This window comes from Momordica charantia (assembly GCF_013281855.1).
Source record: "Momordica charantia cultivar OHB3-1 chromosome 7 unlocalized genomic scaffold, Mcharantia_2.0 BLBB01000007.1, whole genome shotgun sequence".
Classification (NCBI taxonomy): Eukaryota; Viridiplantae; Streptophyta; class Magnoliopsida; order Cucurbitales; family Cucurbitaceae; genus Momordica; species Momordica charantia.
Window position 1 is genome coordinate 2,583,993 of NW_028275165.1, and position 72,089 is coordinate 2,656,081.

The following is a 72,089-nucleotide window of genomic DNA, read 5'->3' on the forward strand; positions in this document are numbered from 1 at the left end:
GAAGGTCGCACACTGCTCCGATGACTCGGCCATGTGCTATTTTCTCACCGGTCTAGCCGACGAAGCCCTCACGGTGAAGCTTGGAGAGGAGGCCCCGGCCACCTTCGCCGAAGTACTTCAGAAGGCGAAGAAAGTCATCGATGGACAGGAGCTCCTCCGAACCAAAACCGGCCGACCAGAACGAAAGATCGACGGGGGCAGAAGTGGAAAAGATATAGAAAAGGCAGATCCCAAGTCCAAGGACAAGGGATCCTTCTCCAGTGGCCGAGCTGAGTATCAAAGGGCGGAGAACGAACCTACCAGGAGCCGACCTTATGAACGCTTCACCCCGACCACAATTCCAATTTCCGATATCCTAACGAACATCGAGGAGTCTGGAATGGAAAAACTCCTCAAACGCCCTGAGAAGCTTTGGGGAGCCCCGGAGAGGCGCAGCAAGGACAAGTATTGCCGCTTCCATCGGGAGCACGGCCATAACACGTCAGATTGCTGGGAGTTGAAGCGCCAATTTGAGGATCTAATTCAAGATGGCTACTTCAAGAAATTTGTGGGAAAGCCTAGGACCAGCTTGGCAGAGAAAAAGGAAGAACGGAAGCGTTCGAGGACGCCGCCCCGGCGCACTGACCGACCTGCGGTCATCAATACCATTTTCGGAGGGCCAAGCGGGGGCCAGTCCGGACATAAAAGAAAGGAGTTAGCTCGTGCAGCCAGGTGCGAGGTGTGCATCATCAGGGAGCAGAGGCCGACCTACCCAATCACCTTTGGCAGTGCAGACTTGGAGGAGGTCCACCTGCCCCACAATGATTCACTTGTGATCGCTCCCTTGATTGATCATGTGGTGGTCAGAAGGGTGCTGGTAGACGGAGGCGCATCTGCTAACATCCTGTCCTTACCGACCTACCTCGCCTTGGGATGGACGAGGTCGCAATTGAAGAAAAGCCCGACACCGCTGGTTGGGTTCTCTGGAGAATCGGTCATCCCAGAGGGTTGCACCGACTTGCCGATCACATTTGGGCAGGACCAAACTCAGGTCACCCAAATGGCCGAGTTCGTGGTGATTGACGGTAGATCGGCCTATAACGCCATCTTTGGGAGACCCATCATCCATTTATTTCGGGCCATTCCCTCGACACTTCATCAAGTTTTGAAGTATTCCACCCCCAATGGCGTGGGCACGGTCCGAGGAGAACAGACCGCTTCGAAGGAGTGCTATGCCTCCGCACTCAAAGGCTCATCGGTCTGTGCCCTCGAAACTCTCGTCGGTGGGGATGAGACGCTCGAGTTCGAGGCCGACCTGTAGAGGAGGGAGTTTGCCGCACCCACTGAGGAGCTCGAACTTGTTCCTCTGCTTAGTCCCGAGAAGCAGGTAAGCATAGGAACTAAGCTGGGGGCCACCGACAGAGAGGAGCTAATCCACTTCCTCAGATCCAACTTGGACGTCTTTGCATGGTCTCACGAGGACATGCCTGGTATCGACCCGGAGATTATGACGCATCGCCTCAGCATAGATCCGTCGTTCCGACCTGTTAAACAAAAACGAAGACCTATAAACAAGGAGATGAGTGATGTAATTGTTGAAGAAGTTAACAAACTTTTGAAAGCTGAATACATAAGAGAAATTTCGTATCCCGAGTGGCTCTCCAATGTTTTATTAGTTAAAAAATCTAACGGAAAGTGGAGAATGTGCGTCGACTTTACGAACCTAAATAAGGCATGCCCGAAAGATTGCTTCACACTGCCGAGGATTGATCAGCTCGTGGACGTCACAGCTGGGCACGAACTGCTCACCTTCATGGATGCCTACTCTGGGTACAACCAAATCAAGATGCATATCCCAGATCAAGATCATACCACATTCATAACAGACCAAGGTCTGTACTGTTACAAGGTCATGCCCTTCGGTTTAAAGAACGCAGGAGCGACCTACCAGAGAATGGTGAACAAAATGTTCGCCAAGCAGATCGGCCGGAATATGGAAGTGTATGTGGACGACATGCTCGTCAAAAGCAAGCAGTCTAAGTCGCATCTTTCCGATCTGACCGAAGCCTTCGAGGTTCTAAGGACATATCAAATGAAGCTCAACCCAGCTAAATGTGCCTTTGGAGTCTCTTCAGGAAAATTCCTTGGCTTCATGGTGAACCACCGGGGGATCGAGGCCAACCCTGAAAAGATTAAAGCTGTGCTCGAGATGGAGGCACCCAAGACGCTGAAACAGCTTCAGTGCCTCAACGGCAGGATTGCAGCCCTGAACCGGTTTGTTTCAAGATCGACAGATAAGTGCCTTCCTTTCTTCAAAGTCCTACGAAAGAAAGGGCCGTTTGAATGGACAGCGGAGTGCGAACAAGCATTTCAACAATTGAAGAGCTACCTCTGCTCGGCACCTTTGCTCACCAAGCCCCTGCCAGGGGACAAGCTTCAGTTGTACTTAGCAGTGTCTGACAGTGCCGTCAGCTCGGCCCTAATCAGGCAAGAGGAAGCGCGGCAAAACCCGATCTACTACACAAGCAAGGCTATGACCGAAGCTGAGACCAGATACCCTCAAATGGAAAAGCTGGCTCTTGCTTTAGTCACCTCGGCCCGACGGCTTAGGCTATACTTCCAAGCCCATACTGTGGTGGTGCTCACTAACTTGCCCCTAAAAAACATCTTCCATAAGCCAGAAGCTTCTCGACGCCTGATGAAGTGGGCAATGGAGCTAAGTGAGTACGACATCCAGTTCGAACCCAGAACTGCGTTGAAAGGACAAACACAGTGGCAGATTTCATAGCCGAGCTCACACCACCTTCTGAGCTGAACGAGTCCGACCTACCGTGGACAATCTATGTCGACGGATCCTCCAATGAGAAGGGGTGCGGGGCCGGGGTCCTCTTGCTCGGACCAAGAGGCGAGCGATTTGAGTATGCCTTGAGGTTCGGCTTCGGGACTTCCAATAACGAGGCTGAGTATGAAGCATTTATTGCTGGTCTACGAATCGCCAGAGCATTGGGGGCCTCTTGTGTTAAGATTTTCAGCGACTCCCAGCTGGTTGTGAGCCAGATCACGGAAGAGTACCAAGCCAGGGACTCCCGAATGGAGAAGTATTTGGGTAAGGTCAGATCGTACCTCGTCCAATTTCGAGCTTACGAAGTAAGTCGGGTTCCCCGAGCAGAAAATTCTAATGCCAACGCCTTGGCCAAGTTAGCATCAGCGTACGAGACCGACCTGGCCAGGTCGGTCCCCGTCGAGATCTTAGACAATCCCTCGATCTCAGAGCCAGATCTGATGGAGATCGGTGCTCCAGAGTCCTCATGGATGGACCCGATTGTGGACTTCATTAGGGGCAATTTACCACAAGACCCCAAGGAGCGCAGAAGGTTGGCAAGGCAAGCAGCTCGGTTCGTGGTCCGAGGTGGAGCGTTGTACCGACGCGGCTTTTCCCTGCCTCTATTGAGATGCCTAACCCCTGAAGAGGGCCTATACGTCCTCAGAGAAATCCACGAAGGAGTGTGCGGCAATCACTCAGGCGACCGGTCGCTGTCAGCCAAAGTGATCCGACAAGGATACTATTGGCCGACCCTCAGCCAGGACGCCAAGAAGTTCGTTAGAACTTGCAACAATTGCCAACGCTACGGAAACATAATCCACCAAGTCGGACATCTAGTCTTAAGGAAGGTCCAAACCCATATGGGTGCCCTTGACCCGACCTGGGAGGGGCCGTTTGAGGTCAAGGGAATAGTCCGACCTGGGACGTACATATTGGCCGACCTGAAAGGAGACGTCCTCGCGCACCCGTGGAATGCGGAGCACCTGAAGCGTTATTATCCTTGAAATGCCAAAATGGTTTTCAATGGGTCTGTAAAAACTGTTTCAAACGAATTATGATCGGAATAAATGTGATGATTTAATTTCATGATTCCGAGTTCGACCAGAAATTAAATGGGGGCCACGGACTCCCACACGATCACATCCCAGCAGTCGGTTAAAATTCAATCCTCCAAAACCTAAGGGTACGAGGCGCGATGCCAAAACCGTTGGTGAACTTAAAATTCAAACCTTCAAGGCAAGGGGGCGATGTGAAAAGTTCAGAATGATCAAGCCTTTGAACCTAAGGATACGAGATGCGATATGCAGACCAGTTATGGACTTAGGATTTTAGCCTTTTAACGTTTTTAAGTTAAAGGTGTGATGTTAAAAAGTCCAGAGTTGGTGCAATGCATTGAATACTAGACAGAGATTCGAATTCAAAATTTCAAGTATTTTAATTGAAGGCGCGACCTCAAAAGTGCGAGGTACGAGGTGACATTGGCTTTAGCTCAAAGAAAAATCAAAGAAATGAAGGCAACAAAGTGAAAACAAATGAGAGCTTCTTTATTGAATGGAGAGCAGAGCTAAGGCTTATAGACCTTGCAGCTCTGCCCTGACACTTACAAACAAAGGAGAAGAGAAGAAAGACAGAGAAAGGCCTCATGAAGGATGATCGCCTAAGAGCCTGCCTGAGGAGCGCCCTCCTGAGTGGTGCCGACCTGGTCCTCTTCGAGATCGGAGTAGTCAGAGTCCAGATCTCTGACGTACTTATCCACCAACGCTTGGGGGCCAGGGGTGCCGCTAGGCCCAGACGCCCACTGCTCGGCATACCTCTTCTTCAGACCACTGAGATCGATCTGAAGGTCAGGCATGTCGGAAGCAATGCCCTTCATGAGAAACTTGAAGCCCGCGTCAGAGAAGTCTTTGGCAAATCCATCGAAGTCAGGATGTTGCCTAAACGATTCCTCCAATAGGACTCCATTACTGAGACGCTCATTCGCCGTCTTCAACTCGGCAGTCGCATGCTTCAGCTCCTCATCCTTCGCCTCAAGCGCTTGGAGCATGTCGTCCTTCTCCTTGAGGAGTTGGAACTTCTCCTTCTCCAAGCCCCTGGTGATAGCATGGGCAGCTCGGAGCTGGGCCTTGCGTCTGTCGTCTTTCTTCTTCAGCAGCTCGGCCTTGGTCTCCACCTCGGCCTTCAAAATTTCCACCTCAGAGTGAGCCTTCAGCAGCTCATCCTTCATGGTGGAGGAAGCAGCCTCCAAGGCAGCAGAGAACTCCTCTTTCTCCCTCGCTGCCAGAACTTCCCTCCCGTCCAGCTCGGCCTTTACAGCCAGAGCCGATTGAATGGAAGCAACAAACGCCTGAGAAAAAACACCAAGAAGAAAATTAGACCGATCTACCTGTTAGGTAAATTGAGCAAAAATGAAGACATCAATCTTACCTCAGCAGCGTAGTCGATGGTCCTCTGCAGAACGGACCCCGGGTCACTTATAAATTTGGACGCCCTTCTGAGGCAGCGGTCCAAACTTGCAGCCGAGATGCGGGACACCTGGTCCCTCACCCCGGAGCTTGACGGTTCGACTCTGAACTGTGCTGTCACGTCGGACGTCCCGCCCATCCTGGCTTCAGGATCGTCCACCCGATCCGCGAAGCTCGCAGGCAGGGCCCCACGAGCTCCGACCTCTAAGGGGGAGGTGGTCTTCTTCTTCTTCCTCCTTCGCTTCAGAGGGGCCTCCTCCCTCACCTCATCGCCCAAGGACGAGACGTCCGCCGCCTCGGTCTGACCCCTGGGGCGCTTCTCCCTCGAAGGACCACCAGAAGACTCCAACTCGATCACTGGGGCTGGATCTTCCGAGGCTGGCCCTACCACAGCAGGAATGGCGGGTTTCGAACTCTGGGCGGCCTCAAGAGCATGGGCTCGGCCCTTAAACTTGCGTTTCACGTTGCTTGCAAATCCGCAAACCATGGCTGCAAAACAAAAACAGGAGTCAACACAAAGTTAGAGGAAAGAGGGGGGAGCAAGCTCGGCATACCAAGTTCGGAGTTCGGCCTTGAGGATTCAATGGGACGAACTGCAGGGTTGTAATCTAGCAGCCCCTCAAGCAGCAGCTTGTCGGTCACCAAGGTTCCGACCTTCCTACCCCTCGAAAAATGCTCCTTGTAATATTTCAGCGTGTCGAAGGAGGCTTGCGTAAGCTCGGGGACTGGTCGGATTAAACTGCACGAAGACAAAAGTTCGAGTTAGACCTGAATGACAGGAAAGAAAATCATAAAAAGTAAGAACTACTCCATACCTAGGTTCCCAAACCTAGTGGGGACGTCAAAGAAGGAACGACCTGACTCGTCCTTTGCAAGCCATTCCCCAGAAGCGTAGAACCACTTCCTCACCCATCCCTTGATGGAGGTCGGCCCCTTAACTATACCGCCTGCGCCTTTCCTTGCGCGCATATAGAACCGACCAGGCTTCTTAGCTATCCTTTTCGCTTCGAAGCACGCGAGGAGCTGGTCTACGTCCAACAGCTCGACCTCTTCACTATCCCGAGCTCGTAGCCAAAAAAGGATGGCCAAAGCGAAAATGACACCTCATCCATTGGGGGCCACTTGAGCCAGAGCCAACCCAGTTCGGAAGAGAAATTCTTGGACAAAAGGGTGAAGGGGAAGCCTGAGGCCGTACTCAAACATTTTGAAGTAGAGAGTGACCCATCCCTCTGGAGGATTGTCAGCTCTCTCCCCCTCCTCCGGAATCCTAAGGAGGATGTTCTCAGGGATAGCGAACCCCCTACGAAGGGATCCGAGGTAGTGCTCAGGTATCCTAGAAGGGTATTCCAAACCCTGACCCGAGGTGGAGGCATCACTATCCTCCCCATCGTCGGAGAACCTAAAGTTTTCTATCTCCTCGAGCTCGGACTCTAACCTACGATCTAAATCCTCATCGGATCCTAAGTCGCCGCTAAAAGAGGACGACATGAAAACTATTTTCGAAAAAGAAAGTGAGGAAAGAGACCGACCTACCAAGGGTTCGAGCAACTTTCAGATCGAACTCCAAGAAGTCAGGAAGTGTAAGGTATGACCTGAAGGACTGGGAGTATTTATAGCTAGTCGGAAAAATTTCCCCACCGTACACGTGTAATCAACGAGCGGTTAGGATCCTCCCGAAGATCCGAAGCTTCAGAATATCTGAATATTCCGATGATAAATCCACCGCAACGGTTATGTTTTCCCACAAATAGGAAGTCGCCACGTGTCCGAAGCGAATCGAATGAACTTCTCTGCCAGGTCGAGATCGGACTAGACATAGAGGGGGCCAATGTTTGGGCGAAAGAATACCCTGGACACGTGGAGGACAGCCATTGGTGCTCCAAGGTGACCCATGAGTCATGCCCCAGCTCGGACCGCCAAGATCACCACCACTAGCGTTGACAGATGCTAAGTATGAGGGCCGAGGTGAACCTGGCCGAGGTCCGATCTACCGGGAAGCTCGGTGGGGGCCGATGTGAGCTACTATCAGCGACGTGATTATCGGGTGTAACCGTCGGTCCCGAGATTATCGGGTGTAACCGACGGTCCCGAGATTATCGGGTGTAACCGTCGCGAGATTAGCGAGACTACCACCCATAAGTAGAGGACCTCACTCCACGATCAGGTACGATGATTTCTGACCTCGAACTAAACTGGGAATCCGACCTATACTGACTTGATCGTCGAAGTGCTCACCTTTTGTGCAGGTCCGCCCAAGTATTCAGATCGATCCGAAGGCCGAGTTCGAGCTGCAATCAGAAATACACTGTTATGCATATCCTTGCATAAACAGGTGTGGATTTGAACTCCTGACCTTTTAATCATATTTACGATGTAGATATAATTTGTTCAAACAATATACGTCAAAAAAAAATAGTGTCAAAATTACTCGCAATTTCAAACATGCTTTTAGTAAAACTAGAAACTTATTTGCTTATCAAACAACATTGTTTTTAGAAAGAAAAAAAAGTTTATAAAATAAAAAACGAAAGGATTACTAAATGACACCCTAATTTATCATGACATATATTTGAAAGGACTTTGACCACATTATTGAAAGATAATAGTTAATATTTTCATATTATAGGTTGAAATCATCTCTTTTTCTTATCAAATTCAGTTCTTTTTATTATTACTAGGTATATTGCAAGGAAAAAAGAACAAACTCGCACAAAAGAGGAAAAAAAAATACACGAGTTCGATGAAGTAAGGACCAACACCAAACCAAACAAAAAAAAATAACAAAAGAAGAACATTATCAAAAACGTCCAAGACAATAAAAAATTACTAACACAATTAAGAAAATAAATCTCAAGTAAACACCAACAAAGTTTGTGATCTAGACTAAATACTGTCTTGCAAGTGGTGGCACGAACATAAACATCACTTCGAACAAACTGTAAAATTACCGAAGTCGGATGAGGGGCACTAATATGGGCTCTAGAGTTATGCTCTCTCCAAATAAAAGAAATAGAGATGGTCCAAGCAACCCTCCAAACTATAAATCTAGTAGGCCAACCTTTGGTAATAAGACAAACCCACTTCTAGCTTAGTACTCCAATGGTGAAAATACAATGTGAGGAACCTGTCGATGTTATCATACCACCCATAAAGTTTTTCGATACATACATTTAAAAAGAGGTGATTCCAAGACTCAATCACGTCCGAACAAAGGATATAGGAAGCAGGACTTGACCGTCGACATACTATTTCGAATAGCCAACCCAACTAAAAAAATAATTGTTTGAGAATACAACCAACAAACAACATTACATGGAAAAAAGAATGTTTGGGAATACGACCAACGACCCAATTACATGGCTGTCAAGGCACTTGAAAGCCCCCGGGACGAAGGGCAGTCCAAACACTAGAGATAGGAAACAATCCTGATGTCACAGAAGTCTAGAAATTATGAAGAGTGCTAGCAAAATGTAGTCACTAGAAATTGAAAAGCAGTAGCCATTGGAATAACAGTAAGACGCCGAATTAAGAAACTCCAATACCGAATACTGAAGGTAAACATTCAAAATACTGATTGTATTATTAATTTTCCAATACTTCTGAAATATACAATAAGTCTTTAATAGAAAATTAAGACAATAAGTCTTTAATAGAAAATTAAGAGCCAAGTTTCGATCTTGAGACCTGTGAGTTATGGGCCCACCACACTTCAATATATATTGACTAATTTAATTAATATATGAGTAAATTGATTTGGTATTAAAAATTTGAACCATAAAATTATTTAGACGTTGATTCAAGTCTTTAGCAAATTTAAAATTATATACAATATATATATATATATATTTATTTACTTTTTAAGAAAAGAGATATATTTGTTCAAACACGCCGTCAAACATCTCTCTGTATGAATTCGTTAAATTTATAAATTTAATCTCTATGCTTTTAGAAATTTCAATTTAGTGTCAATAATTTTGGTTGTTTTACAATTTGATTAAATTTCGCAAGTCATCTTTAAAAAAGTGTTAATATGGTAATAACAAGTATGATTTAGAGACTAAATTGAAACTTTCAAAAATCATAAGGACCAAATTGTAATCATGTCCAGTCGTTGTTTAAAAAATTTATTAAAAAATAAATAGTTTTTAATATGGTAAGCTATTATGATTTATATTGAATCATTTAATTAATATTTAATGTTCTTACCGAAAAAATCGATAATCACAATAGATCCTCGAGAACACTCTATAGAACCTGCAAAAAAAAAAGAAACAAGTTAGCACTCCAACGATCTAGTCAGTCTCTGTGCTAAGTAAAATAATAGAAAAGTATATGTTAATTAGTTTATGTGTACCCTCTTCATTTGTCTCTATGGTATTTATAAGAAAAGGGAAAAGTAATCGTTGAGGAGTTTGGCTCCCCATTTGAATGAAACGGTTCCAACTCCGTAGAAATAGGAAGCTTGCATGTTGGGTGGGAGAGCAGTTAGACTGTTGTGACGTAAATAGTGGAATAAACCGTTCGACTGGATACCCAGCTTGGTTAAATGCCCAGTTCGGCTATGATCCGACCTAATACTTGACTACTTCTTCTGCGTGCTCTCCCTTGTAATTAAGTTGACTTAGTGACGTGTCTTTGAGATTTGAAGGTTAAACAATAGCCCCCTCTCCCAGAGAAAAGACGTAAGGGTGCCCATGATACTCAAGCCCAGTCTGTGCCTGAGACCAGATCTACGGGGCTAGAACATGATCGGCCTCCACCTCCTAGATCGACAACTCCGAGGAAAATTCTGAAATGGAAGATCGTTTCTCCTGTCATTGAAGTGAATGAACGTGAAGCTTCTTCCAATCACTCTTCACTGAAAGATGGTGTTGGCGACCAACTTCTAAGGAAAAAGAAATCGCGCCCTGGAGCTGAACCTGAAACTCTTGTTTCAACGCAGCCTTTACTTGGAGCTAGTTCTGGTGGTTTCCAAACAGAGTCTATTATCCCCATCGATCTGACCTTCAGAGTTCATGAAGGAGCTGAAAATGAATTCAGTGGACTAGGGGATGGACCCGGTATTTCCCTTCAAGAGCTTGATGAAGTCCAATCTCATTCTCCTTTAGGTGTGATAATAAAGCCTTTACCGCTGGACCATCAAACACCAGGGAAGCTTCTTTCGAGATTTCTAAGAGTCCTCCAGTTCCTACTGTTGAAATTCCTCCTTTTTTAACCGACCTTAGTAGTGAGAATGTCTTATCTCTTATTAACAAACTCTATCATACTTTTACCTGCGATCTGGAAAAACATGCACGGTGTATCAGACCTTCATCTTCTCACGAACTCTTCTCCGAAATTACCACCTGTATTGTGAAGGTAACCCCTAACTTAAAAAAAAAATTATCTCGATATGACCCACATTCTTTAAATAATTATACTTAATTCCAGGCTTTTGCTCTTTCTTGTCGTGGAACGGCTTCCTTTGGGGCCAAGCTTTCTCACCGCGACACCGTCAGCCAGAAGAATAAAATCAAGCTCGCCGAAGCCACTAGGAAAGCTGATTCATGTTCTGCTCAACTGGCGAAATATAATTCTCATGTTGAAGAGCTTATGAGAGATCAAGAGGCTCTAACCAAGGAAAAAGAGGAATTCAAAACTTTAAAGCTGGAAACCCTCAACGTTCTTGCTGCTCCAGAGAAATGCATCGTCGAGAATAACAAGTATAAAGTCAAGCAGACCAAACTAGAATAAGAAAATTCTCACTTGCTAGCTGAAATTTCTAAGTTGACTGTTGAGGCCAATGAGATCAAGCCTCTCCTTACACGGCTAAAGGTCGAGCTTTCCAATCTAAGGACCTCTACAAAAAACATTTTAAATGCAGAAGTCGAGAAAAGAAACTAATGGAGACTGAACTCGTGGATACCAAATCCAAACTGAGTTGAACAGAATCACACTTGGCTAAAATTGAGTCCAAATTCCACGAGTCCGAGAAGGTTGTTGCCGAGTCCATGTCAAAGCTCGCCGATTGTGAGTCCAGACTTGCCAACACTGAGGCTCGACTTGGCGATTTTGACTTTCTCTACAAAATCGTGTCTCAATTTCTGGACTTCAAAGAGTTGGAGAAGGACTTAGAGTATAGCGGTCTCAATTATGCAGTTGAATGATTGAAAAAGTTTGCTTAGGGGGTCGATTCAGATCAGCTTGTTTTTATGTTCGACCGTGACTAGGAACTAGCTATGAGAAAACCAGTCGATCAGATCAGTCGACCAAACTCGATCGCAGGAACAAGCACCTCTCCTCTTCTAGCTGGCGTCCCCAAGCTGGAGCCCTAGGCTAGAGCTTCCGAGTTGGAACCCCAAAGCGAGGCCGAAGTGAGAGAGATTAATGATATTACCTGTCTGTTGCGCCTCTGCTTAATAGCACGAGGGTAAGTGCAAGTGTATACTGTCACAAGTAATAATCTGGAAATATTCCAAGTTCGTCTCCACAGGGACTAGTTTTCTTTTAAAAATGAATTTGTAAACTACTTGAATTAGCAATCGGGTTTGGGATAAAAATTTGGTGAATATGTTGGGAAACATAATTTAAAAACACAAGGATTAAAAAGCTAACCCACTACTAAGATTTAGTTCTAAAAGATGAATTACAACTATCAAGTGTGCCCGTAATTAAGCTCAATTTATGCAACCTGGTTCAACTCCTATTTCATACCATTTTTTGGTTTGTTTAAAAGCTTAAACTAGTGTTTACATATGTCCAACTCTAGAATCCTAAATAAATCAAATCCCAACTTACGTTTAACGGGTAAGAGAGTCTATGTCTAGGATCTTGTTTTAGTTCTTATTTCTAAGTAACTTTTCGTTTTACCTTGATGAAATCCATTTGACTCTAACTTTTCAAAATTAAATTCAAACTAATATGATTTAAACAAGTGGACAACAAGAAAATCAACTAGAATAATTATATCAATCAAGATAAGCAAAGAGAGTGTAAAACACCGTGCTCGCTGATAGATGTAATTTAAAATAGATGAACTAAACCACTCGTAGGAAGGTTGAAAAATAATTTAGCTACTCATGTAAATGAAAGTAATGGAAACACAATAGAAGATAACAAGAATGCATTTTAATTGAACTTGGAAAGAAAGTATAAAATGGAACAAATAGAATTGAAATAAAATAAACAAAGAATAATCGCAGAAAATTAAATAAAGAACAAAACTAAAATGCTAGAATAAAAACTCAAAAACTAAAGTTGATAACAATTGGAAAGGAAGAACTAAAACATGGAATAAATGAGATGCTTGAAATGATGCTTGGAAGCTCCTTTTATAGACCATGGAGGTAACAAGACGTTGAGAAATGCATGGGAGGTTGGAACCAAATGAGATTGTAGAGATTTTAGGAACTAATAACAAATCTTGGACCAATTACTTGGTCAAAAGTTGTTATTTCCATTTTGACAATCTAGGCATCGAATGTGGCTGAAGTATTGTGAAACTGGAACTTTCAAAGTAACTTGGCTGGCTCATTCCTCTAGTAAGCTAGAAATTCTGGTCCTGCAATGTGTCTGACGCATTTTGATCATAAATCTTCACTTTTCCTTACAAAATAAGTATATTTACACAAATTAGTCTTCATTTACCTGTAACTGAATTCCAAAGTCCCTAATCACAAATTATGCACATTTTCCCTAAATTATATGCATGAACATACATTTTTCATCCCAAATAACCGTCAACTGAGCATGCAAACCTACCCTTTTTAGCCTTAAATCAAGTCTTATCACTGTCCTGCCGAACAGACACAGAATGAACTCGTTGTCCCTTCCGAAGTTGCATAATTTTTATATCTCTGAACTAAAGACATGTGTGTAGACATATGTGTGTACATTTGTTTCCTGTTATGATTTCACCGAGCTTGACCGCTGATTTTGCACGAGATCGAATCTCTGACTTAAATACTCTAGATCTTTAAAGATTTAATTACCACAGTCTTTATTTAATCTCGCCTGACGCTGTTTCAATTTTCTGTAACAGAATCAACTTTTAACTGCCATTTCGTACTCCGAGTAAGATTCATTGATTTCTTCTATGCAATTGCCATTAAGATTCACCAGGCGTTCTTTCGAATTTTCATCCGTTAATTAATTGTCAATCGTTCCTTTGATTTCCTTCATTGAGTCTATTTAAATGGCCTCTTTCTCATTATGATTTTCACTTGAACCTTCTCTACTATCATTAGCATGTCTGAAGAAGTGAATGACCATCTTATCTCTTTTATGCAAATTTCCTCCGATCATACGGGGGATTCCTCTTCATCCTCCTCTTCTCCTCCCTCTCCATCTTTTGTTCTCCCAACTATTTCTGAAGGTGAGCATCTCTCATCCAGCCGTCTGCCTTGCTATATCACTCCTCCTTCCCGCTTTGAGCTTCGGAGGGCTGAAACGAAGATTCTCAAACTGAAATGGGAAGTCGCTCGACTTGTAAATAAACTGCAAAAATCGACAGTCCAGTCTTTGAGGTTTGAATTCGAGTGTCAAGCCTTGAAGGAAGAGAAAGAAGGCTGGGAGGGAGAGAAGGTAGCCATGGAGGAATAACTTCGTGCAATGGAGAGGAAAATCAGATATTTGGAGCAACGACTCAGCATGGAGAAAAGAAGAAAGTTGAATTAAATTAACAATCGCTTTGTATTGCCATTTCCTTTTTATTCTAATGTATGATTTCGATACACACTCCGAAATGTATTTTGTTTAAATGGGAAGTGTCGCATCATTTCTATTTATGCTCAACATTTTTTTAGGTTAATCGAGGTTAATCGCATAAGCAGTACATAAACAGATCGCGTAAATACAATCAGATACTGGAAAGAACATGGTTTACATCACGAACATATTTTACAATTTACATGATACCCCCTAATTTGAATAGGGCTTAAAACTACTATACAAATTAGAGATTTATTGATAATACACTTTGAGATGTTCTGCGTTCCATGGTGGGCAAACTGTTTACCATTCAAATCGACTAACTGATACACTCCTACTCGGACAACATCTTTGATTTTGAACGGACCAACTCAGTTCAGCTCTAAAGCCCCAGTCTTTTGGAGAACCTTCTTCAACACGAGATCTCCTGGTTTGAAGTACCGCTTCTTTACCCAGGCGTTATACTATTTTTGTGATCCTGTTTTGATATTTCGCGTTTCTCAGTTGCGAATCATTTCTTTTCTCTTCAAGTAGATCTAAATTCAAATCCAACGCTTCTGAATTTTTGGTCACATCAAATTGTCGACTAGTTCGTTCTGATGGCTTTTCCAGGAAGAAGTGGTCCAATAAGATCAATTCCTCACTGCGTAAACGACCATGGACTGGAAATTGGCGTCAAATTCTCAGGTGGTTGCTTGATTAAGTCAGCATATCTCTGGCATTTATCACATTTTCGCACAAATGACTTTGTGTCTTTGCTGATACTCGGCCAATAATACCCTTGTCGGATGATCTTTGACATCAAAGTCCGAGCCCCAGTGTGATCTCCACAAACTCATTCATGTACTTCTCTAATCACATAGTTTTCCTCATCCGGTGTAAGGCATGTTAGTAAGGGTAACGAATATCCATGCTTATACAATACTTCCCCCTAAAGTAAATAATGAGCAGCCTGACGTCGTAGTTTCTTTATTTCACTCTGATCGTCCGGTTGAATTCCTTTGAGGCATTCAATTATTGGATCCATCCAGCACCAAGGTTGCGCCTCAACCGAGTAGAACTCTTCTTGATCAATTGATGGCCAGCTCAGCAATTCAATGAAGGGATGGGAATCCCGGAGCGGAAGCGGACTTTCGTTGCTGTTTTTCGGGATACAAAATCGAATTTTACAGAGGGAAAATACAGAGGAAATTCAAACCTTTGAAGATCGTTTCTTCAGTGAATTCCCCTCGAACACCACCACCGAATCTTCCTCGCTATCCTCTTGGGTCTCGGGATCGTGCTTGTGATAGCACCTTGATGGAAGAGAGGGAAAGGTTGAGAGAGTTTGAGAGAAATCGTTGGAGGTTTTTCTGTTCTGTAGTAACCTTCTGTTTTTCCATTCCCCAACTCTTGAAGAAGAAGAAGAAGAGTGACGTGGGGACAAAACCTCCCACTCCGCTGCAATTTTGCAGGGGAGTTTAATATTAATAATAATATTATTATTATTAATATTAATATTAATACATATATATATAATATAATAATAATTATAATATATATATATAATAATATATATATATATAATTCATTAATCAAATTAATTCATATAATTAATTATTAATCCAATTAATAATTAATAAATATATATATATATATACATAAATAATTAACACTTAATTATTTATTATAAAATTAGAATCATATTCTAAAACATTTCTCTCGTATAACCTATAGTTTTAATGTACATCTTATGCACATTATTTTTAACCTATAGTTTTAATATGAATCTCATTCATATTAATTTTATTTGAATCTCATTCAAATAATATTTCTCATAATATATAGTTTTAATTTATAATTAACTATATATATTATAATGTATCAATATACATATAATCCATTAAGTAATTTTGAACAATTCAAATTCTTCCAAAAAATTTGATCATCGTTTTACTCGTTATGAGCTAGCAAGGGGACCTAATGGACCTACAGATCCGAAGATCCAACGATGCAAGATTAATCGGTCAAACTCATTGACCGAGTTAATCTAGATTCGTTAACTACGGGTCATTCCACTAAAGACCCGCAGTTGCACTCTTCTCACTGCAGAATGTTTTCGTGTCCATGGATATACGACCATTAATGACGAGTCAATCCTTCACGAGTGTTCGTAACTCAAGTTGGGTCAAATTACCGTTTTACCCCTGAGTTACATCTTACTCCTTAAACACCACTGCTTCTCTAATGAACAACCCGGTTATGGTCCAACCAATAACCGGAAGTCCCTCTCGGCCAATGATAGGGTAGGGCCCCTTGTTCAAGTCCCGGAGTCAGCATTTAAGGGAACACTCACCTACTCCCCTAAAGTCGGGGAGGAGTGAATTCCATCTTGTGAAGTTATGTTCCCAGCTCCTCACTCGGTCTCGTCCTCAAAATGGTAGGAATGTTGAGTCGGCGACTCGGGGCACTCTCACCCATACAGATCAAAGGACGAGCCCTCACGGGCAGGAGTCCATAACTCACTCAGGATTGAGAATGAGTTGCCTGGTCATCCTAAGAAATAACAACCTATTAGTTAACGGTGTTACATCTAAAGATTGCCTATTTCGTGGTCTGGTCTTATACAAACTCATTGTATAGGATACCCCCACTTGCATGTCTCTACACGAACGACCTGGATCGAGTCGTCTGTAACCTTTACAGAGTAGGCCGTATCCATAGTGTTGCCAGGATAAGGTACCCAGCCTTATCCATATACTATAAACCCTTGAGGTTATTCACGGGACATTATCCATTCATATATCATGGGTATATCAAATATATACCCCGTATATCAACTATATACCCAGTATATATACTGTCCCGATTACATCATAAATAACCTTGAATGTTTAGTTTATTGGATTTTGGACAATGCAAAGCTATGATTCAACAACAAATTTATTGAATAAAAACTTTATTACATTTGTTTTTACAAAATATAAACTACGAGTTTAGGGCAACACACCCAACATTCAACTGGTACTGTGGGGGCCAGGTTTGTCTCAAATGCAGTGGCTAATATTGCTAGAGCATCTGCGTTCGAGTTCTCTGATCTGGGAACCTGGCGAATTATAAAATCTTTAAATTTGGCCAGATTTTCTTTCGCTTTTGTCAGGTACTTGGCCATTTTCTCATCCCTTGCTTGGAATTCTTCTATAAAATCCCTTGCTTGACTATAAGTTGAGAATCACTTAAAATGAACAAACAATCTGCACCTATACTTTGGGCTAATCGAAGGCCAGCCAATAATGTCTCGTACTCTACTTCTTTGTTTGATGTTCTGAAACTGAACCGTAATGAATATTCAACACGTGCTCCTTCTGGTGATTGAAGGAGAATTCCAGCTGCACATCCTTTTTCATTTGAAGACCCATCTACATATAGAGTCGATTGTTGCTTCGAGTTCTTCACTAGATTATTGGGTGTCATTTCAGCCACAAAATTAGCTACTGCCTGTCTTTTTAAAGACACACGCGGTTCAAAGCTTTATGTCATATTCACTTAGTTCCAAAGCCCACTTCATTAACCTTCCCGACGTCTTCGCCTTTTGAAAGACTTGTCGTAAAGGAAAATTAGTTAAAACGACGATCTTGTGTGCTTGAAAATAGGGTCGCAGTAATCGAGCTGTATAAACTAAGGCTAATGCTAGCTTTTCGATACTCAGATATTTAGTTTCCGCGCTTGTCATTGACTTACTCGTATAATACACTGGACTTTGTGTTCCTCCAGAACTTGCAAAAGTATATGTTAATCAATTTTTGCAAAAGTATCGATAATCACAATAGATCTTCGAGAACACTCTCAGAACTTGCAAAAAAAAAAACAAGTTAGCACTCCAATGATCTATTTAGCCTCTGTGCTAAGTAAAATGATAGAAAAGTATATGTTAATCAGTTTTTGCATACCCTCTTCATTTGTCTCTATGGTATTTATAAGAAAAGGGAAAAATAACCGTTGAGGAGTTTGCTTCCCCATTCAGGAAGCTTGCGTGTTGAGTGGGAGAGTAGTTAGACTGTTGTGACGTAAATAGTGGAATAAACCGTTCGGCTGGATACCCAGCTCGGTTAATGCCTAGTTCGGCTATGATTCGATCTAGTACTTGACTACTTCCTCTGGGTGCTCTCCCTTGTAATTTAAGTTGACTTAGTGACGTGTCTTTGAGATTCGAAGGTTAAACATTTAAATTAATTGATTTGGAATTTAAAATTTTAACCATAGAAATTCATGGTAAGTCTTTTCATGCATTGCCAAATTTCAATCCATACCTATCGATTATGGGTTCACTATGCTTTTTAGACATGCTCTACTTTGATTCGTTGAAAACTATGCATATTTCAATTATAAGTTATTTTCACTTTTTAACTTATTATTATATAATTAATACTTAAATAAATCAATTTTAAATTTAAATTGTACATGTAAATAGTTTTATCAATTGAATGATTATTTCTACAGAGATTTGCAGTTAATTTTAGATATATTTTCTTTTTATACTGTAATATTAAAAAGAAATACTAAACAAATTAAATGATTACCTAAACAAATATAAAAATAAAAATAAAATAAAAGGAGAGATTGTTTAGATCAATCTTGGTGTAGATCATGATTCTAAATATTCGTTGATACGTCGACATTTCCACATGTCCTTTTCATAGATTCGACATCGACATGAGGGATAAATCGACATATCCATCATAGTAAAAAAAATAGATAAAATATGAAAAATATCAACAAAATGTCACTAATATATACATAATATTAATATTAATTATTTTTAACTTATTTAGAAATATGAAAATGTATATTTTTAATTTAAATATTTTTTTACAGATTTTTTAATTTCTATAATTTTTACAGAAATATCCATCAACATTGACATTTTATCGATATTTCCATGAAATTGAGACCTCGAAATTTCCATCGACATCGACATTTAAAATCTTGGTGCAGATACATATATATACACATTTTATTTTCTTTTTCAAAGCAAGAGATTAATAATTTGTTCAAAGAAGCGTTGAAGTTTTCAAAGCTAGGTATATCGACAAAAAATGAAGTCGTTGTGAAAGCCAACTTTGGCGACGAGATACAAATTTCGTCGGTAAAGATTACCGCGATAGGGATTTGCTGACAATTCTTGGGACAGATTTTCGTTGAGAATATTTGACGAATTTTTACGTTGTAAAAATATAAATTTGTTGTAGTGTTAATCTATTATTTTCTTTAACAACTATATCTTAAACTTTTATCTATCTAAATTTTTTCTCCATCAATTACATTTTTACTGTAACTTTTATTTATTCTTTTATTTTTTTTTTCATTTTTTTTCTAATAAATATATCTTGATTTTTTTTGCCGAATTCTTTCTAATTTCTTTTTTTTTTCGCTCTCAACTTTACTCTCTTCTTCTAAAATTTTCTCGGGTTGTCTTTAACTTTTCTCACACTAAATTTTTTTCTTTGAATTTTCTTTCTCTAAATCTTGTTTTTTATCTAAGTTATACTCTCTCTAAAATTGAGTTCATCCTCAGTAATTAATACAAATTATTAACTATTTTACTAAATTAAAGAATAAAATAGTTATTTATATTATTAAATAAAAAATATTATCAAACTTATTTGATTTTTGTTTGATTTTTTTAAAAAAATAATTATCAAATATATTTGTAATTTTTGTTGTTTAAAAATATAAAACAGGCAAAACCAAAAATTAAAAATAAAAATCATTATCAAACCAACATTGAATTGGTTACCAAATAAGTCTAAATAACATAAAATAAAATGAATAACAAATGATCTCTAGAAGGTCCACCATTTTGGAAAGACGTAGGTTTGCTGATCTTTATCGCGATTATTTTTTGGGTTGTTGGAGATATGTAGAGTGTGTTACCCTAATTGAATTACTCTTTAATTAGTTCTAATATCCATGCTATTTAATTTTAATGTTATTTAATTTCTAAAAAAAATAATCAAAGGAAAAAACTTTTTTTTCCTTTCTCAGTTCTATTTTTTTCTTTTTACAAGGGTGGTATTTGAATCAATTGATTTCCTTCACGACTCTTTTTTTACCCATGAAGATAATTGTTGTTGCTCATATTTACTATAAATCTCCCATTTTTCCAATGTAGGACGTGTTAGAAAATTAGTCGCTCAATGTAATTTCTCCTCACAAACACTCTTTTTTTGGTACAATATGTAAGGGTGGGGGATCAAACTCATAACCTCTTGATTGGAGATATATGTCAATTATCGATGAGTTATGATCACTTTGATATACAAGCACTCTCAGTATATCACCTCACAAATATTCGCTCTCTGGATCCCAACAATAAACCCCTAACTTGTAAGTATTTAATACAATGATACTTAGGTACAGGAATGAAAACTCACAGTAATAATCGAGAACTAATTACCCAAATAAGTCGATCTCGATCTACCTCTCTGTTTGCTGCCAACCCCGAGTCGTTGCCTCTGAAAATGTGCCACAAAATCTCCCAAAAGACTGCTGCTAATCAAAAACCCACGACTGCCCTCTACCTTTCGATTTACGGCTGTTGTCCAATTACCCCTCATATGGATGGTTGACCTAAAACGAAAACAAACAGGAAACATATATATGTTGTTGTAGCATTGAGACACTACCCTTGGCGTCTCAATGCTACGAGGCATGTAGCGTCCCCCAAAAAACATGTCCGTACACCTCTTCATTTTCTCGTCTGAATGTTCAGAGCGTTGAGTCGCTCACTGTAGCGTCTCAACGCTGCCTTTTTTTCTTTTTCCAGTTTTCGCAGTCCTCTCGGCCAAAAGGTCTCTACAGCGCCAAATTACTGATTTTCATTATTGCTTGATCCCCACACATCTCGGCTCGATCTCGACTCATTCCTAGCTCGTTCCAACGTTGATTTGGCTCCACCAATTCCAACGGGACTTTATTTGCGCTCGTAACAATCTCATATTGAACAAAATACCACTCGAGTCTCTCCTCAAATGGTCATTTATCTGTCCATTCTCGATTGACAATAAAAGCTTGTTCTTTTCCATGGCTAGCAGCACACATAGATAGAGCACAACTACATATCATATTGGGGTTGAAACGAGAGCTTGCTCTCATCTTCAAGGTCGCACACTCAAATAGAGCATATCGCAGCGTTAACATCTTTCCCTCGAACAAATATATGTTATTCCTATCCGTCCATGCCCAACTTGATGGGACTTGTGATCTTTCTCGTCATTTTAGCACTTTGTATATTTGATCTAGGGATTCATCTACAATTTCGTATGATTATTAGACCAGGACTCTAATAGTAGTCAGGACAAGTAAATGGTATCATGCATATTCTCTGCTTTGAGCCAAACACTTTAAATAAATTAACAAAATTTAAAAAGTAATGATTGCAATTAAAGAAAGTTGGTTAATCATTTATTTCCGCTTCATTTTTCCTCAATTTTTTTTTTGAAAAATCGATAAGTTATTCAGTTTTTAATTTTAAATTTCAGAAAATGTTAATTAAATTGTGAATAAATTCTAAAACGAAAAAGTAAGAAAAAAAATATATAAATTAATGGCCCCTTAATAATTTCCCCGAATATCCAAACACACACCACAATATTATACTAGTTCACTAACTAAGGCTACGTTCAGTCTTCCACTCAATGAGTAATTCACTAATATTGTCAAAGATTGGATTACAATAAACTATCCAAAAAATATCTCATAGAGGTCCTAACAAAAACTACTAGCTTCTAAACAATCTAACACAATTACTAGGTACATGAATGAAAAAACTTACAATATGATCAAGATACAATTACTCTAATAAAGACGACCTTGATATGCCCCAATGCCTCTACCAATCCCCTGAGCCTCTGCCTCGAAACTGCCACAAAACTATTTGAAATTGGCTCCAAACCACTTTAATTTTGGCTGGACAAACCTAAAACCTGAAACTGCGTATTTATAGATATTGACACAGTGCCATGGTGCTGTCCATAGCACCGTGGCGCTACGAATTGGACTTCCATCTGCGCACGCACAACAGGACAGTGTCGTGCTATCTCCTCGACCTTCCTGGCCTACAACATTTTCATTCCTTCTTCATCCCGACGCACCCCAGCTTGATCCCGACTCATCACTAGCTCGTTCCAACGTCGATTTAGCTCCACCATTCATAACAATATATACTTTATTTTCTTTTATTTCTCTAAATTTTCATCTACATGTCAATATTTATATCAACTTTTGATATGTTTGTGAGTTTAACACCGACTATAGTATGACATCAAAATCGATAAAATATAAAAAAAATCAATTGTTTCCAACTTTTCTCACTTTGTCTTCATCTCTAAAATTTTCCAACTTTTCGGCTCCTCTCTACCATTTATTTCTCCTTTTTTTTTTGTTCTCTATGAAATTTGTCTTTTTCTTTCCTGATCAAAATTCGATTTCTCTATGTAAAGCTTTTTTAACTAAAAAATAATAAAATAAAAACTTTTATTTATGTTTTCCAAATCCTGAAAATAAAATATAAGAAAATCAATTTTGCAAGACACTTTAAGGAACATTTTCTAAAAATGAAAATACTTATATTAACAAAGGTTCCGTTTGATATCCATTTTAGTTTTTGTTTTTTGGTTTTTCTGGTTTTTTGTTTTTTATTTTTTGTTTTTAAAAAATATAAGACCAAAACATGTTTGCTAACCATTTTTAGTTTTTAAAAAGTGGGAAAATTGAAAATACAGAGAGAAAATTTTATGTAGAATAGAGATGACAATGGTGTGGGTGCGAGTGAGAATGCTCTCCTCCATTCTCGTGCTCGTGAAAATTTTTAGTTCATGTCTCCACCTCGTTTTTCGGTCTGAGAGTTGTTCTCGAGAAAAATTATCGGTTTTATAACTGTTTTTAATTATTTTTATAATTCAAGTATAAAAAAGTGTAATAAATATATATTAATTATTTAAAAATGGAATCGGGGACGGGGTCGGGACATGCATTTCCTATTTTTGGAACCCGATCATGCATAATTTTTTGTGTTTCCCGACATGAAAATACAAGTTTAGAGAGATGTAAATAAACTTTTGTAATATAAATTTTAGAGAGATAAATAAAAAGATTTTTGAAAAAATTAGTGAGAGAAAAGTTAAAAGATAAAAAGAGAAAAATTGTAGAGAAAAAAATAAAGTCGAGAGGAAAAGATATGTTAAAGAAAAAATAAAATTATGAAAGAAAGAGAAAAATTACAGTGGAAACAAATTTAGAGATAAAAACAAGATTAAAAATATAATTTTTAGAGAAAATAAATAAATACAAAGATAAATAAAAGTTACAGTGAAAAAAATTGAACGAAAAAATAAAATATAATTTTCAGATGAAAAATAGATTACAGAGAGAAATAAAAGTTATAAAAGATGAAATTTTAGAGATAAAAAAATTAGGAAAAATATTAAATTTTTAGGGGAGAAATGAAACTGGTATGTTAAAAAAATACTGAAGATTTGGGGACAGACAAATAATAATAAATATTCCAAATATGAAAATTTTAGAGATAGAAAAATAAAGTTTGTAGAGAGAAATTTAAAGTGAGAAACAATTTTTTTTAGAGATAAATATGAGAAAGAAAAAAAAGTTGAGTATCAGAGAAAAACTCAGATTTTAAAAAACATAAACCTGTTTCTGAATTTTTTTTTATTTACATAGAATTTCAAATTCGTTTTTAAAAAAAGACAGAAAATTTTGGTTATCAAACTTTTTGAAAAACTAAAAAGCAAAAAAAAAAAAAAATTGGTTATCAAATAAGCTCAAAAAAGTATAGAAACAAAGACTGGAAACAATGTCAAAATTCTTTAGACAAATTAAACTTTTAGTCTCTAGGATTTGGATGTATTTTCAAATTAACTTTTGGTTCTAGAAGTTCAAATTTAATTTTTATTGGATTCTTAGGTTGATCGGTTGACAGTTAATCAATTTAATGGAGAAATGACACGTAGTTTTTTGTTTTTAAATAACATTATATATATATATATATATATATATATCTTCTTTGTTCCTAATCTAATAATTTTAAATTTTTGACATCTATATTAGGAGTATAATATAATTTAAAGAATAAATGGATAATAAATAGTAAAGAACAATTCGTTTCGAACCATAGATGTCTTTTACATCCAACTATAGCAATGAATAATCTATTATAATTTTATGAATTATTGATCGAGTGTTATTTGATAGGACTGAAACTGAATGATTCACTCTTTAGCATAGTACTTTAATTTATAAACTATTTTAAAATGAAATATTAGATGAAATTGATTTTATTTAGAATTAAACTAAACTATTAAGATAAGTGGATTAAGAGCTTCCAAGAGTGATAGCTGCCCTTATTAGATGGATCGTCCAAAACTTGAAGCTAACATTTCAATTAAAAATCTGCGTTGGATCGCAACGACATGAAAAAGACAGATGGAACCGAAGGTTCATAAAATGCAACATAACAAGAGGCAAACCAATTACTTGTGTGAAAGAATATTCAGATCAATCATAATGGAGAAATGGAGAAGAGACGAAAGAGGAATTTTTTAGTTTAGGGGTCTCATAGGGCTGCCCTTTCCAAAAATAATAATGTACCTTCATAGAATCTCATCTTATATTTTCTAAGAGATTCTTGACATTCTGTTTATCTCAGAGTCTAAATCAAATCTTACATTTTAATATCTCATATATTAAAATATATTTAACTTCATTCAAATTTCACATATATCACCCAATAAATTAATACATTATTATTTATACTATCTCGCCATCGGGCTCAACATCATATTTTTAGTACAACAAATAGAAATGAATAATTGAACCTCCAACCTATATAAGGAAAAAGTAATATCCTTAACCATCAATTATTAAACTATGCTCATGTGGGCTCTGTCTGACTCAACGTAGTTGAATATATCTAACACAGGTTAGTGACACTTTGTTGCTAACTAAGAATCTATATATTTCCTCTAAACTTTCGTCAATATGTTAATTGTCACGCTATCTTTTCATTAAGTCAATCAAGGGGTCGAATCGAAACAAAATCCAAACTTCATGGATAAAAAGTATCACTTCTAAAGCCTTAAAGATCAAATAGAAATAAAATCAAAACTCGACGGATAAAAAGTAATCTTAGAGATCAAATAGAAGGGAAATCCAAACTTTGGGAACAATAAAAATTGTAAATTGGACAAAAATTCCCAATCATCTTTCAAAAAAATGATCAAGAGATTTATAATTTGATTTACTGTGGGGGAATTAGAAAGAATATATAATAGAGAGACAGAGCAGAGAGAGTAGTGGTTAAAACAACCGTAAACCCTAGTAGGTACTTTAAATAAGTCACACACACTCTCTTCGCCTGTCTCTCGCTCCCTCTTCTTCTCAATCTCTCCTGTTGCATTATTTTCGCCGGTGGCTGTCGCCAATTTCATACCAGGGAGGCGATTTCTGGGTCAGGATTGAAGTTTTCGAATTGGGTTTCAATTCTCGATTGCTTCCAATTCAGCTGCGAGGAGACTTGTTTTGGTTTGGTTTGTTTTCTTCAAATCTTTGTTGGTTTGAGCGGTATGGATCTTCCGAGTCTTGCCGTTGTTCTTCAAGCTGCTCTCAGTCCCAATCCTGATGAGAGGAAGGCTGCTGAGCAGAGTCTGAATCAGGTGCTTGATCAATGCTTTGCTTTGCTCTGATCATGCTGGCTTGGGATTGTTCTTGGATATGTGGGAATTTTGATTCTTTTTTGATTTTGCTTAGTTCTTGGAATTCGGGTGTGATTGAGAGTTGTGAACTTGTTTCTGTTTTAGTTGAAGCTGGTGTTTGGATTGATTTGGGGGGGCTGTTTAATGAATTTTTTTGACGGCGTTGGCTTTATTTGCTGTGTCTCGTGTCTGCAGATTCAGCACACCCCGCAACATCTGGTGAGGATGCTACAGATCATTGTGGATAATAATTGTGACTTGGCTGTTCGCCAGGTTGCTAGTATTCATTTCAAGAATTACATTGCCAAGAACTGGTCGCCCCATGAGCCAGGTACTAAATGGGTTTGTTGAATTGTTCTTCAAAATCATTGGCTAGTTTTGGTGGGTTAATTTTAATTGTTCTTGCTGGGCTGATGCAGATGAGCAGCAGAAGATTTCTGAGAGTGATAAAGATTCGGTCCGGAAGAACATTCTTCCATTCTTGTCACAGGTTCCATCATTATTGAGGTAAGCGTTTATCTCTATGATGGAGGACAGTAGATTGAGATTCCCATTTTGAATCTTTGATGCTGTGGAAGTTTTAAAGTCATTGTTTTATGAACAACCCTTTCTAAATTTGGTAACTTGCTAAAATCGTGTATATTGCATGTGTGGATCTTAATGCTCTCTGTTACATCAACATTGTGCACGTGCAGGGTGCAGCTTGGTGAGTGCTTAAAGACTATCGTTCATGCTGATTATCCAGAGCAATGGCCGTGTCTTCTTGAATGGGTGAAGGAAAATTTACAAGCTTCAAATGTTTATGGGGCTTTATTTGTGTTGCGAATTCTTGCTAGAAAATACGAGTGAGTATAATATGTATTTAAGGAGATTATTTTCTTTAGCTTGTCTGATCGCATTGCATACTGGTTGGTATCCTCAAGGTGTCAACATTGTCTGCAGCATTTGGTTTGAGTTGCTACTCATTCTAATTGTACTGTCGGCAAAAGATCCTTCTGGCTTTAAAATGATCTAATGACCTGGGATTTTATACAAATTGAACCTATCTTGGTCCAGTTTCTGCTGCAATGAGATTTTTATGCTCCCCCCAATCTCCTCACACAACACACGCACCCACACAGATGAAAAAGAAATTGTTTTCATGGATGTTTATTGTATTTTATTATTATTATTATTATTATTATTATTATTATTACTTTTAATAAGATCTTGTGATATTCTTAATTTGCCCAGTTGCCTTGTCATGCATAAGGTTCCTTGGAGTCAAGTTTTGTATCTACTTATATATTTCATTTGTTCTACATCTGGAATGGAACAGTTTATTATTGCATGCTATGTACTAAAGGTTTATCACCTTCTTTCTCGTTGATAGGTTTAAATCAGATGAGGAGAGGACTCCTGTTTATCGCATCGTAGATGAGACATTCCCTCTTCTGCTCAATATTTTTAGCAGACTTGTCCAGATTGGTAACCCTTCTCTGGAAGTAGCAGAGTTGATCAAATTTATTTGTAAAATATTTTGGTCATCTATATATGTAAGTTTTTATGAGAACATATTACTTTCCTTTGATTTTAGCCTGGTATTTTACTTGGTTAGGTTATTATCTTCCAAACATAAAATGAAATTGATTTTTTGTTTGATCTCACATGCTGGGAGGCTTCCTTGATTTGCATTTTGTGTTTCCTTGAAGCTGTTTCAAAGTAGTTTCTGGATGCGATGATTGTTGGAGAACTTTATGAACTGTAATAATAATTTGAACAGATGATATGCTTTCATATTCTGAAAATTTCATTTCATGTGCATGTGTACTTCTGTAGGATAATGTGTTTTTAAATCTTCATTTTTTTCTCAATGAAGGCATGGTTTCTCATTAAAAAAAATCTTTCACCCAGAATATATTGATATTATACATTCCCTCAATTTTAGGTTCTTTAAGTAATTTCTTGCATATGATTTAGATGGAGATTCCAAAGCATCTTTTCGATACCAATGTGTTCAATGCTTGGATGGTGCTATTCCTAATCATACTGGAGAGGCCAGTTCCCTTGGAAGGCCAGCCTGCAGATCCTGAACTTAGGAAATCATGGGGATGGTGGAAAGTGAAGAAATGGACTGTTCATATCTTGAATAGGCTGTACACTCGGTGAGATTTATTATTAAACAATACTAGCAATTTGTTTCTCTAAAGGTGTTTGTAGTATGAAGTTCTTTCTCTCCCTCTCTTCTCTCTCTCTCTCTCTCTCTCTCTCTCTCTCTCTCTCTGGTTTGTTGTTGCCACTGACACCTAATTTATAGGTTTGGAGATTTGAAACTTAAGAACCCAGAAAGCAGAGCTTTTGCTCAAGCATTTCAGAAGAACTATGCAGGGAAGGTCATGGAATGTCACTTAAATTTGTTGAATGTGATACGTGCTGGTGGCTATTTGCCAGATAGAGTTACCAATCTCATCCTTCAATATCTAAGCAATAGGTGGTCTAACTTCTCTTTTCCTCTACCAAATCCATACAACATATTCTGTTCCCATGCATGCTCTTTTTCCTTGCTTTCTCTAATACCCTGAATTATTAAGTGGGAAGGGGTATCATTTGATATGATTTTTATATGAGTAATCACAGTTGATAGAACTGAAATGTGAACATTTTGTAACAGAAGTTCTTGTGTAAAATAACAACTATATGACACTTTTATTTACCACTCACTGTGTAAGGTGTTGTTTTAATTGAAGTTCTAGCTTTTCTGTCTAACTTTGGAGGAAAATTAGTTTTTGGATGTGAAAAATTGAAGTACAAAGTGGGTTCAAAGGGGGGGATAAAGTAAATTTTTTTTATTATTCTCATTGTATTGCTCTATTTCTGCCAGTTGATGTTTAAATGCATTTTCACCTTTTGATTTCTGATATATATATATATATATATTTTCCAGTATCTCAAAGAATAGCATGTATTCTATGCTGCAACCTCGACTTGATGTTCTGCTTTTTGAGATAATTTTCCCTCTTATGTGCTTCAACGACAATGACCAGAAGCTTTGGGATGAGGATCCCCATGAATATGTCAGGAAGGGTTATGGTAAGCCACATGGAAATGGATTTAGTGCTTGGAAAGCTTGAACCAGCGACTACAATGCTCATATTCTAATGCTATAAACTTGTACTTTGTAGATATTATCGAGGATTTATATAGTCCAAGGACTGCTTCTATGGATTTTGTCAGTGAGCTGGTTAGGAAGCGTGGGAAGGAAAACCTTCAAAAGTTCATCCAATTCATTGTTGGAATTTTCAATAGGTATGTTTCCAGATCTGATGTCAAGGTTGATACTGCATCCATGAACTATGATGCGATTCATAATACTGTATAGGTATGATGAAGCGACTATGGAATTTAAGCCCTATAGACAGAAAGATGGGGCTCTTCTTGCTATTGGAGCACTCTGTGACAAATTGAAACAAACAGAACCCTATAAGTCTGAACTTGAGCGCATGTTAGTTCAACATGTTTTTCCTGAATTTAGCAGTCCTGTTGGCCATCTCAGAGCTAAGGTCTGATAGACTTTTACTGTTCTTGTCGTCATTGTTATTATTAACAATATTATTTGAATATAACAACTGTGATAATGTTGGTCAACCTTAATGTCTTTATAACCAGTATGTTAAATGCTCTGCTACTTTCCATTGTCACTTTTCTGGGTTTGCACTTGAAGACTTAATAGAAGTATGCTGTGACATGAAGATGGTTCTTTTATTGGAACTTTCTATTTATGTGCAAGACTTGGTTGCTTTTAAATGCGCCTTTCCTATGTTTGTATTTCTGAAGAAACTAGTTTTCTTATGATAAACAAAAGTACAAAATATTGGGCCTACAAAAACGAGCACTTGTATGTTCGCCAGTCATATGTTTTTGTTCCTATATTATGATAACCATCTATAACTAGAATCTTTCTTTAGCATTAGGGCTGTTGCTTATAGCACTTTGCAGTCATTTTTTACTGGCTTAGGGGTTTCAAGTTCGAATCTTCTGGTGAGGTTAATACCAAAAACTCTTGATGTTTCCCGATCCAAATCCTAGGACTAGTGTGGGTGCCCTGGGTATAGCAAAGCTTCGACTCCCAGTTATAAAAAAAACTCATATTTTTATTGGATTTGTATTCTTTAACATTAAAAGAAAGAGGAAAACGATACGGCAATTGTTTACAGCTTTTGCATGTGATTCTAGTTATATCACGTCCTCAAATCTCTTATTCTTCCTACACAAGATTTGTAGTTTTCTCATTGTAATTGTGTTTTTCTCTTTTAACATATTAGGATATTGGGTTTGAGAAATCACGGTATTAGCTTGAAATTTACATTCTTTTACTGCTTTGGTTTATTTGATACAGGCAGCATGGGTTGCGGGACAGTATGCCCATATCAATTTTGCTGACCAGAACAATTTCCGAAAAGCCTTGCATAGTGTTGTTGCTGGGATGCGAGACCCAGAACTCCCTGTTCGTGTTGATTCAGTTTTTGCATTAAGATCTTTTGTTGAAGCTTGCAGAGGTTTATACTATATATATTTATATATATATATTTTGATAATATTCCATCACAAATATAGGGGTGGGGATTTGAATTATGACCTCCTAGAGGAAGTAGAGATGCCTTAACCACTAAGTACTTTATATTAGATCTTTAATATTATTTTTTTGGTCTAAATGCTGGTTTGAATATCACTTACTGACAGAATTGAGTTTTGTTTTATTTTCAGACTTGAATGAAATCCGTCCAATCCTCCCGCAACTTCTTGATGGTTAGTTGATGAACATGCCATGATCATAAATAGTTGTTAATTTGCTTATTTAGTGATTGAGGTCATTTTCTTTTCAGAATTTTTTAAACTTATGAATGAGGTTGAAAATGAAGACCTTGTATTTACTCTGGAGACTATAGTTGATAAGTTTGGGGAGGAAATGGCTCCTTATGCGCTTGGATTATGTCACAATTTGGTATTTTCGATTCTAATTTCAATACAGAAATAGATGCGTATTTTTATTGAAGGCTCTGAAGTGATTTTTTTAAATTGGATCCAGGCTGCGGCTTTTTGGAGGTGTATGAATACTGCAGAAGCAGATGATGAAGCTGATGATCCTGGTGCTCTAGCCGCAGTTGGTTGTTTGCGTGCAATTAGCACAATTCTTGAATCAGTGAGCAGAATTCCTCAACTTTTTGTTCAAATTGAGCCAACATTGCTCCCAATAATGCGAAGGATGTTGACGACTGATGGACAAGGTTTGCATGCTTAATGTGATAGGCATCATTTTGAAATATACTTCTCTGGCTTCTTGCTGACTGATTTCATTATTTCGGTATATTCTGTGCATTTGATTATTTTTTCCTCTTCTTATGGAATGGCTCTTTCTGAATACCTATTGCCCTCATCAGTACTTTTGCAGTGCTTTATTGATTTATTTTATCATTTCTTTGATCTTCTTGCTATTGTTTAAAAGATAGCAAGTATATGGGAAGTCTGTTTTTGCCATTCCAATTTTAATTTCTTTCGCAGATGTTTATACTTTGAAGTTGTGAAAAAGTTGACTCGATTATGTATTTATTGACAGTCTGGGTGTGGGCCTAAAGTTTCTTAACTGTTTCTTAACTTTGAATTTCATTTTTCAAATTTTAGTAAAGATAACAACTCTGAATTTGCCAAGCAGTTGAAGGGGCTACCTACAAATTTAGATGTCATTGAATTCATAGGTCCAAGCTATATTAGCCACATACTTGTTACGAATTTGTTGATTTTGAGTCAGAGTTATCGGTTTGGATTAGTTGAGGTGTGATTAAACTGGTTGAAGTCCACAATTATGGAAGAAGTTATAGTAAAATAATTCCTTGTGGTACTTCTTTAATCTTAGAATATTTATAACAGATTATTTTGTAGGATCAAAATCTCTTGTGAAGATGTAAAAGGAAGTTGGTGAGTTCGGATAAAATTTTGCTTTTGACACCATAATATCATCTATCATCAGTTCTCCCCATGTACTTTATTGATAGTATGATTGTTATTGTAATGTTTAGTGGAGCCGGCCTATAAAATACTTGATTATCGTTTATCAGCATTAAACTACCCCTGGATATGCTGGCCTGAGGATTGGAATTATTTTTTTTTTGTTAATTTTTTTAATAATAGGAATTATAGAAACTAGTGCCAATAATTTCAATAGGTGTCAGTCCCCCCCTCCCTTTTTAACCTTTAATATCTTATTCAATCTTTATGTATGCTATTTGCAGAGGTATTTGAAGAAGTCTTGGAAATTGTTTCATTTATGACATTCTTCTCCCCTACAATATCCATGGATATGTGGAGTCTTTGGCCATTGATGATGGAAGCATTGGCAGAATGGGCTATTGACTTTTTCCCAAGTATGTTGTCTTTTGTAGCTATCAATTTTCTACTTAGTTGACTATAACTTGTACTCTTTGAGTTTGGGCATACCAAGGAACTTCTGAACACAGTAAATTTTATTTTCTGCTTTGAGCATGGGATTCATAATTCTTTTCAGTTATAGTTTAGTTGTCTAATTCTGTTCTAAAAATTGCATGAAAAAAGTGCTATGAGGTTTGATATATAGCAAAGCTGTAGACAACCTGGTCACAGGGTTTTAACTACTTTCTGGATGCGCACGTGATGTGAAACAGAATCATGCTAGCGAAGCCCCCTCTCTATTGGTTTGTTAGGCTTTGCTGCATGCCTGCACCTAATTGATAATGTGTTCTTGGATGTAGAGAATGGAGAAAAATGGCCGTAGAGCAAACATGTAGCTAATTGGGACGACATAACCCCGTACTCAATCAAACTAGCATGAGTTACACCAAGTCTTGTTTTAGTTGTAATGCTCATGTTGTTGCTTTTTGCAACTAGCAAGGATTTTTAATTAATTTTAGTCGGTTGGAGTTTGTGTAATTTCATGCTGATGCTTGGACACATTTATATTACACAGTTATTTCTGGTAGTAGCATATGACTGTTAGCATGTAGGAATATGTAATGAATGTAGCACTAAATAGCCATGGATATAAGGTGGTTGATTCTGATGTCTTTTTGTTCTGTATTCACAGATATTCTTGTTCCATTGGACAATTACGTATCCAGGGGGACTGCTCATTTCCTCACCTCCAAAGCACCTGATTACCAGCAAAGTCTTTGGAACATGATTTCATCGGTGAGTTGCATTACTCTTGATGGGGTTATTATCTCCTACTATTAGATAGCGTTTTTTTCTTTTTTCCGTAGTTTTTAATGGGAGAGGTGTTGATAATTCAGTGGCACTATAACTTCGCTTCTGAATAAATTTTTGTTAACGTGCCTCCAATCTGATAAGCTTGTACCATTTTACTTTAGATAATGGCCGACAAGAATTTGGAAGATGGCGATATTGAGCCTGCTCCAAAGCTTATTCAAGTTGTCTTTCAAAACTGCAAAGGTCAAGTGGACCAATGGATTGAACCATATCTCAGAATCACAATAGAAAGGCTGCAAAGAACCGAGAAGTCATACTTGAAGTGTCTTCTAATGCAAGTGGTAAGAACTGGGGAGTTAGGTCAATTTACTGTGGTGAAAAGCCTTTATTGCAATGCCCATGCATGTCAGAGTTTCCCCCTGGTTATACATTTTCAAGTATTACTCTCCAGCGGGCTTACTATTTAAGATCATCCCTTGAATTTAACTATCAGCAGTGGGGCTAGATATCTCTTGTTGCTGTCTTGTTTGGAACTTGATATGTTATGAGATTCCTTTCTATTTTGGGAGGGTCAATGGTATAATGATCTAAAATATATGTACATATGGGGAATTTTAATGATCCTTGGTGGAGGTCATTTAAGCATAAAGATTGGATCTTTTCAGTAATCAATTTAATAACAAATGACATTTGTTTGTGACCTCTGCTTTTGACTGTATTTTTGCTCCTGTTAATTTTAGCATTTTCTTATAAAATATAAATAATATTTACTTGTAGGTCTTAATTTCTTGGTAAAGAGCATTTGAATCTTAGACTGTAAATATCCTGCTTGTTGTATTGATGGTGTTTACAGTTGCAGATTTTCTTTTAATGCTCACTAGATATTTTTTCTTGAGATTATTTGTTGGCTTGGTGTACATTGAGCTGGTTTCATTGAATTTATTTCTTTGCAGATTTCTGATGCTCTTTACTATAATGCATCATTATCACTCAACATATTGCAAAAGCTAGGTGTTGCAACCAATGTATTCAACCTTTGGTTCCAGATGCTACAGCAGGTTAAAAAGAGTGGCGCACGAGCTAACTTTAGAAGGTATATTATGTCTTCCTCTCTCTTTCTCTTGGTGTCAACTTAATGACACTGTAGATGTTCATGTTCTCGTTTGGATTTGTCTGAATGATCATTCATGTTGCAGGGAACAAGATAAAAAAGTTTGCTGCTTGGGATTGACATCTTTGCTAGCACTTCCAGCCGATCAATTACCAGGAGAGGCTCTGGGGCGTGTTTTTAGGGCTACCCTTGACCTCTTAGTTGCTTACAAGGATCAAGTTGCAGGTCTCTCTCTCACACACACTCTATTCTTTATTTATATCTCTAAGTTAGGGCCAAATCCTCATATATATTATGCTCCTTTGGACACAGAAGCTGCAAAAGAGGAGGAAGTTGAAGAAGATGATGATATGGATGGTTACCCAAGCGATGAAGACGACGACGATGGAGATGGTTCTGACAAGGAAATGGGATTTGATGCCGAGGATGGTGATGAAGTTGACAGCATCAAGCTTCAAAAGCTGGCTGCACAGGTTCGCACATGTACACATATATGGTTGTCTGTAATATATCAGAATTTTATAAGTATATCTTTGATAAGTTATAGGAGAACTCAAACCTGAGTATTTATTGTAGTTTATGACACCAAGGAGATAGGGCCACACCAGGTGCTTTGTGTTTGATCATTTATATTGAATTTGTTTATATTAAAGGGTCCAAAAGAAGAATTTTACATGTTTAGGACTTGAAATTCCAGGATATCTTGTTATATATATAGTCTTTCTCAGCAGCCCCTTGTTCACTAGTAATCATTTATTTGATGGATTTAATTTCTTATATTTGTCTAGATAGAGTTCTTTTTCTAGGATTTTGTTAATTTGTCAATCCTTAATTCAAGTCAATTGAAAAGTTCTTTTAAATTCTTTTGACTTTAGATTAGAGTTCAAGAAGATGCCTTACTTTCCCTCTTTTCATATTATTGTCTCTCTTCGGTACAGCCTCCAAGTTCCCTATGATTTTGATCTGGTGGGTTCAAAATTTTCTCATGGTTATTTTTCTTTCAAGAGTTTGTCTTTGTAACTTTCAACCATCAATGAAAAGTTTGTTTCATGTTCAATTTTTTCCCTTTTCTTTTGCTTTTCTTACTAAACATTAAGCACATGTGATGATGAACCTTTCCGCATACGCTTTAGTTCAGTTGCAGTTGCTGGTTCAATGATTACTCGACCATTGTAGATGTTGATACTTTATTTTCGTTGTCGGGTTGTCATTGTAATTTCATCTTTAATGGAATTTGCAGGCGAAATCGTTCCGCCCAGATGATGAAGAAGATTATGACTCAGATGACGATTATAGTGACGATGAGGAGATGCAATCTCCCTTAGATGAGGTGGACCCTTTTATTTACTTTGTAGATACAATAAAAGGTATGTGGAGTTTCTTTTCATTTGATTTAACAATCCGAACTTCATGACATCATTGAACTTATTATGTATATGGTTTTGATCCTTCCTGTTCGGAAAATAAGGTATGCAAGCATCAGATCTGATGAGGTTCCAGAGTCTTACCCAATCTCTGGAGTTCCAATATCAGGCTCTCGCACATGGTGTTGCGCAGCATGCTGAACAGCGGAGAGTAGAAATTGAGAAGGAGAAACTGGAAAGGGCAGCCTCAGCGGCCTCTTCGTGACTACGAGTTGGAGTTGTCACTTGTAAGGCAAAAATTTTGAATTGCTCTGCTGGTCCCGTTCATGTCCATTGGTTTAGTAAATGATTGATTGAATGCAAAAAAGTCGGCTGCCATTCTCTTGATTTGATTGGTTCAGTGTTCATGGATGATGTCTGAGCCTCAAAAAGTTCAGGTCTGAAGTTGCTTGGCGCGGTGGTGCAGCCAACTTCCTCCCATCCCTAGAGACAATGCAAATTGTCCCATTGGAGTCGCCAGAGTCGGTCCTTCGACCCAAGCGGTTCGGGTTGGGTCGACGGTCCAGTGAGTCACATGCATCCGATGGCAGAACGTAACTGCCTATCCTAGTTTGTCTCGTCTCTTGTCTCATTTTTGCCTAGGTATATTTCATATAGAAAGGTTCCATATCTCCCATTTTTTATTCCTCTTTTGCTTAGGTCATACAGAGTCTGTACTATTTTTGATCATTCATTCTTTTTCCTTTTTCTTAAATTACGTTGAACTCATCGGTATTTTTGTGGGTGATTATTCCTCGGCCTGTATTCATAAAAGTCTCGAAGTTTAGGTTAGTATTTCCCTCCGCCGGTGTCCCGGTTTTGAGACGGGCGACGGAGTCTGCTAGTTTTTGGGTTCACTGCAGAGGGCTACTAAGGGTAGCTGCTTTTGACACTTTTGGATTGTGGCTGCTGTTTTTGATTCTTTATATTTATATTATAAGTTGTGGGATTAATGAGAAGGAAACTTGTTTCCTTGCCTCTCTCTCTCTCTCTCTCTCTCTCTCTCTATTCTCTCTCTCCATTGGCATATTACCCTTTAAAGAAAAAAAAACCTTTCTTCTTTAGCTTTTGATCTTGTTTTTCCTTTCAGTATTGTGTCAAATTGAAAAGGTCATTTGGGATTTTTGTGTTATGGAAAGATGTGCTGTTTTCGACACAAAAGCAAGAATGTGGTAAAAAATAGTCACAAAAAGTAAGATGCCAACCAAGGGACGTTTACAAGTTTTTGTTCACTTTTGTTGAATATGGTTTCGAGATCTTGGACTGAACTTTTACGAGTTTTATTTTAGTCTTTGAACTTTTGTTTACGGTTCAATATTTCACTATAATATTGATACGACATATAGTTAATAGGTGAAGTTGTATTATATTCTCAATGGACTGAAAAGTAGCATTTGGATAAGATTTAGTAGAAAGTGAAAAATCAAAATTGAAAATTTAATAGCTTGAAGGACTAAAATAACTATAGAGGTATTTTTAAATAATTATATATATATATTTTTAATAATAGTTTCTCTCTTTTAGTGTGTGCTAAATGAAGTGTTTATTCCTGCTAAAATCATAATTTTTTTTTGCATAGCAACATTAACTTCTTTTCAAGCGTTCTTTCAATATTTTAATCAGTGGTTTTGAAAACAAAAGTGAGTTAATTGTAAACAAAAGAAAGTTCATGTTTAAAGGAAGTGAGATTTTATAATATAAACGATTTCTAAATCACAATAATTCCATTATAAAAATGGAGTGAGGAAGTGATTGTCATGGGTGAAATCATCACAGGTAAATTGAGAACGAGAAGGGACAAACAAAGTCAATTCTTTGATTATCAGTTATGAAGCGTCAAAATGGCATGAATACAGGTTCGGTGGTCTACAAGGTTTCATTTGGAGGTCAGGAGCTGACATGTCACTTCATCTAGAATCTTGCATCAATAAATATATAGAGAGAGGGATAGAGAGATATTATAAAGTCTTTACGAGTGGTCCCATCCTCACAAAGGTATGCAATTCTGTGCAACCTTTCAAAGAGTCGCTCGACACCAATTCGATGGTCCAGCACCATATCGGTGCAATGTTTCGTTTGCAGGTCATCACTTCAACTAGACGTCCACCTTGCCTCAAGTAGCTCACCCGTCACTCCATCCAGAATCTTGCATCAATAGATATATAGAGACGGACAAAGAGATAATATAAAATATTTGCAAGTGACAAAAAATTCCATTACAAGAATGGAGAGAGAACAAAAGGAATTAGAAAGGGTTATGGTGTGGGAATAAGAATTTAGAGAAGAAAAGAAATTTGAATGGTTGAAATATTATAGGAATGTGGAATTTGGAATGTGATGGACGTTGAAATGTCCAATTCAGGAACCTGCCTTTGCCGCCTTTCCTTTTGCTTTCCTCTTTCCAAATATTTCCATTTTCATTTATGACATAAACCCACTTTTACCAAAATACCCTCTCACAAAACTACTTCCATAATTGGTTAAACTATAAAGTTGGTATTTAGAACTTTTGGAAGTTTAATGCTTGTGCCACCAAATAATTGAATCTACTCAAAACCAGCTCCCATGTAATTAATTCTTAAATAATACAATATTTAGTGGGATAATGGGACGGGGCGAGGACGATGATGCATTCTCTAACTCCGATACGTATCAAAATATGTGTTTGGTGATAACATCAAAGCTTAACGAGATAGAGATGAATGATATAAAAAAAGATTGAGACCACATGGAAGAGTTAGATAGTAAAAATATGTTAGAGAAAATTTTAGTTAAAGAAAGAAAAAAGAGAGAAGTTTTGGAGAGAAAAGTTAAATGTACATGTTAAAGAGAAAATTAAAGAGGGAGAAATTTAAGAGGGACGTATGCTAGAGAAAGAAAGATAAATTGGGGAAGAGATTTAGAGAGATAAAAGTTAGGAAAAATATTAACATTAGAGATTAAAAATTTTAGAGATAGAAAAATCAGATATAAGTTAAAGAAAAATAAACTAAGGAGGAAAAAAAATTTAAGAGTGAGATATGCTAGACCAAAAAAGATAAATTGGAGAGAAAATTGAGATATAAAAATTTGGAAAATATTAAAATTAGAGAGATTAAAAATTAGAAAAATAATAAAAGTTAGTTATAAAAATTTTAGAGATATAAAGAAAACTTTTTAAGAGAGGAAAATAATTTTGACAGAAAGGTTAGAAAATAGAAGGGATTCATTTAGAGAGAGATGTACGAGAAAAGAAGGTGTCAGAAGAAAAGGTGAAAATTTGAAAAACAAAAATATATTTTGAAAAAATAAATTTACTAAAAAATGGTATCAAACAATTGTCTTTTTCAAATATGATAAACTAAAAATAAAAAATAAAACATGTAACCATACCTAAATGATCAATTTAGCCTATATATGAATTGAGTTTAATTTTAATTTGGCATATGTAGTTTTAAAAATTTTAGTTTAACTCCTTGAGGATGGGTCCAACGTTGCAAATCATCTGTATCACATTAAATATATAACATGTTTTTATTGATGCAATAGTTATTACGAGCACCGATTTTTTTTTATTTAGCATATTGTATTGGTTAGAGTTTAGGATCGAGTAAAAATAACTGATTTATGAGTGGGTAAAAATAGTTTAAAGATAATTTATTTGGTTTAACTAAACTATAGAAACTATATTAAAACTTAAAAAGAATATATATATATATATATGTGGTATAAGTTGAACTAAATCCAAACTAGGGACCAATTGATAATTTAACCTAAAAACTAAAAAAATTAAATTATAAGTTTAGTTGAGGTATTCTAAATATTGTCTATTTACTTGTGAAAATTTAACTAGTTTTTAATTAGATTTGTAAACTTTAGATTATGTTTCCTATTTTAGTTTTTGTTCTTAAAATATTTATCAGAATGTTGATATAAATTTGACATTAATTTATTTCGTGGACATGCTGACATTAATTTGACGTACTCATTTGGTATTAAAATCAAAATTTTCTTATTGGCTCATCACATAGTATATATATACTCAATTAAAATGTTGGAGGTTCTGTTTATCTGGGAATATCTTTATATTTTTATTTATTTTAAGATCAAATGTTCTATTTGGCTTAAATACCCTCTACAAAATCATCTTGGTTTTAATTATTTATGGTTTTATTTCGAAGCATATTTAGCATGAATTTTTTTTTATTTTTAAATTTTAAAATGTTTTCATTATGCTAATGAATTCTAAAATATGGTTCTATTTAATCTTTTCTCTTGAAAATTTTATAATGTTGATGTGACACATGATACCGATTAAATATGATATTCATTGGATATTAAAATCAAAACATTTAGCTTATTTTAAGAGTTTGAAAATTTTTTATTCCTATTTATTTTAAAATCAAAAACATATTCCTACAAAATCATGTGACTTCGACTATTTATGACCTTTATATTCTTTTTAGTTGCATAAATAAATTTATTAATTAAATCGTAAAATTAAAGAAATAACATGCTAAACTATGAAATCCGATTGAAAATGGATAAAATAGCAAATCAATGATTTATATTGGATATACTTGTTAAATTAGTGACTAAAATATGGTTAATTAGATTTAACTGACTAGTCTTGATTTTCCTTAAAAAATTTGTTAATTGAGGTTTCAAAAACATTCATAAAAATCCTAAAAAAAGTAACCTAAGAAATATATATTTTACAAATTCACAACAAATTATATTATGAAACAAAATAAAAAAGGGTGGCAAATTATAGTTTGAATTTTGATTCACAATGAAAATTTATTATCGCTATCGTGATCCTTCATTATTTATTTTCCAGGTTTGAAGAACATTGTGGTACAAGATACGATTTGTACTATGAATGAAACAATGTGATGTGTTTGCTCATAATGAATGACATAATTTCATGAAAGACTTTGTTCTAAAATTTAATAAAGTGTGACATGTTCTTATTAAATTGATTGTACACAAGAAATGATTGCTTATGATTTGATGACTAGATTTTATTTGCTCATGTCCCTTTAGCTTTTACTGTTTTGTCACACTCTCTGTTCAATTGAGGACTAAATTTTCTTTTATCATTTCATTTCAAAACTAAGAAAATCAAACAAATATGAGTTTAGTTAAGTGGTAATTGACATATGTCTCCGTTGATTCATATTTGGTGCTACAAATCTCGACATTTTGTATCAAAGCCAAGATTTGGAACAATAAATTAAAACACAACAATGAAATCAAAACATTTGACATAAATGTTAAAAGGTATGAAACAAAACTGTTTTAATGTCGTTTTTGTTTGAATTTTATCAATGCTATACCCAATATATATTTTATAATTCATTTGATACATCCGGACATAGTTTTTTCAACAAGTTTTCAAATGAAAATCTAGGTAAAAGATTACAACACTAAAATTTAAGGTGAAGATTGCAACACTTATGAAAGTTTAAGGTAAGCTTAGAGTTAAAAATTGATATACCTCGACAAGTTCACGGTTAAAAATTTATCTTTTCCATTTTTTTAATTCTCTCAAAAGTTAAAACATCTATCTATCAAATCTTTGACAAAAACTTCATGTGGGTAAAGAGTATTCTCAAATACTCCATGCTTTTACAGTTGTGACTTGTGAGAGAGCCATGTAATTTTGTTCACTTTTGATAACACAAAATCCAAGAAATTGCATTGAAAAATCTATCTAATTAGCCTTAGAGTATTTTTTACAATTGTGAAAGGTACTTTATCTACTTTGAGATAGGTTCGTGACCACAAGGTCGGAGGTTCAACTCCCATCTTGATATTTGTTGTATTAAAATAAAAGTTGAGTTATCAAATTATTAACATTGTTGGTGGGCAAAATCAGAATCGACACATGTCATCCCCTGCTCAGTTGGGAGCTGCTAGGAGATAGAGAACATGTCAACTGTACCCGCCGACCTAAACCATGCCGAACTGAGATCATGAATAGTTGTATACGCCGACCAAAGGAATCCGACCTTAGGTCCGACCATTGACCTAGGAGACCGACAGTCGTAACCGCCGATCATAACAGTACCAACGACCTTGTCTCCCCCACCTACCTATAAAAGGGACACTCCACCCCATTGATCAAGTACGCTATTTCCTATGAGAACGACCTAAACAGCTCGAGCTCGCAACTAATTTGGGCGTTGGAGTGCTTGTTCCCTGTGTAGGTTCACTTGTGAGCACCACGGTAGCTCGTCCTTGTTGGCACCTGTCTGAGACCTGTGAGCTCGACGGAAAACAACATCAACAAACATCAAATTATTTCTTTATTTCTTTATTATTATTTTCACCTTTTAGTTGATCATATATGTTTTAACCAGTTTAGTCATCAAATTATTAACATAAAAATATTTCTTTATTTCGTTATTACTATTTTTACCTTTTAATTGAGAATATGTGCCTTAGCTAGTTGAGTAATCATCAAATTATTAACATCAAATTATTTATTTATTATTATTTTTACCTTTTAGTCAAAGATATATACGTCTTAACAAATTGAGTTAGCAAACTATTAACATAAAATTATTATTGTTATTTTTTTTATTTATTAGTCGGAAATTTATGCTTTAGCTAGTTGGGTGTGGTCAAATTATCAACATCAAATAATTATTATCATTTATCTTTTAGTCGATGATATATACCTTAATCAGTTGAAATATTTCTAACTTTTCATAAAACAATTAACATCAAATTATCTCTTTTCTTGTCTAAAATATATGCTTGTGAGAGAGAGAGATTTGTGAAAAGAAAGACTAATTAGGGATTAAACCTAACACACACAGCCACAACAAAAGCATTATTATTTGATAAGCAAAGTAATCAAAAATTAGAAAAATAAATAAATAAAAAAAAAAGGAAGAAAAGGCAAAAAAAGGTTCCCTCTATGAGACAAGTGGGTAACTCATCCCATGTGCTCTCATGTGGTGGTTGGCCCTATGTGGGCCCCACATTCCACTTCTCCTACCCCTTAATCTCCCCCCCTCTCTCCCCTCCTCTTTCTCTCACCTAAATTTATTACCTTTTTTTTTTCCACTTTTAATTAATAAAACTAAACCCACCCAAAAAAAAGAAGAAAAAAACCAATTTCTCTCTCATCTAGCGCGTGTCCTCCACGCTCCATCTCATTATCCCATATATTACATTTAGATTATATTATATAGCATTCTACCTCCCACATTGGAAAAAAAAAAACAATTGAATAATAAAGTATTTTTGTTATTTTATTAGGAATTACAAATTTGGTTCCTTTTTATATTTTAGAAAGTTTTTAATACATTGTTTATTTTCTCTCCTCTACCTGTAAAAAGTTTCAAATGGATCCCTATCGTTAACTCGATTGGTTTAAACTTTATTTTCTCTCTTCTACTGGTAGAAAGAGTTAATGGTGGTCACCCCAGTGACTCAATAAGAAAGTATTTTTATGTTATTTTTATTAATTTGTGTACGGTTTAATGGGTCATTATTGATTATGCTGTTATTCATTTGTAGCTATTACGTGATCGTCACGTTCTCTCTCCGTAATCAACATAACAAAAGTGATTAATAATTCATTATTAGAAATTAAAAAGAAAAAAAACCCATTTGATTCCAAAAGCCCAAAATTCCTTATAGCCATCCAATTTCAATCCCCTTATTCCTCCCCCTATTGCTTGATTCCTTCCCCCATTCCCCCCTCTCTCCTAAATTATTTGCAGTTTTAGAGAGAGAAACTCTGGGTTTTTAAGATCATCAATCAACTTATTATACCTTGTGCCTCAACTCAAGTTTTTGCCTTTTGTCCTTCCAAGCAAGAGGCCCCTCTCTGTCAGAAAACCCACAAAAAAAAAAAAGAAAAAAAAAAATCTCAACTTCCAATCTCCAAATTCTCCCATTTGTCTGCCTCTCTCTCTCTTCAAAAAGATTTGTTGTGTCAGAGTTAGTTGTGTACTAGGAATTCAAGATCCCTTCTCTCTCCCTCTACCAACATTATATATCTTCTTCTCTGTTTGTTCTCTCTGATTTTCTTTTTCTCTCCATGGCTTCTAAATCGGGTCTAAACCGGATGAATTCGTCCCCCGGTCGGCTCCGATTAGCCCGAACCTTCCTCCGATCGCTCTCCAAGATCAAATCCCAGAGACCGGCCGCGACGACGGCGGTGTCTCGGTCGTCTTCTCTCAGACGGCGGATAAGAATAGCGGCCTACTCCTCCATGGCTCGTGCGGCTGGGCCGCGGCGGGCTTGGGCTAGAGCGCTCCTCTTCAAGCTCCAGACTCGAGCCAGACATAGAACTCTGATGAGACGCCACCGTTACCACCGCCGCTCCTCGGACGACCAGGTTGGGAGGCTCCGCCGCGTGCTGCCGGGCGGCGGGGCGATGGACGTGTGCACCTTGCTGGAGGAAACTGCCCACTACATCCATTGCCTCTCAACGCAGGTTAAGGTCATGAAAGCCATATCTCATCACTTGTCCTCCAATTGATCACTCCATATCCAAACCCCATTAACAGATCATATCCAAAGGAGGAGCATAAAATTACAACACAAGAAGAGAGAGAAAGTAGAGAGAGAAAAGAGAGATTTCATATCATAATATCACAGGCGTAATTTACTTTTTTCTTTTTTTTTTTCATGCATATAAAAAGCAAGTTATAAACTTATACAGAGAATTTAGAACAATATAAATATATATTATATTTGTGCATGCATTGGGGTGGTGATTCTTCCAAAAAAAAAATAAAAAAAATAGAGATTTTATAATCTCTGTGACATGCTTTTTTTTTTTTTCCCTTCTGTATATATATAAAAGAACATCTTTTTTCTTCTTATCTCTCTCTTTCTCTCCCTTAATATGCTTAATTTTGTATGGATTTAAAGAAAATTGTGAGAGTTTTTGTAGTTTCTGTTTTTTTTTATTGCATTTTTTTCCTTTTTAAATTTTGGTTTTATGGTTTTTTTTTTTGGAGAGAGGAGATTGGTCTCTGAGCTGATCATATGTAATTAGTAATTTGATTCGGAGATCATAAGATTCGTTGTTGTTGATGTTGTTTTTTTTAGAGATTTTGAAGTTTGCAAATTTCTCTCTCTCTATATATAAATTCATTCGCTTTTGAAGAATTAATACAAAGTTTTGAATATTTAAGAAGTTTCTCTCCCTCTAAAACACATCTTTGTTCCATTTGTTTTTGGGTTGAATGATCTTTCTCTCTCTTGTTAAAACATGTGCTCTCTCTCTATCTTTCTCAAAAAACATGTTTCATTGTGTGGGTTGGATGATCTTCCCCTCTCTTATAAAAAACATGTCTCTTTACATATTTCGGGGTCGGATGATTTATGTTTTTCTCGTGAACACATGTTTGGATAACTACTTTTCTGTCTCTTGATATACACAATAGATTAGATATATGTTTGAGTAATTAGATATAATATGTTTGAATAAAACTTTTTTCTCGAAATTTTCGTAGTGAGAGTTCGACCATCTACTTTTTGATCAAGAGATATGAAATCTTCCTCTATTTTTCATGTTCTTCCTTTATGTTTTTTAAAATAGATGTTGAACCAAAACATATTCTTCCACGGTCAAAACATGATGAGTTTAGCTCAACGATAATTGGCACCTATCTTTGACCAAGAGGTCACGAGTTTGAATCTCCACTCATTTATACTCAAGAAATATGTTCTTCCATGAATGATCTAATTTATTTATTTATTATAATTATAAGTTATTTTTTTTTTAATATAGAGTTGTTCTTTCTTTTGAAATCATGTTATTATGAGAAGTGATTTGACTGCCTTCAAATAACCCCTACATCTTGAAAACAAAAGCAAAAAGTTGTTTACAAGATTTTCCCATCAAGCCCTAAAAGGTAGTTGAAACTCTCTTTCATTGATAACAATTTTGTTTTAATATTTCTATTTGTAGAGGTATGCTCATCTATTAACCATTTTTTGTTGTATTTTCTAGGTTCTAGAAACAATTTTAAAATTTCAAAATAAAAATAGGGTTTTGTCAGCGCTTGAGGCTTGAACGTACAACTTATTTTAAGGTGATCTCAATTTCGAACCCTACGTTGATTACGATGTTGCTCAGCCTAGGCAATGAGACACAGTTATATGAATTTACTAGCATAAGCCACATGACATCAAAACAACCCTTTAATTTTAATTAAACCAATCCATATCTCTGTACTAAAAAAATTATTAGGTTAAATTTAAACAACGATATAGTAAATATTACTCTAACACATATGTACATTGAAAAGTTTGATGTCTTAATTAATAATATATGCCAATTTGCCAATCTCTCTCTGTCGCTAAAAGGAACTATGGGTTTTTGAACCCATTGTTCTTCATAACTTTTAAGTTTGAATGAAAGGAAAGTTTAACAAGAGAAAAAAAATAGAAGCTAAAAAAAACACTAAAATCCCATTTTATTTTCATCTTATACCTAGTTATAACTTAAAAAAAAGTAGATAAATTAGCATATGCTTTTAAATGTAATTATATGATAAATAATGGCTCCAATGAACAAAAGGATAACATAAGTCAAAACGAGCATATATAGCTCAACGGTAATTGACACCTACCTCCCAATCAAGAGTTTGTGAGTGTGAGTTCGAATCCTGCCACCCCATAAGAAAAAAAAAATAACATAACAATATTATGATGTATGTTTCTTCTGATCATTCATATTTTTTAACATCGTTTTCTGATATATATATTTTGTGCATATGGAATGATTAAGTTTCGTTTATCCATGACAAATTTACATAAATAAGACATATTTTATAGGAATAAAGTATTAGGATGAAATGAGACATAATTGGATCAAATTGAGAGAAAATTGAGAGTGACAAATGAGTAATGAAGAATAACAACAAAGATTGGAGCCTAAGACTCGAAGAGATAGCATTGAGATGTTGTTGTTTTTAGCGTCTCATCGCTACGAACTGAAAGCATCCTTGAAAAATCTGTCATAGCGTCTCAACTTTGTGTGGTGTCACAATGCTATAGTCTATATTGTCACAAATAGGGTCTCAACACTATCATGGTACATATATACTTATTTATTTATTTATAAGAATTAGGGTTTTCAAGTCGTTGGGGAGGAGACATTTCGGGGAGGTATTTGGCAGTTTGCCTTTTTGGCCAATTTGGAGGGTAAGGAGACCACTCGAGGGCTGAGAAAAGAGATTATCAAAGCTCGAGATCGTGGATGTCGCTTTGGAGATGGACGATTAACACTTTGAACTTAGTTTCTTCTCCTTTCCCTGGATTTTTCTAGGTTCTTTTTATATTTTATAATTTTTTTTTCCTTTTATGGAACTCTCATTGAGATTTCATTGTTTTATATTGAGTATGAGTAGCTAAACCTCTTATATTAGGGATTGAGGTAGCCATTGAATTTTATGAATTAATTATTTAAATATCTTGATTGTATGTTTAGAATTGTTTTATTTATGTTTCTCTATGCTTAATGCCTTTAATCTACTGGCCATAGATTGATTGATTTTAGACTCGAAACCTTACACTAAGGAGAGGTAGTTGAGAGTTACAATTGATATGCATAATTAAAGAGATTTTAAAGATCGAGAGATTTAGGAGTCCTTTAGGGGCCGTTTTGGGTTGGAGGGTTTTCTAGAGTAATCACACAAAATAAACATATATATAATTTATTATCAGATATTTGTATCTTAATCCTAGAGATGTAGTCAAAGCGAGCATAGCTCAGCGGTGATTGACATATACCTGACTACTTTTTGAAACCTTCAACCAAATGATCCCTTAGAGGTCATTAAAGGTCCTTTTGGGAACGTTCTCTGTTTTGTCGTTTTCCATTTTCTATTTTTTGTTTTTTGTTTCTAATTTTTTTAGAACTAAAAAGGGAAATTATATTTGATAACCATTTATGTTTTTTATTTCTTGAAAAAAAGAAATAGAAACAAAAATATGTTAACCATTTCCTATATCTTGTTTTTAATTTTAGTTTTTTTTAGTACAACAACTTGTGGGGGTCACGATTCGAATCCACGACCTCTTGATCGAGAGTATAAACTTAGTTTGGCTTATTTTTATTTTTAGTTAAAATAATTTTAGTAAATATAATATAAAAAGATATAACATATACATGAATTTATTAAAAAACATATAATTTACAATATAAATTTCTTATATAAAAGTATAAATTATTAGTTTTAAATAAAGAATAAAATACTTTTAATTTAAAAAATAGAAATTTTTTTAAATAAAATATAATAACTTTTTGAATTTCAAAATATTTTTAAATTAATAAAATACTAAAATACTAAAAAAAAAAAAACAAATTAGTATTTTTGGCAAAATTGGGGTCAAATACTCGATATCGGAGTGAAGAATAGTTATCTAGTATACGCTAGTGCCATCATACCATAGTTTAACTGCATATAATTTATCACAAGATAAATTATTCTAGTAAACGATGGTTGGTCACACAAATTTAGAAACCTAAATGAAAAAACGAAACTATTTTTTGTAGTTTTAAAAAATTGGTCATTTTTTAGAAACGTTTATCAAATTTTAGATACGAAAAACCTGATTTGTTATCAAACATGTCTGTTTCGTAGAAAATGAGAAACATGAAATGGGAACGTTACCTAACGAGTCCTAAAAACTTATTCAACAAAACCTATAAAGTAAAAAAAAAAATCATTTCAAGGTACACATGAAGACTTAAACTTGTAATATGTGTGTCAATACCCAAAGCTTTTGCCACTATGCTATAACCTAATATATGTACTTAAGTGTCTTTTTAAACAACAAAACTTTATCTTTAAAATTTGTTTTGTAAAAAAAAAATAATATATATATATATATATTAACGAAAATTAAAAAAAAAACTTTTTATTTTAGGAATTTGAAATTCGTTTAAAAAAAATCTCCTATTTAAAATCAAATTTATTTAAAAAAGACATCTATTTTTATAGATTCAAAAAATAAAAATGGTTTTGTTTTAAATCGTTTAATTGCTTTCAAACTTACTTAACACTTGAATTACAAGATTTTCTTTCTTTTGTTTTTGAAAAAAACTTAGTTTATTTTACTTATTTTAAAAAAACGTAAAAGCAAAATTTTCCTTTTAAGACATTTTTTTATTTATCTCTAAAATAAATAAACTTTAATATTGATTCCCCTTTCTCTAAAAACCTAGGTTTCTTTTTATCTAAAAAAAAACTTTTAAAACTCAAACAAATTTTCCAAGTATAAATAAAAACTCTCGTTAAATGATTTCCCTTTTTTAAACAAGCATTTAAGATGCATTTAAACTTCATCTAATTTACCAAAACTTAAATAACCACATTTAAGATTTTCCATTTTTAAAAAGTAAAGGAATAGATTGGTTTTTTTTTCCAATAAAAACGTTCTTTTTTATTTAAAAAAAAAACTTTCTTCAAAAAAAAAAAATTTTACCTCGTTCACTTTCTCCCTTCTGCTAACACCGGGAGACCCGAGTGTGTCGCTGGGAATGTGAGGTTGTGAGAAGAAGCAGAAGGAGGAAGAAGATGAATGGTAGAGAGAAAAAGGAAAGAGAAAAAAAGTAAAAGAAAAAGGGGTATAGGAGTTTGAGAATGAAACATGAAAAAAAAAAATCTCCCTCCCTTTGCTTGCTTGCCCCTTCTCTTAAATACATAGAGCTCCAACGGTAACACAAAGGAGGATTGAGAAATAGGGGAATGAGAGGATGCCACTTATGTCACGAAGGGGTTGAGAAAAGAGGGGAAGGAGAGAAACCCACTGATACCACGTTATATGTGGCTGTCATGGCTTTGACGAAAAAGAACAGAATCAATCATTTTAATTAAAAATCAAATCAATTTTTATCTTTTATCTTTTTAATAATAAAATCAAATATTTAAAACAAAATCGTTTGAAATCAAATCCTTTTTCTTTTTAATAAACCAAATTCTCTTAAAACAAAATTTATGATTTAATTTGATTCAAACTTTACCTTAAAACTAATGTTACTTTTTTAAGCAAAACAATTACATTAAAATCGTATGTTAATTTTAACCAAACAATTAAATAACACTTAATAATAAAAATAAATAACAATAAAAGAGAGCTGGACCAAATACGGTGGTGTCTACAACTTGCCCCCCTTTGTGTATCCTTGCAGAACTAAAAGGGTAAACAAAGGCAAAAGACAAAGTATTGGGAAGGCGAGATTTTAAGGAGGCTAGAATGACAAACCTTGCTTGACATGCTTCGACCACGATCTTTGATCAGGTTTGATTTAACCAAACAAAAAAAGGTAGTAGACCTGGCTTGACACAGGCTTCGACCACGATCTTTGATCGGGTTCGATTTAACCAACAGAAAACTAAAAGGCAACGGACCTGACTTGACACAGGCTTTGACCAGGATCTATTGAGTTCGATTTAACCAACAGAAAACTAAAAGGCAACAGACCGGCTTGACACAGGCTTCGACCACGATCTATCGGGTTCGATTTAACCAACAGAAAACTAAAAGGCAACAGACCTGGCTTGACACAGGCTTCGACCACGATCTTTGATCGGGTTCGATTTAACCAATAGAAAAATAAACAAGCTTGCTTGAGCAAGAATGAACCGTCATGAAATTCTCTACCATAGGGCTTTGAGACTTCTTCAATGAAAATGCATGAAACGATGCATGAAATGTGAGTTTGACGCATGATGATAACAGGAAAATTTTTCTTGGATATCAAAATAGAGTGAAATCACTTGCTTTTATAAAAACTTGGGATTGTTCAGATAGCTCGATCACCGGCTTTCCTTCAAAAATATTTTTAACTGGATCGAGAGTACCCAGTGTTGGATCGGTATGGCAACCCTAGAGGAGGGGGGGGGGTGAATAGGGTTTAATTAACAAAATATAAACTTTTTAATAAATGAGTTCAATTTAAACAAAAATAATACACTTTTTGAGATATGCAATTTTAACAAAGTAAGATAAAATAAATTCTAAGGCAAACAAGAGAAATTTAAAGCAAACAATAAAATTCTAAGATTAATTGCAAAAATAAATAAGAGAGAGGGTTAGAGAAATTTGACACTGGAAATTTTTATAGTGGTTCGGCACAACTGTCCTACTCCACTTCCCAAGCACCTCTTGGGTTGTAAATTGAAATTCTGACTCTTTCCACGGTAGGAGTCAAATCGGTACACTGCTCTTCACAAGAGCAAAGACGATCCTCTCCACGGTGAGAATCACACCGTTACAATGAGTTGAAGATTTTGAAACACACACTTACAAACTCTCAAATAGAGTAAATATACAAATTTGAGCTCACAAAAATTTCAATCCTCACAACAATAAATTTCTCTCACAAATAAAATGGAAAGAAAAATTGAGAACTTGGAGAGATTAGCAATGAGAATTTTGAAGTTATGGAGGATTGAGAATAAGAGAATTGTTGTATAATTTTGAATGAGAAGTTTAGTTTAAATAGAGGAAAGAAAGTATGAGTTGAAGATTTTGAAACACACACTTACAAACTCTCAAATAGATTGTGTGTGTGTGTGTGTGTATGAGTTGAAGATAGATTATGTGTGTGTGTGTGTGTGTATATGAGTTGAAGATTTTGAAACACACACTTACAAACTCTCAAATAGATTGTCTGTGTGTGTGTGTGTGAAAGAGAGAGTTGAAGATTTTGAAACACACACTTACAAACTCTCAAATAGAGAGTGTGTGTGTGTGTGGGAGAATTCTTTTTAGAACCACCTTCTTGTCATAGGCTTTCATCATTCTTCTTTGATAAAGTTGTCCTTTGCATAATGTCGTCAACCTCTTTTATTCTATAAAATTTAGTTGCTCATAACACCTTTGGACCCACTCAGCCTCTTGTAACTTAGCTTCCATGATAACTCTCAATGATGAAATTTGTACTTCAATAGGGAGAATAGCTTCCATACCATAAACTAATGAAAATGGCGTTGCCCTAGTTGAAGTACAGATTGAGGTGCGGTAACCATGTAAGGTAAACGGAAGCATTTCATGCCAGTCTCTGTAAGTTACAGTCATCTTTTCAATTATTCTTTTTATGTTTTTGTTGGCGGATTCCACTACACCATTCATCTTAGGTTGATAAGGGGTTGAGTTGAGATGCTTGATCTCAAACTGCTCACAGAGCTCACTCATCAATTTGTTGTTCAAATTCCTTGCATTATCGTAAATTATGCTTTCAGGAAAACCGTAACGATAAGTAATTTCTTTCTTGATGAATTTGACTACAACTCCTTTTGTCACATCTTGGTAAGAAGCTGCTTCTACCCACTTAGTAAAATAATCTATGGCTACCAAAATGAATTGGTGCCCATTTGATGCTTTAGGTTCGATAGGTCCTATCACATCCATACCCCACATAGAGAAAGGCTAAGGAGCTGTCAAAGTATGCAAATGAGAAGCAGGAACATGAGTCTTGTTCTAGTAAATTTGACATTTGTGACATTTTCTTGCATATTTAATACAATTTGTCTCTATAGTCAGCCAGTAATAGCCAGCTCTTAAAATTTGTCTAGCCATCATGTGCCCATTTGCATGAGTGCCACAAACTTCTTCATGAATTTCCTCCATAATCCTATTGGCCTCTCTTCCTTCGACACACCTTAGGAGAACCATGTCATGGTTCCTCTTGTACAGTATCTCTCCGTTTAAGAAAAACTTCATTGCGAACTTGCGGAGGGTGCACTTATCATTTTTTGAAGCATTTGGTGGATATTCTTTACTCTTGATATATTGCTTGATGTCATAAAACCAGGGGTTACCGTCGGGTTCTTCCTCAATGCTCATACAAGAAGCTGGGACATCTCTCCTCCCAACTTTAATCGGACAGATATCCTCATTAAGTTCTAAATTGAACATCACTGCTAATGTGGCCAATGCATCTGCTACTTGATTATTTTCTCTTGGCAAATAATCAAATGAGATTTCATCAAATTCTTGTGACAATTCTGTTATGAGTTGTTTGTAAGACAACAACTTAGCGTCTCTTGTTTCCCATTCTCCTCTTAGCTGATGAATTACTAGCATAGAATCCCCAAAAACTTTAAGTTTCTTAACCTTCATATCAATAGTAGCTTGGAAGCCCATCGAGCATGATTCATACTCGGCCATATTATGTGTGCAGTAAAAGCATAATTTGGCGGTAAAAGGGTATAGTTCCCCTTTGGGTGATATAAAAATAGCCCCTATCCTATGACCTAACTCGTTAGCGGCACCATCAAACATCATGGTCCAAGTTTGTGGGTCTAAACCTTACTTGCGGTTATGGTGGAGATATACTCATCTGGAAAATCGAACTTCATCGGTACGTATAGGTTGTTGAGCTAGGTAGTCAGCCAAAGCACTCCCCTTAATGGCCTTTTGAGTCACATAGATAATATCAGATTCAAACAAGAGAACCTACCACCATTGCAATTCGAACCGAGAGAGACAGCTTTTCAAAAATGTACTTTATGAGGTCCATCTTTGAAATGAGACATGTGGTATAATACAACATGTATTATCTTAGATGTTGGGTAGCCCAGGCTAGAGCACAACAAGTTTTTTCTACTTGAGAGTATCTAGTCTCACAATCGGTGAACTTCTTACTTAAATAATATATAGCCTGTTCTTTTCTGCCTGAATCGTCATGCTGCCCCAGTACACATCCCATTGAGTTTCAGTCAATGTGAGATATACAATAAGGGACCGTCCTGGAGTTGGTGGCACAAGAACTAGAAGGTCTTGAAAATACTACTTAATCTTATCAAATGCTGCTTGACAATTTTCACTCCATACCCCATCGTTGTTCTTGTGGAGCAATTTGAAGATGGGTTCGCAACTTGCTGTTAAGTGAGATATGAACCTTGCGATGTAGTTGAGTCGTCCTAGAAATCCTCTCACTTCTTTCTGCGTTTGTGGAGCTGGCATCTTTAAGATTGCTTTGACTTTATCCAAGTCAACTTTAATGCCTTCTTGGCTTACTACAAAACCCAGGAGTTTCCAGTGGTTGCCCCAAATATGCATTTGTTGGGATTGAGTTTCAATTTGAACTTCTTCCATTGATCAAATAGCTTCCTTAAAATAGTTGTGTGCTCCTCGCGTGTTTTAACTTGGCAATCATATCATCCACATAAACTTCAATTTCTTTGTGCATCAAGTCATGACAAAGAGTAACCATGGCATGCTGGTAGGTTGTCCCAATGTTTTTAGCCCAAATGGCATAACTTTGTAGCAAAAAGTTCCCCATAGTGTAATGAATGTGGTTTTTTCGCGATCTTCAGGTGCCATTTTGATGTGATTGTAGCCTGAGAACTCATCCATAAAGGAGAAGGTTGAGTATCCAACAATATTATCAACCAACACATCGATATGAGGAAGCGGGAAGTTGTCTTTTGGGCTTGCACGATTCAAGTCTCTGTAATCTACACACATTCTTACTTGTCCATTTTTCTTTGTTACAGGGACAACGTTCGCCACCCACTCAAGGTAATTAGATACTGTAAGGAATCCTGCATCAATTTGCTTCCTTACTTCATCTTTTATCTTGATCAACATATCCAGCCCCATTTTCAGTAACTTCTGCCTCACCGGCTTGAACTCTGGGTTGATCGACAATTTGTGTACTGATGTATGTATCTAAACCAGACATATCTTGATAGGACCAAGCAAAAACATCAGCATATTCATGAAGTAACTCTATCAACTTTTTGCGAGTCTCTGAAGACATATTAGTGTCTATTTTAACCTCTTTGGCTTCGGCTTGTGATCCCAAGTTAATTATCTCAGTTAATTCTTCATGGAGTCCCAACATCTTTTATTCTTCTTCTAGCATTCTCAATAACTCAGCAGAGGGCTCATCATCTATTTCCTCATCAGACTCGATATTGTATATAAGTGTATCGAGCTCGTATTTCGATTCATTATCGCATTCAATCTCAGTATTATTTGATTTATTATTTACAAAGATGGTAGCTCTAACACGCTCCAATTGCTCAGCTCGAAACCGTCTGGGCACGGGTAGACAAAAGGTCCAGTTTGCTCTCTTTCCTCTACTGCGGCTGTAACTGGATTAACTTGTTGGTTCAGATGGTTTGGGAAAGGATTGTTATTGAAGGTCCATTTTCCTTGTTAAAATTCAGCCATCCTGCCTTGATTAAAGCTTGAACCCTGTACTTAGGTCTGGTGCAGTTTTTCGTTGAATGCTATATGGCTCCTGCGTGATAATCACAACGGACATTTGCATCATACCATCTTGGGTATGGAGGCTGGATCAGATCCATAGGTACAAGTGCCAGTTTATTATTTTGAAATAGCTGAGGTAGAAGCTCAGTATAAGTCATAGGGATTAGGTCGAACTGAGTCTGTTTGCGTGCCCCTCTATTATTCTGCTACCCTTGAGTATAGAATGTATTATGCTGCTGACCCCTAGACTGGAAATTTTAACTGGTCGGGGGTCGAAAATTTTGAGAGGCATAAGGGGAGTAATGTGAAGTTGTATTATTCACATATGACTGATTATACCCGTATGACATTGGGTAATAATATGGAGAGTATCGTGGTGTCCTACCATACGTTTGATGTTTCCAAGAGTGTTGGTCTGCTCCCACCATTTGCACCTCACCTTCCTTCTTCTTGGACTGACTTGCCTTCTTTGCGGCAAATGACTCCTCGACAGTACTAGTTATCCGCCAATTTTTAAACCCGTATTTGATCCTTTCTCCAATGGTCATAATATTAGAGAAATTTATGGAAGCGCTTCCTATCATCCGATCATAGAAAGGATGTTTTAGGGTATTGATGAACATGACAGATAGCTCCTTATCCGTTAAAGGAGGTTGGACTTGAGCTGTTGTGTCCCTCCACCTTTGAGCATACTCCTTAAAGCTCTCTGTACTCTTCTTCTCCATCCTCTGTAAATCTAAGCGATCTGGAGCCATGTCTATGTTATGATTATATTGTTTTAGGAAGGAGTCGGCCAGATTCTTCCACGAGCCAACATGAGAGCTATCTAACTGCATGTACCAACGAGAGGTCGGGCCAAATAAACTATCTTGAAAGCAGTGTATCAACAAGTTGTCATTTTGGACGTATGTTGCCATCTTCCTACAGTACATTATAAGATGATTCTTAGGACAAGAAGAACCATCGTACTTCTCAAACTCTGGCACCTTGAATTTTGGAGGGATGACTAATCAGACACCAAGCACAATTGTGAGGCATCCATGTTGCCAAAAACGTCTGTCCCCTCGACTGCTCTTAATCTTTCCTTAAGAACTTCAAACTTCTTGTTACTGGAGGCACTTTGTCCGACCGGGTCTGTCTTGACTGGAAGACCACCTAGATTAAGGACTGTAGGGGGTGACATCATTTACTCGGGTTCTCGAAAAATGATGTTGGCTGGGATTTGCTAAACTCCTTTAATAAAGGGATGTGGATACTAACCAACCGGGACGTCATACAGAGGGTTGTACGTTGTATGTTGTGGCATGAAACCCTCTGCTACTGGCCTAAGAGGTGGACTGTACCCAGGTGGATAAGGCGGTGTTTCTTGCGACTCATGGACGGCGTTGCTAGATGTAGCAAGATCTACAGTCACCTTGCCTTTTTCCAATGCGAGGAGGATGACATTTAGCTTTCCGCGCAACTCCTCAATAACTTTCCTTGTTTTCTCCTGCTCAGCTTTTTGATCTTCCATCATTAATCTTGCCCTGTGTCTAGTACGGTAAGTGCGATGTGGTACCGGTGAGCGAGCTATCTTGAACAATCCCTTTTGTTTTTAGAAAAATAAAAGACAGAAAGAAATAGAAAGAAAACCATAAATAAATAAGTTCGTGGTTTTATTATAATTGGGTAAAGAAATGAAGATTACAAGAAAGCAACAATTATGCCAAATTTGAACCTTAATGCTTAAATCATGAAATTGAAAGTACATTAAAGCAGAGTGTCAATAAAACTGTCCCCAATGCTCTAGATCACTCCGAAGTTTGCCCAGGAACTTGAGTGTGCTTTTGCCATTCACCTGTGTAGGGGCAATGGCAAACGTGAGAGCTTGTGCCTCTTCAGCTAAACCATCTGCCCTACAGGTTGCTTGTCTGACTTGGGTGAGCACATGTTCTGAATTATGACGCAACAATGTGTTATCGCGCCTCACATGGTATAATTCATACCCCACTTGATTGTATTGTTCCTTGATATGGGCATAATCATGCATTAACCCATCAGCAACATTCTGGGTTTTGTCGAGACGGCTTGAAAGCGCCTGAACAGTTTCCCTTAATTTTTTATTTTCTTAAACATACTGAGCTAACTGTACTTCTTTCTCCTCCAACACAATGGCTTTTTCACGAAGGGACATGATTTCTGTTTGTAGAGAAGACATTTGTTGTGATATTTGATTGTCTCGCGCCCTCAAGGCTACCTGTGAGCTCTTTTCGTACTTTCTTCTGTTAGAGTCTCGAACCTCTACTTCTAGCGATCTGTTTTCTTTCCCTTGATAACCGACCCCACTTCTTGCCTGCTGTAATTCTAGCTCAACGCTTCAAGGTAGATTTTGATTGAACCATAGTTGTAGTCTTTCTTTTGCTGATGTGAGGTTCTCTTTTTGCAGCTCGTATTCTATCCTGCGAACCTTCTGCTGAGTGGACTGATTTGGGCTCATTTCAGAAAGAATTCTCCTAGTGGGAACCTCTAGCTTCCCTTTGCCCTTGTCGGTTGGTAGGAGAACCACAGTTTTTCCTCTACTCAAATGCCACTGTTCGTATCCTTCAAATATATTATCGTGGTAATTGCCACTTTGGATTCTGACAATTGCCTTCCACGCCTTTACGACCTCCTAAATTTTATTTTTGCAAAACCCAACATCATAGGCAAATTCAGAGTTTCTTAAGTCATGTGTGGTTGGGATAAACTGACGTACCCATATCTGGCGCAGTACCATTAATGAGGCATAAGATACACATCCCCGAGGACCCAATAACGGTAGACTGTGAAATTTACCGCACCTATACATCATAGGTTTGGTTGACATCCATCGGGCCCTCCACTCCGCGTCTTCTAGCCTTACTCCTGCAAAGAAAATGCTGCACTCTTCTTTCCCTGGGTGGATTTGACCTCAATCCCCTTGGTTGAATTCAAGGATGAGATTTTGTAATCTACTCCACGATCTTGAAAATTTAACCTGAGGACACTTGAACTCTGGTGGACAATTTATATGACTGAGGATCTAAATGTATAGCAGCTGAGCACAACCTATAAATTTCCTTACTCCTCTCGATCTGCAAAAATTTAGTGCTCAGAAGGTTTCTGCAAGGATGGGTATTACGAGATTAACCCCTATCTCTACCTTGACAAATAGCTTGACCACCTGCTCTTCAACGTACCCACTAACTTTAGGGAATAAAACCAAGTTGAATAAGCATAGAGCTAATAGTGATAGCTCCCTTTCTTCATTAACGAATCTCTGTTGAAGGCTCAGGATATATTCTATCGACAAACATGTGTTTTCTCCCTTCCTTTCCACATGTTTTTCAATCTCACCAGCAGATATCTTCCCTACAAGCAGCGATACTGCCCTTTCCAACGTAAACCCACCATCATAAGAATAAACCTCAATTTTCTCTTGCAGTGGTATTTGTAAAAGGGTGTGGTATTCCTCGATAGTTGGGGTTATATCCATTGAGCTAAAAGTAAAGCATCTATAGGTCGGATCTCAATGTTGAACTAATGCCCTAACCATTGAGAAGTTGACTTGCACGTACATAAGCTGCACTATGTGGCCATATTTTTGTATGAACTGAGTCTTTCTATCTGGTCTTAACCCTTCCCACAATCGTCTCAAGACATCCAACTGATTTTCTGGGAACGTTACACTTTGAAAGGACGTGATGACATTCTGTGATAATGCGTCACCATGAGTATGATGCATGTTCTCTGACCATTAACGGACAGTTTCTTGGTCTTGCTCTTTCCACTCTTGGGTAGGAGCCTTACTGGAACTGATGCTTTAATTTACTGTCAATGTTAATGATTTAAGACTTAGGTCAATTTTGACTCAATTGGCAAACAATAAATTTAAAGGAAAAGGGAAAGTTGTGAAACTCTTTTTTTTTATTGTTCTAAAAAAAAGTAACGATCATTAAGTGAGAAATGAGTAACTTATGTAAATGCATGAGACTCTTTTAAACAAATCAATTTATTAACACCAATGCAAACAAACTAAACAAACAAATAAATAAATATCAGAAATCTGATGCTAAAATGAGTGTAAAGTTAATGCCTACATAACCTAGAGGAAAGCAGCCCCTAAATCTTCCATACACTTACGCGGTATGATCAACTTGAGTGGAGAATTTCATGCACCTGTACCGGAACCGAAATTCCACGAAGGTCACACTACTCACTCTCCGATCTAATCTTAAAGGTAAAGCCCGGGTAGGAGGCTTGTGTATTGGTGCGAGATGCATGTGATGCCAAACCAAATTAATAATACAACATAAAAAAAACAAAGCGAACAAGAAAGAGGAAAAAAATATAATAGGATAATAAATGATAAAAATAATGGTTTGAATCTCTAAAGGTCCCCAGTGGAGTCGCCAAGATGTCGCAACATCATCGCGACGCGGAGCGGCCGACGTCACCCCTGACGAGTCTCTTTCGAGATTAGGGTTTGGAGTCGCCACCAATCATCTACAAGGTGTGATTGATCACCTATTTAAAAAAAAACTTGGTCTACGAAAACAGAATTTTGGTTCGGCAATCGGTTGAGCGTAGGGAAGGTGTTAGCACCCTACGACACCCGTTCGAAAACGGTACCATATTTTGTCGAAAATTATCCTATTATATTTGGTCCAAAAATAAAAATTAAGGACTTGAACTTCAGCTATGAGTATTAATACCTAAGTGCCTTGTCAATATGCCAACACCTTAGAATGCAACTTAAAATTCTTTTTTATAATACAAACTTTATTTTTGAATTTTGTTTAAGAAAAAAATAAAAAAAATCTGTTGTTTAAAAAGAAAAAAAAACTTTTATTTAAAATGATTATTTAGTAAAAACAATGATAAAAAAAAAGAAATGAAATAAAGTAAAAAAAAATATATCATTTTGAGGTACATATGAAGACTTAAACTTGTAACATGGGTGTCAATACCTAAAGCTTTTGCCACTATGCCATAATCTAATATATGTTCTTTTTAAACAACAAAATTTTATCTTTAAATTTTGTTTAAAGAAAAAAAGAAAAAAAAATATAAACGAAAATGAATTTTTTTTTTTATTCTTGGGATTTGAAATTCGTTTAAAAAAAATCTCCTATTTAAAATCAAATTTATTTTAAAAAAAGAAATCTTATTCATTTTTTTTAGATTCAAAAGATAAAAATGGTTTTCTTTTAAATTGTTTATTTGCTTTCAAACTTACTTGAATTACAAGATTTTCTTTCTTTCTTTTTTTTTGAAACAAACTTAGTTTATTTTACTTATTTAAAAAAAACTTAAAAAATGAAACTTTCCTTTCTAGAAATTTTTTATTTATCTCTAAAATAAATAAACTTTAATATTGATTCCCCTTTTTCTAAAAATCTAGGTTTCTTTTTACCTAAATTTTTTTTTAAAACTCAAACAAATTTTCCAAGTGTAATTAAAAACTCGCATTAAATGATTTCCCTTTTTTAAACAAGCATTTAAGATTCATTTAAACTTCATCTCATTTACCAAAACTTAAATAACCACATTTAAGATTTTCCAGTTTTAAAAAGCAAAGGAAAAGCTTGGTTTTTTTTTTCAATCAAAAACTTCTTTTTTATTTAAAAAAAGCTTTCTTCCAAAAAAAAAAAACTTTACCTTGTTCACTTTCTCCATCGAACTGTCGGCACGACTCCTCCTCATTGATTCGACGTGCCCCGAAGTAGTAGTACTTCGAGTGGCCGCAATGTGGATCGGTTCTTGCATTGTTTACCTCGCGCGATGGAAGATAGTCGTTCTTCGCGAACACTTAGAGAAAATACGCGACTCTGAAGCGTTCAAGTATGCGAATGTGGCGTGCCCTTGCATGTTCGATAACCTCCCAGGGACTTGGAAGAAATAAATGGGTTCACTCCAATTTCGATCGGAGTAGCAACTGGTTTCGAATTGAACATCTTGGATTTCACAAGAATTTCTATAGTGTATCGTTCTTGAGAGATAAAAATTCCTTCCTCCGAATGGAATTCATCTATTTGAGGACCAATGTCCTAAGACACCTCAAGAAGTTGAGGATATGAGATGTATACACTATGCTTCGGACGTGGATAACCTGATATGCTGGTGCTCACCATAGGCGGACCGACCGACTCAACCCAAGGTCCAACTACGAGCTTTTTAACTGCAACAACTTAAATATACGTTATTGGAGCTGGAATTACCGTACTAGAGTGACAGAGTAGAGTGGCCTTGTTGCCACAATACACTACGTCCTTCGATGCTTTTATTCGTCCCTCGCAACACATAAAACCCATTTATTCAGTGTCGTGGTTGTTATAAGATAGGCAAAGGGATGACACATTCGCTTAGTTCTATCAAACTTGTTCAATTTTTTCCATGTAACATGGAGGCTATTACTAACCACAAGGCATGCTTCATCCACCGAGTCCCGCCCCATGCCCGCCCATGGCCACCGACACTATCGTTCGGACAGGCTTTGTTGAGGCTCGTGAAGTCGATGCAGACGCACTACTTACCGTTAGCTTTTTTAATTAATACTACATTAGAAAACCACGTGGGGTAGTGAACATCTTTTATAAAGTCAACTCGTAAGAGCTTATCAAGTTCCCTAACCATTACAAGGCTACGCTCAGCGTCGACAGACCGACACTTTTGCTTTACAGGTCTAAAAGAGGGGTAGACCTTGGCCTTATCATGGGTCTTGATCCACCAGTCATAGGCGCTGCGCACCGCCACAGTGGCGTTAGGCGCAGAAGCTTGAAGACAATCCTCTTGCAAGACGAACCTAAGATCATCTTGCCACGGCGCTGCACTATAGCGCCGTGGCGCTGTGCAGCGCCATGGCGCCATGCCAGGGCGCCGTTGCTGCCCGTCACGAATGGCAACACTCAATCGTCACCGCTGCACGCTGCTAGCACGAACGGAGTTGCGGGGCATTGCAAAGCCAGAATGGCATCCTTTTGAAGGCAAACGTCCCATAGGGGCATCTTAAGGTCCTCATAGGTCTTCTTATGTGCTAGTTCGAAATCTTTTGAGGCCGTCTTGGTGCGAGACTCCACCTTCAAGCTCACTAACACGCACCTCGACAACATTCGCACTGCACTCATCTTGTAATGGAAAACTAATACTTTTGAAGAGGTTGCAAATGAGATAAACACAAGCTCCAAGTGGGCCATTTTTGGTAAGCAGAACTGGCGATGCGGAATGAACCGGAAGCCAGGTTACGGTGCCTAATTGCGCGCTAACCTAGATCCCACAAAGGGTGTCGGGGCGTGGGCACGACGGTACACCCGTCACAAGTAGTAAAACGGAATGGGTATCTCGAGTATCAATCCTCAAGGACAAGTGAAGTCTTTTTAACGAAAATGATGCTGATCAGTGACTTTGCAATTGAATTTGGGGTAACAAATATCAAGGATAATGCTGGTTTTAGTGTAATTAAGACTCAATGCAATAAACTCAGCCTAGTAACTTCGAATTAGCTAAAAATACGACAAATTTTTCGCTAACACCGGGAGACCTGAGTGTACCGCCGGGAATGTGGGGGTGTGAGTGGGGCTTGGAAGTGAAAATGAAGAAGGAGAAAGAGGAAGAAGATGAATGGTAGAGAGAAAAAGGAAAGAAAAAAAGTAAAAGAAAAAGGAGTATAGTAGTTTAAGAATGAAGAGAGAGAACAAAACATGAAAAAAAAAAAGAAAGTCTTTCTCCCTTTGCTTGCTTGCCCCCTCTCTTAAATACACACACCTCCAACGGTAACACAATGGAGGGTTGAGAAAATAGGGGAAGGAGAGGAACCACTGATGCCACGTTATATGTGGCTGTTATGGCTTTGACGAGAAAGAACGAAATCAATCCTTTTAATTAAAAAATCAATTCAATTTTTATCTTTTATCTTTTTAATGATAAAATGAAATATTTAAAACAAAATCGTTTGAAATCAAATCCTTCTTCTTTTTAATATATATTTGTTTTTAATAAACCAAATTCTCTTAAAACAAAATTTATGATTTGATTTCATTAAAACTTTTCCTTAAAACTAATGTTACTTTTTTAACCAAAACAATTACTTTAAAACCTTATGTTAATTTTCATCAAACAATTAAATAACACTTAATAATAAAAATAATAATAATAAATAATAATAAAAGAGAGCCGGACCAAATACGATGTCTACAATTTTAAAATAGTAATATACAAAATTTATAACAAAAATATTAATAAATTAATTAATACTATGGTAGATTATAATAAATACTTAGTTGATAACTACTACTAGTTTACAAATATATTCTTAAAACACGTTGAACAATTTTTTAAATTGAGATAATTTTCAAATCTACTACCAAATATATATTTGAAAATACTGAAACCAAGAATATAACTCTGTTTTTCATTGAATTCCTTGTTTTCAGATTTTTGAATTTTGATTACCAACCAAACGCACCGCTGAATAATAAATCGGTTCATAGATTTAGTACGTAAAATCAATTCCTTAGGGTATTTCTTCCCATTGATTTTCTATTCTTTTATTGCATGTTTAGTTGTTTTAATTATATTCTCTCATTCGACGATTTTGGTTCTGTAAATAAAAGTGAGTAATTGTATATGTGGTACTTAATGAATTAGAAACTCAACCCAGTGGACGATATCGCTATTGACTTACCACATTTATTAGAACTTGACCCATACACTTGCGGTAACTACTTAATTATTACAACAATGAATTATGTACCAATCACAATACTCTATTATTGTATTTGGGATGAAAAAAACCGATACAACGAGTTTAAAATAACTCAAGTGTTAGTTCATTATGATCTCACTTTATCCCATCTCATTGAAAGCATTAAAAAAGATATTAATTTATTGATTAAAAAAAGTCATGTCTCTCGCAGTTTTAGAATGGTGTAAACAAGTCAATTATTATTAGGTTATATGAAGACATGGATGGAACATGGGTTTTATCAATTCTATAGAATGGGTTGGATAGTGATTGGTGTATTATTATGGATAGTGACTATGTAGATACCACCATATATCACGAGAGAGGAAGTGCATCTCCAAGGAAGACCATAACTTATCATTAACCAAAAAAATTATAAGTAATGGACTCAATTGACATTGATTTTCTTTACCATCCTAACTTTGTCTAAAAGAAGATTGACTTTTCAAAGTAAGCACTAGTAGAAATTCGACTTTTCGTGACGTTTTTTACGACATCACCTATGCTCCTATCATGAAAGGTATTTGTGACGTTTAAATAATGGATCTCGTTTAAAAAACATCACAAAAGGAGTAAATTTTCATGATGACTATAAAAAAACCGTGAGTACAAATAGAGATAAAAATTTCACAAATGATAGCAAATTCGATAGTGTTCATGTTTTCCTGCAAAAAATATCACTCCACTATTTCATAATGTTTTTTAGATATCACGAAAAAATGGATTTCATTTAAAAAACATCACAAAAAAAGTAGTTTTCTAAACGTCATGAAAAAGCCAAAAAATCCGATTTTCCCACAAAAAACGAGTCTTATCATTCCGTGACGATTTTCAAATGTCACGGAAAATAACTTTTTATGACGTTTTTTTAAACATTATGGAAAAGCCGGAAATCTGAAGAGCTTAAACTTTTCCAGCAAAAAAACGTGCATCTCCATTAAACGTCATGCAAAACAAATATTTTGCTAAACTTTTTTGTGACGGTTAGAAAAAAGTCACGAAAAGTCAAAAATTCGAAACACTCAGTAATTTCTAGCAAAAAAGTATCTAAAACGTCACGAAAAAAAGAATGTTTTGCTAAACTTTTCGTGACGGTTAAAAAACGTCATGAAAGGTCAAAAATCCGAAAGTCTCTATTTTTCCCCTCAAAAAACATGTTTTTTTTACCTTTCGTGACATTTTTATTAAAAGTTCAACAATGTTTTACTGTTCATTAACATCACAAAAACCTAAAATTCTAGTAGTGAAGATAGAATTGAAGAAAACAGTTTACTCCTCGCCTTAAAAGATAGCTTTCAATTAAAAACTCTAAAATCCAATAAAAGACAACTAGTAGTAAAGTATACTAATGATGAATCATGCGATTGATACCTCATATCATAGATCACCAACACATTATGTTCGTCTTGAAAAGACAGTCGTACAATAGAATGTAAGTTTAATATACTCCATACTCTTTTATTCTTTATACTAAAAACATATATTGATATTTTCTTACCGTAGGTACACAGATATACCCGATAAATCGGTACATATACAAAGTCTACGGCCACAATAGACATTTCGAAGTCAATATTCTCTATCGCACATGAACTTATAGACAATATGATCTAGACTTGATTCCATGCCCTCATGCATATGCCTCACTATCAACTGTAGAGGATTGGATTTACAGTCATTTATCTAGAAATTCTACAACGTTTCAACACTACAACCACTAAATAGTGGGGAAGTATACACCACCAATTGGTCGAACTCACCATATACCCCAATCCATTCAACAAGATGATGCAGAAATCATCTCTCCCAATGTAAAGCACTCTGTTGGTAAACCATTCAAAAGAAGACTTCTTATACGTGGTGAAAGTACTTCGATAGTAAGATGTGATAGATGTTGTCAGTTTAGACATAATCATAGACGATATAAGAACCTACCTGCCAATTGACTATTTTAAATTTCGTTATTGATTGTTTTTAATCGAGCAATAGATAGCTTATTTGGCACTATTTTAAACACTCTATACTTTTATTTATATATTTAGTTTTTTAACTTTATCTCATAATAAGTAGATTATTTTTAATATTTTCATAGGCTTCTTGGATATTTATCTTTGGTTTGTTTACATGACATTCAATGTGTATATATTCCTAACTACGCAACAATTGTCATTATAAATGATCTCTAAACAATTACTACGAATAATGTACTACATATTGAACAAAGATTGTTGATTGCCCCGCAATCACTTGGTTTTGCTTCCTGTTTGCCATATGTTATTAGATAATAATCACGACAACGAACAAAAGTTAAACGTAAACATGTCCAAAAATTCGAGCACAGATCATCCACAACATACCCAAATAGAAATACATTTGTACTTGTCGCTCTTTATAATTTTATATTTTATTTGTCTTTTAATCTTTATCAAACGATAGGTAGATTATTTTTAATGTTTTCATTAGACTTTGGAATTTTTACCTTTGGTTCTTTGCATAGTTTTTACACCCAATATTTATATATTCATTCTTACCCCCAACAAATTTCATTATAAACTATATGTGGATAATTTAAGTAAACAACATTATGCTAGAAAAAAAATACTTGATGCCCCCCTCACCTAATTTTTGTTTCTGCTTCGTGTTTACCCTATGTTATTAATGTTGAGATTATGGAGCCAAACCAAGGAGAAAATCTTTTTCGTATAAGGAAAAGTTTCATTTAAATTTTTCCTTGTCCTATTTAGTTTGAGCCATTTTATTTTTCGTTTCTTTTTAGTTTTTGTCATACCATCTATTATAAATAGAGATACATGAGTCATTTGATTGGTGTGCACAAATAGAGAGTCGTGAGAAATTCTCCAAGAAGAGAGAGTTTAAGAGCTAAATACTTGTGTATCCGTTCGAAAGTTTGAAAGCCTGGTAGAGTGATTCGTGAGCATTTTTCTGTGCGAGAGAAAACTGAGAGAAATCATTGTAAGGGGCTTGTAAACTCTTGGGAGATTATTTCCGACATTTTAGTAGAACCTAACACGGTAGTAATGAACTGAACGTAGCCCACACTAGGTGAACCAGTATAAATCCGACGTTTAGTTTTCCTCTCCCTAATATTTATTTATCGTTCTTGTTACCTATAAGTTTCAGATTATTTTATCTAATCCTTTAAGTGTCAAGTGCATTTTTTTCCCAGCAATTGGTATTAAAGCCCAAGGTTTAAGAACGATGACTGGAGAAGATAAATTGGTTATTTTTATGGAACAAATTTTTCGTACTGGAATGATCAGATAGTAGATTATTTACAATCTAAGGAATTGGAATTGCCATTAGACAAGAAGCCGGATGACAAGCCAAATGGAAAAAGTTGGACAGGAAGGTGTTGGGTACGATTCGCCTAACATTAACAAAAAATGTGCATAGCAGCGTAGCTAAGGAGACTACTACAATGTGGTTGATGAATGCACTGCCCAACATATATGAAAAGCCTTCGGTAAATAATAAGGTGTATCTCGCAACTAAATTTTGTAATTTGATGATGGATAAAGGTACATTTGTTGCTGCCCATATAAATGAATTTGATATGTTGGTTAAAAAACTGGTTGCTGTCGATTTAACATTTAAAGATTAATTAAATGCGATCTTGTTGTTGAGATCCTTACCCGACAGTTGGGAGCCTATGAAGGCAGCTATTTCAAATTCTTGTGGAAAAGAGAAATTGAAATTTGCAGATGTTGGAAAGGTGTATCTTGCTGATGGAGAGACTTTGGACATCATTGGGATTTGTGACGTTAATTTAAAAATGGTGAACAGTTCAGTCTGAAAGATTCGAAAGGTATGTCACGTTCAGAATATGATAAAGAACCTGATTTCTATGGGTGTTGCGTCCACACAACCGTGTTGACAACACGTGCAAGTATACACGAAATGTCGATTGTAGTAAGAAACGAGGTCGAATCCACATGGACTTTGGATAATATTCAAAACGATGTTTGCAGATACCAAAAGTGTAAAATAAAGAAGTATAGAAGGTTTTTCATGGCTTGAACAAATAAACGTAAAATAAATAAAGCAGTAAACAAAACACAACAGCAAACACAGTTTGTAAAGCTGATAACAAGCAGAAGAACCAGCACAGAATATGAAAACAAGGAGAATATAGATATGGAAAAGTGGGGGAGATTCACATGCATTCACAGCCTATCAACCTACCCTCTAACTAACAAATGCTTGTTAATGTCCAGCTCGACATGGTTCCCTTCCGAGACACCCGAACATGAAAACCCACAACTCCCGTTGCTAAGTTCTCAAACGGTAAAATAAGCTTTAGGCAAGATTAGGGGATCTCATTCCTGAGAATCCACAATTACTATAGAAAAGTATTAATCCCAAATGAAGTAAGTCAGCACCCATAAGCCCTTTCGGGTCAATATAGACGCTAGTAAACACGACATGGGGCCAACAATGTCACGCAAGATCGAAGCAATATAAATTGCTTCATTTAAAAATAAGTAAAATAGTGAGAGGTTCAGTTTACAGTAGTTACAGCATGGGAGACTCCCTCGAAATGGGGTTTAGCTCATAAATGAAAAAGAAATTATGGGTAGAAGAAGGAAACAACCCATCTTAGGGAGACAGCAGAAAACGAAGAAGAAGAAGTTGTCAATTGGAAATTGCAGCATAATATCCCCCTTCTGTTATCAGCTTGCTCCCCCAAAAATGGAGACAATCTTCCTCTTATCTTTTCAGCTCTCAAAATCGTGCTCCTTTTGGGATCTGTGTGTGGCGGCTAGGGCGACACGCCCCTTTTATATCGGGCTTCAAAATTAGGGCACCCAACTGAAAATTGTACGGACACGGTAAATCTCGTGTCTGGCCTGTTATTGCGTAGTGAATCGATGCTCTAGCTCTGCTTCGCTCCAACATTTATCTGCTCTGCCTCGAAATTCCTACCCACTCTTCTCTAGATTTTTGCACTTCATTTATGCTTAGTCCTTTGCTTCCAAACCTGTGCATTTACACTAGAAATAAGAGCATTTAGCGCAATATTTAGCTACAACATTCAAGACTTGGGGCTTTTAGCTCGGATTTCATTTTTTACTCTTTTCTATGCTAATTGCGCACCAAAACCACCACACTTTGACAATTCCTTGTATAAAACTACCCAAATGAAGACTAGAATAACTCTCTTTTGGAGAGTTATCAATGGGGCAGCTGGATAATGAAGGATGTGAAATATCCTTCGGTCAAGGAAACTGGAAAGTTATAAAGGGTTCCATGGTGATCCCTCGAGAAAGAAAGTTAGGAACTTTGTATGTCAACGACAACGACAAAGATATGATAGCTATTGTAGATCATTCGAGTCAGACCCAATTATGACATAGTAGAGAATGAGACGGGCCTGAAAATCAAAAGCTTGAGGTCAGATAATGGTGGTGAGTACGTTAGTAGGGAATTCAAGAAATATTGTGAATATAGTGAAATTGTGATGGTAAAGACTCTTCCAGGAACACCACAACACAACGGTGTGACAGAAAGAATGAACAGGACGTTGAATGAGCATGCTAAGAGCATGAGAATACATGCATAATTGCTTAAGATGTTATGGGCAGAGACAATCAATTGTGCGACCTATCTGATCAATAAGAGTCTGACCACATCACTAGACTTCAAATTGCCTGAAGAAGTCTAAACTGGTAAGTAGATAAACCTTTCCCATCTAAAGGTTTTTGGCTATGTATCTTACCTTCACATTGATGCTGCAGACAGAAGTAAATTGGATGTCAAATCCAATAAATGTTTTTTTATTGGGTATGGTGGAGCTGAGATAGGTTACAGATTTTGGGATGACCAAAACAGAAAGATTATCAGAAGCAAGAACGTAATCTTCAATGAGAAAGTCTAATACAAAGACAGAAATAAAGTTGATTCAGGAAAGACAGAGTTAGATGGAAGCACAGAGAAGACTGAACATATAAGTCCTCCTAAGGTTGAGACTAAAACAACAGAGATTGAAGATCAGAATACAATTACTCCTGAAGGAACAGTTGTGGGATTTGATGAACAGGTTGTGGAATCTGATGAACCAGTTGTGGAAACTGATCTAGTTCAGAGAACACAACCAACAACAGTTAGAAGATCTAGTAGAACAATCAAACCACCACAAAGGTATTCCCCTACATTGAATTACATTTTACTGACTGATAGAAGTGAACCTGAATGTTATGAAGAGGCGGTTCAGCTGGAAGACTCTGTTAACTGGGAGTTAGCCATGAAAGAAGAAATGAATTCTCTAATGATCAATAAAACATGGCAACTTGCTGAGTTACCAAGAGCTAAGAAAGCTTGGCAGAATAAATGGGTATATAGAATCAAACAGGAACCCGACGACAGCAAAAGGTACAAGGCAAGGCTTATAGTAAAAGGCTTTCAATCAAAATGAAGGTATTGACTTTATTGAGATTTTCTCTCCCGTAGTTAAACTAACTACCATTAGGATTGTTCTATCGATAGTGGCAGAAGAAGATTTGTTCCTAGAACAAATGGATGTAAAAACAGCTTTTCTTCATGGTGATTTGGAGGAAGAAATTTACATGGCGCAACCATAGGGATTTACAGTACAAGGGCAAGAGAAAAAGGTATGCAAACTTCAGAGAAGTCTGTATGGTCGCACAAATAGAGAGTCATGAGAAATTCTCCAACAAGAGAGAATTTGAGAGTTAAATACTTGTGTATCCGTTCGAGAGTTTGAAAGCTTGTAGAGTGATTCGTGGACGTTTTTCTGTGTGAGGGAAAACTGAGAGAAATCATTGTAAGGAGCTTATAAACTCTTGGGAGATTCTCCCTGACATTTTAGTAGAACTACAACGGTAGCAGAGAATTGGGCGTAACCCACATTGAGTGAACCAGTATAGATCCGACATTTAATTTTCTTCTACTTAATCTTTATTTATCTTTCTTGTTACTTATAAGTTTCAGATTATTTTATCTAATCCTTTAAGTATCGAGTGCATTTTTTTCACAACAATCAACATTTCACAACAACATACAAAAGTAAACATGTTGAACCTACCACAAAATCATCCACAACATATGAAAACATGAATAAATCCATATAATAATAATAATAATAATAAAATGTTAAACACATGAATAAATCCATATAATAATTAAAAAAAATGTTAAAAACGACAGGTAAATATGCATTTGAATAAGATGAATGATCACATGAACATCCAAGAAGTCTGGAAAACAACGGTAATATATCCAAACAAATTAACAAATTAATTTAATATCTAAAAGCAACATGTGTAATTAATCCTAGATAGCAATAACCAAAAGCGAACTCAACGGTAGTTGACATATATCTTCAACTAAGAGGTTGTTGAGTTCAATCCCTCATCCCCACATGTTGTACACCAATAAATCAAAGCATAAAAATAGTAATTTCACCCCAATTAGAAATATTTAAAATGCAAAAAGCTAAACCCTGACATTTTGACGTTGTGGGTCTTATGTTGTATTTGTTCCTATAGAATGACATCTCTAAAAAAAATCCAAAAAGAAAAGAAAAGTAAAAGGGTTAGGGATTTAACAACACAAACTTCCTTATGATAAACAATCTTTAAATCTTTAAACCAATATCTAGTTGTTTCGTAAACTACCTGCTCATCACTATCTTCAAATAGGCATTTGAATATATTTTTTTTTTTCGAATTTCCAATTGCAGAGCCAAATATATAATCTTAATCAGTTGAGCTATGCTTCGATTGAAGCTATCAATTGGTTTTGAGATAGAACCCCATGAATATTATAAATCCTTGTGAGGTCCCTTATTTTTTCGATCCTTAACATGCTCCTCAAGATGGTGCCCTCTTTTGAATTTTCACCAATCTGGTCTGATCCCATTTTTGGACAAGATACTCGTTTGAGTTTCTGACTCTAATATCATATCAATATTGATAGAGTTTCATTTCAAAACCAATTGGCAATGAGGAGAGTAACCCATGTCTATTATAAACTTTTGTAATTAAGGTCTCTTATCTTTTCAATGTAGGATCCTTAACATACATTCTCAAGAATGTGACTCTTTTGACTCATTGATCGCGACTCTGATACCATATGAATATTCATGAGGTTCCATTTTAAAACCAATTGACGAGGAGTAGCCTACTTATATTATAAATCATTGTTAGGTCACTTAACTTTTTAAAGTGTTGTTTAACATGCCCTTTCACCCATCTTTTGGATTCACCAATTTTGACCATATCTCATTTTTGGATTACATGTTCGTTTGAGCTTTATTTTTGGGCTCTAATATCATATCAATATTCATAGGTTTTATTTCAAAATTAATTGATATGAGAGAAGTAGCTCATTTATTATAAATCCTTATTAGGTCCTTTATCCTTTCGGCAAAATTCACCAAAACCTAATGTACTCTTAATTATGAAAAAGTTCAACCAACAAGAACTTTGACAGAGAAATTGCGATGAATGTGACAGACCCACTTTCTCCAATAATTTTACACCCCATGAAATGGCTTTGGATTTTTAAATAATGTCAAATTTAGTGGGCGAGAACTCCATATACTGCATCTACACTATTGCTTTAATTTGGTCTTTGCAAACAATATTCACAACAGTGCCTAAAACAGTGTACAAAAGTGTTGGATGTTTTGTGGAGAAACAGGTGATGTTCAGTTTTGTTTCTGTTTTCAGTCAAAAACTCGTTTTTTTGGT

General features: G+C 36.3%; 2 protein-coding genes across 2 annotated transcripts; both read left to right on the forward strand.

Moving 5' to 3' along the window:
- Positions 1 to 25,306: 25,306 nt before the first annotated feature.
- On the forward strand, positions 25,307 to 36,407 carry SAD2 (ARM repeat superfamily protein). The gene is made up of 22 exons (XM_022294652.2): positions 25,307 to 25,661; positions 25,896 to 26,031; positions 26,120 to 26,207; positions 26,396 to 26,545; positions 27,073 to 27,235; positions 27,660 to 27,844; positions 27,997 to 28,170; positions 28,624 to 28,769; positions 28,862 to 28,985; positions 29,059 to 29,239; positions 30,076 to 30,235; positions 30,444 to 30,485; positions 30,563 to 30,681; positions 30,766 to 30,964; positions 31,967 to 32,098; positions 32,794 to 32,897; positions 33,077 to 33,256; positions 33,869 to 34,008; positions 34,112 to 34,251; positions 34,339 to 34,499; positions 35,267 to 35,393; positions 35,495 to 36,407. Exons 1-22 carry the CDS (start codon positions 25,572 to 25,574, stop codon positions 35,653 to 35,655), a joined length of 3,102 nt encoding a protein of 1,033 aa, XP_022150344.1. The 5' UTR covers positions 25,307 to 25,571; the 3' UTR covers positions 35,656 to 36,407.
- Positions 36,408 to 43,084: 6,677 nt separating this feature from the next.
- Positions 43,085 to 44,487, forward strand: IBH1 (ILI1 binding bHLH 1). The gene has a single exon (XM_088126357.1). The coding sequence runs from the start codon at positions 43,468 to 43,470 to the stop codon at positions 43,909 to 43,911; it is 444 nt and encodes a 147-aa protein (XP_087982483.1). The 5' UTR covers positions 43,085 to 43,467; the 3' UTR covers positions 43,912 to 44,487.
- The last annotated feature ends 27,602 nt before the right edge of the window (positions 44,488 to 72,089 follow it).

Bases quoted from the DNA above. Each gene is read 5' to 3' on its own strand.
- SAD2 (XM_022294652.2), top strand. From the start codon at position 25,572: ATGGATCTTCCGAGTCTTGCCGTTGTTCTTCAAGCTGCTCTCAGTCCC. The intron at 28,770-28,861 runs GTAAGCCACATG...TGTACTTTGTAG, and splicing joins ATATGTCAGGAAGGGTTATG to ATATTATCGAGGATTTATAT. The intron at 29,240-30,075 runs GTCTGATAGACT...TATTTGATACAG, and splicing joins TTGGCCATCTCAGAGCTAAG to GCAGCATGGGTTGCGGGACA.
- IBH1 (XM_088126357.1), top strand. From the start codon at position 43,468: ATGGCTTCTAAATCGGGTCTAAACCGGATGAATTCGTCCCCCGGTCGG.